We start from the raw sequence: 60,948 nt of genomic DNA, 5'->3' as shown, positions 1-60,948 counted from the left end.
GCCCCCACGGTCTCACGCGTTGCCCCCCCACTCACCCGGTACTCACAATGCTGCCTCTTCTCCAGATGGCCGAGTCTGCCATTGCACAGGTGCAGGTGGAGCAGTCATTGGCGGGGCCTTCATGGGCTCCAAAACAGAGAGGTCATAGGCTGAAAACATCTAAGCAGTCAGGGCATGAATCTGAGCAACCTGTCACTACCTGGGCTGCAGCCACAGGGAATCCACCACGTAGAAGCAGTAGGAGGGGGAAGTCAAAGGTTTTGTAATCACCAAGGGTATGCACAATGGTGTCTGACAGAATGTCATGTTTTTCATTTATATTTAGTTTTTTTAAATGCACATAAAGCCTAGAGGAGTATAAAAAGTGCAGGGGTGAAATTAAAAAGGAAATTAGGAAAGCAAAGAGAGTGCATGAAAAAATATATATATTTTTTTAGTCGTTCATGGGATGTGGGCGTCGCTGGCGAGGCCGGCATTTATTGCCCATCCCTAATTGCCCTTGAGAAGGTGGTGGTGAGCCGCCTTCTTGAACCGCTGCAGTCCGTGTGGTGAAGGTTCTCCCACAGTGCTGTTAGGAAGGGAGTTCCAGGATTTTGACCCAGCGACGATGAAGGAACGGCGATATATTTCCAAGTCGGGATGGTGTGTGACTCGGAGGGGATCGTGCAGGTGGTGTTGTTCCCATGTGCCTGCTGCTCTTGTCCTTCTAGGTGGGAGAGGTATTGGCAACTAAAATCAAGGAAAACCCAAAGATGTTTTGTAAATACATAAAGAGCAAGAGGATAACTAAGGAAAGAGTCGGGCCTATTAGAGACCAAAAAGGTAACCTATGTGTGGAGGCGGAAGATGTGGGGATGGTTCTTAATGAATACTTTGCGTCTGTCTTCACAAAAGAGAGGGACGATGCAGAGATTGTAGTTAAGGAGTAGTGTGAAATATTGGATGGAATAAACTTAGTGAGAGAGGAAGTATTAAGGGGATTAGCATCTTTGAAAGTAGATAAATCACCAGGGCCGGATGAAATGTATCTCAAGCTATTAAAAGAAGCAAGGGAGGAAATAGTGGAGGCTCTGACCATCATTTTCCAATCCTCGCTGGCTACAGGCTTGGTGCCGGGGGATTGGAGGACTGCTAACGTTGTACCATTGTTCAAAAAGGGAGCAAGGCATAGACTGAGTAATTACAGGGCAGTCAGTCTAACCTCGGTGGTGGGCAAATTATTGGAATCAATATGAGGGACAGGATAAATCGTCATTTAGAAAGGCACGGACTAATCAAGGCCAATCAGCATGGATTTGCTAAGGGGAGGTCGTGTCTGACTAACTTGATTGAATTTTTTGAGGAGGTAACAAGGGGGATCGATGAAGATAGTGCATTTGATGTAGTCTACATGGATTTTAGCAAGACTTTCAGATCTTAAGAGATAGGAGCAGGAGTAGGCCATTCAGCCCCTCGAGCCTGCTCCACCATTTAATGAGATCATGGCTGATCTGATTTTCACCTTTGATCTCAGCAGCCCAGAGCGGCTGGACGCAGCTTTCTCCAGCATTTTTGAAGGCCCCACCCAGCCAGGAGGTTTGGGGGGGGTGGAGATTGAGGGATGACCACCCTGCCACTGAACTCAGCAACTGTAACTCAAGGTCTCCTGCAGCCTTCACATCATCGCAGGTCTTGTCTCTGAGCATCGTTTCCTTGAACAAGTCTATAAGCGAAAGACTCTGCAGCTAGAATGCTCAGTCCTGGCACAGAGGCACCAGCTCCAAGCTTGTCTCTCAAGCACAACCCAACAAGTGGATGCTTGAGTGGTGAACACTGATTCACCGAATTCCTTCAAGTGAGAGCTGGACTGGATTCTGGCTGGGGCGGAGATCACCTGGTACAAGAGGTGGGTATCCTGCGATATAAATCAGGGCCAATGTGATCGCCTGGACTAGTCTCGATCGCCTAAAAAAAGGGGCCGCAGAGGAATTTTCCAGATTTTTCCCCCTAATTGGCCTGGATTTATCTCTGTCTTTTTGCCTCTCCGAGGAGATTCCATGGCTCTGGGTGGGTGGGGAGTGTTTGTATTGTGGTGCACAAGGCATCACAGATCTGTGGGAGTCAAAGGATATGGGGAAAAGGCGGGAAAGTGGAGTTGAGGTAAAAATCATGATCTCATTAAATGGCAGAGCAGGCTCGAGGGGCCGAATGGCCTACTCCTGCTCCTATCTCTTATGGTCTTATGGTCTAACTGTTAATTAAAGAGGAACTAGTGAAATCTGGAAGATTACAACCAATGCATCCACTATCTCTGTAACCACTTCCTTTAAGACCCTCAGATGCAAGCCGTCAGGTCCATGGGGCCTTGTCAGCCTTTTGACCCATTAGTTTATCTAGTACTTTTTCTCTAGTCATAGTGAATGTTTTTAGTTCCTCCCTCCCTTTTGCCCCTTGATTTTCTACTATTATTGGTATATTATTAGTGTCTTCTACTGTGAAGACAGGTACAAAATATCTGTTCAATTCCTCTGCCATTTCCTTGTTTTCCATTATGATTTCCCCAGTCTCATCCTCTAAGGGACCAATGTTTACTTTAGCTACTCTCTTCCTTTTTATATACTTGTAGAAGCTTTTACTGTCAGTTTTTATATTTCTTGCTAGTTTACTCTCATAATTTATTTTCTCCCTCTTTATTATTCTTTTAGTCATCCTTTGCTGGTTTTTAAAGTTTTCCCAATCTTCGGGCTTACCAGTAATCTTTGCCATGTTGTATGCTTTTTCTTTTAACCTGATACCATCCTTGACTTCCTTAGTTAGCCATGATCGGTTCACCCTTTTTGTGGAGTCTTTCCTCCTCACAGGGATATATTTTTGTTGTGAGTCATAAAATATCTTTTTAAATGTTTGCCACTGCTTATCCACCATCATCCCATCTAATCTGTTTACCCAGTCCACTTTAGCAAATTCCACCCTCATTCCTTTATAATTGCCCTTATTTAAGTTTAATACAGTCATTTCAGACCCAAGATCCTCGCTTTCAAACTGGATGTGAAATTCTATCATGTTATGATCACTGCTTCCCAAGGCGTCCTTTACTTTGAGATCATTAATTAATCCTGTTTCGTTACCCATTACCAGATCCAAAATGGCCTGTTCCCTGGTTGGTTCCCTGACGTATTGGTCTAAGAAACAGTCCCTAATACACTCTATGAACTCCTCCTCAGGGCTATTTTTGCCAATTTGATTTGTCCAATCTATGTGAAAGTTAAAATCGCCCATGATTATTGCATTACCTTTTTTACAAGCCCCCCTTATTTCCTGATATATATTTTGCCCAACAGTGTAGCTACTGTTAGGGGGCCTCTATACTACTCCCACCAGTGATTTCTTTCCCTTGCTATTTCTTACCTCCACCCAAATTGATTCGACACCTTGATCTTCTGAGCCAAGATCATTTCTCACTATTATACCAATTTCATCCTTTATTAACAGAGCTACCCCACCACCTTTACCTTTTTTCCTATCCTTCCGAAATGTTAAATAACCCTGAATATTTAGCTCCCGAGCTTGGTCACCTCGTCTCTGTAATGGCCACGAGATCAAACCCATTTGTTTCCATTTGTGCCGTTAATTCATCTATCTTATTACGAATGCTGCGAGCATTCAGATAAAGAACCTTTAATTTTGTCTTTTTACCATTCTTTCCTACCCCGGCCCCAGTTGCTAGTGCACTCTTACGTTTGTACGCTCTGTCCCTTCCTGACACACTCTGTTTATCATTACCCCCATCACTTTCCTGTATTACTTCCTTGTCTTTTCTCTTTATCAATCGAAACTTCGCCCCACCTGAGCCCTCCCCCACCTCTATTTAAATTAAAGCCTTCTCTACCGCCCTAGTTATTCGGTTTGCCAGAACACTGGTCCCAGCATGGTTCAGGTGAAGCCCGTCCCAACGGAACAGCTCCCTCTTTCCCCGGTACTGGTGCCAGTGCCCCATGAATCAAAACCCACTTCTCCCACACCAATCTTTGAGCCACGCATTCATCTCTCTGATCTGATTTACCCTGTGCCAATTTGCTCGTGGCTCAGGTAATAATCTGGAAATTATTACTTTTGTGGTTCTGCTTTTTAATTTAGTCCCTAGCTGCTCAAACTCCCTCAGCAGAACCTCTTCCTCAGTCCTGCCTATGTTGTTGGTACCTACGTGGACCACGACAACTGGATCCTCACACTCCCACTCCAAGTTTCTCTCCAGCCCTGAGGAGATGTCCTTAACCCTGACACCGGGTAGGCAACACAGCCTTTGGGACTCTCGCTCTTGGCTGCAGAGAACAGTGTCTATCCCTCTAACTATACTGTCGCCTACTACAACCACATTCCTTTTTACTCCCCCCACTTGAATGGCCCCCTGAACCACGGTGCTGTGGCCAGTTTGCTCATCCTCCCTGCAGTCCCTGCACTCGTCCACAAGGGCTGCAAGAACCTCGTATCTATTGGACAAGTGCAGAGGCTGAGGCTCCTGCAGTGCTCCCTCCTGGATCCCCGTACCTGCCTCAGTTGAAGGAAAGGTCCCATAAACCTACAATGCACTCTGTCATGAGGGTGCTGGACACTGACACTGCAATGGGAAAGTGTCCCATTCATCGTTGGTGGGCTCAAAAATTCCCTTCAAATACCCGGGGCTAAAAGGGTTAAATTATTAGGACAGGTTGCATTGACAAGGCTCGTGCTCCCTCGAGTTTAGAGCATTGAGGGGCGATCTAATTGAGGTGTTTAAGATGATTAAAGGAGTTGATAGTTTCAGGTGCGATAGAGAGAAACTATTTCCTCTGGTGGGGGGAGTCCGGAACAAGGGGGCATAACCTTAAAATTAGAGCCAGGCCGTTCAGGGGTGATGTCAGGAAGCACTTCTTCACACAAAGGGGAGTGGGAATCTGGAATTCTCTCCCTCAAAAAAGCTTTTGAGGCTGGGGGTCAATTGAAAATTTCAATACTGAGATTGATAGATTTTTGATAGGCGAGGGCATTAATGGTTACGGAACTGAGGCGGGTAGATGGAGTTAAGATACAGATCAGCCATGATCTAATTGAATGACGAAACAGGCTCGAGGGGCTGAATGGCCTCCTCCTGTTCCTAGATTGCTACTCCCTTGACAATACACTGGGGGTAATTTTAACTTCGGTTGATGGTGTAAATCGGGCGATGTTGAATTTGCCACCCAGTAAACACCACCCCGATTTTCCTTTGCGTTGAAGTCAATGGGCGGCCAATTCGATGTCGCCCGTTTTTGCATCATTGCCCACGGTATGCGGGGGGGCGGCAGCTTCCGACTGAAACACTTACCCGATGATAGTTTATCGACGTCAACATAGAAGCGGAGAACAGCGGACCCCAACATGAAACCAAACCCTGGGCCGAGAACGCTAACCGCAAACAAAATCCCTACAGAAGAAAAACACAACAGTCAGGGGGTGAAACCGGCCGTCTTTCACCAAAAGAGACAAACAGATGAGTTTTGTTTCTTTAAATATTGATAAATCATGGTGAAGGGCTAGGGTCTAGACAGCACACAACCCCCAAAGGCTGAAAAGAGTAAGAGAGAAAGCGAGATAAGTCAGGAAGTGACGACTGGCTGGTGTTAAGCTTGGATTCTAAAGACTGTAGAAGAGAGATTTTAAAACCCTAAACTTGGTTGTTAATTTTATCCATGTGATTTATATCAATTCGTGTTAATTGTATTCAATGGTGGGTATCAATTGGGAACTCTCTTGTATCCATGTACAAGAGAGCTGATCTGGGGTGTGGTTGTGGGTAATGTGGATCTCTGTGAATAAAGGCTTGGAAGCAACTGAAGACCAGGCTCGAGGGTTCTATCCTTCACCACCGGGCTATCCAGCTTATAACATTGGCGTCTGCTTCTTTGCTGCCTTGATTTATCCCAATGTCTCTCAAACTCTTTCAGCCTTAGATCGAGGCTCAGTGTCAGCCGTGGCTCAGTGGGCAACACCCCCGCCTCTGAGTCAGAAGGTCGTGGGTTCTAGCCCCACTCCAGAGACTGGAGTCCATAATCCAGGCTGACACTCCTAGTGCAGTACTGAGGGAGTGCTGCACTGTCGGAGGTACCATCTTTCGGATGAGACGTTAAACTGAGGCTCCGTCTGCCCTCTCAGGTGGATGTAAAAGATCCCGTGGCATTATCTTGAAGAAGAGCAGGGGAGTTCTCCCCGGTGTCCTGGCCAATATTTATCCCTCAACCTGCATCAAAAGCAGATGATCTGATTATTACCTCATTGCTGTTTGTGGGATCTTGCTGTGCATAAATTGGCCGCCGCGTTTCCTACATTACAACAGTGACTACACTTCAAAAGTACTTAATTGGCTGTAAAGCGCTTTGGGACGTCCTGAGGTGGTGAAAGACTTTCTATAAACACAAATCTTCCTTTCTTCACAGAATGGAGAACTCTGGGCCCAAATATCTTCATCCTCAACCCAATGAGAACATGGGAGGAATGATTGCTTTCTTTACGTACCAAGATACAAGGGCGAGTTCCTGTCACTGGCAAAATCATCAACATAGGAGATCCCGAAAGGCTGAATGGGGACACCGCCAATTCCCAGCAGGAGCTGTCCAACTACCAGCAAGGAAAGCATTTTGTGATCGCTGTTGGTGTTGTCCGCGCTGCAGCTCTCACTGTTTAGATCCTGTGCTGAACTTGTCATTTGGCAGATGTCCGAGGTATTGTCAACATTCATGTTGTTATCTGCAAGAAAATAATCCAGCTTTATTGAACTAAAATATGTAATGGTAAAATTTTGAGTTTGTGCTGCTGGCGAACACTTAGACTCACAGCACGAGAGAGGCCATTCGGCCCATCGTGCCTATGCCGGCTCTTTAAAGAGCTGTCCAATTAGTCCCACTCCCCCTGCTCTTTCCCTGTAGCCCTGCAAATCTTTCCTGTTCAAGTTTATATCCAATTGACTTTTGAAAGTTACTATTGAATCTGCTTCCATCGCCCTTTCAGCCAGTGCATTCCAGATCATAACAACTCGCTGCGTAAAAAAACTTCTCCTCATCTCCCCTCTGGTTCTTTTGCCAATTATCTTAAATCTGTGTCCTTGGTTACCGACCCTCCTGCCTTTGGAAACATTCAAAACCCTTTATAATTTTGAACACCTCGATTAAATCTCCCTTAACCGTCTCTGCTCCAACCCCAGCTTCTCCAGTCTCTCCATGTAACCGAAGTCTCTCATCTCTGGTACCATTCTGATAAATCTCCACTGCCTCTGCAAGGCCTTGACATCCTTCCTAAAGTGCGGTTCCCAGAATTGGACACAATCCTCCAACCGAGGCCTAAGCAGTGTTTTATAAAAGTTTCACAATGACGTCCTTGCTTTGTCCACTGAACACACCCACTGGCAAATCGCAGGTGCGTTGCCCACAATTTTTCACCCACAACGAGGGTAAAATTCAAGGGTGGCCAGCTAACCCGAACTCAAATACCCTACCCTTAAAACTCGCATCTGATGGTCTACTTCAATCTATTTCTGTTCGTGTTATAGAAACAATATAGAGGCACTGGAGAGGGTGCAAAATAGATTCACAAGGATGATACCAGAACTGATTGGATCTACTTAAAGATTATGAAAGGGTTTGATAGAGTAGGTGTTGAGATGTTTCCACTTGTGGGGGAGTCCAAAACTCGAGGTCATAAGTATAAAATAGTCGCTAATAAATCCAATAGGGAATTCAGGAGAAACTTCTTTACCCAGAGAGTGGTGAGAATGTGGAACTCGCTCCCACAAGGAGTAGTTGAGGTGAATAGTATAGATACATTTAAGGAGAAGCTAGATAAGCACATGAGGGAGAAAGGAATAGAAGGATATGCTGATTGGGTGAGATGAAGTAGGAAGGAAGGAGGCTCGTGTGGAGCATAAACACCAGCATGGACCAGTTGGGCCGAATGGCCTGTTTCTGTGCTGTCCTTTCGTTGTCACTCGATGTCCAGTGAGTCCTTTGTTTTATTTTTGCAGGAAAAAGTGCCCAGCGACCATCTCCCACTGGCTCCTCCCTAATAAAGGTTTCAAGGGAGGAAATACTCACTTGTCGTGATGTGATCGTACTCGTAAAGCTCCATAACGAAGTGAGGAATTGCCATCAAGAACGCAGCAACACTCACCACGATACCTCCACATCCAATTAAACGAGGTCGATGAACTCGACTGCCAAAGTAACTGACAAACACTATAAACACGGTGCTCCCAATCTGAAATGACAGCATTAGCAGAAGCATCTCTATAGGGCATCTGTGTGAAGCATGAGTATCATACGAGCCAACCAAAAACAACGGGCGGGAAAAGACCAACTGGTCCATCGACTTATGATGATCTGGAATGCGCTGCCTGAAAGGGCGGTGGAAGCAGATTCAATAATAGCTTTCAAAAGGGAATTGGATAAATACTTAGAAGGGGAGAGAGTTTGCAGGGCTATTGGACGAGCGAGATTGCTCGTGAAGAGCTGGCACGGACTCGATGGGCGGAATGGCCTCCTTCCATGCTGTAACCATTCTATGATTCTATAAAGGGCAGGGGGAGTGGGACTAATTGGAAGAGCCGGCACAGGCACGATGGGCCGAATGGCTTCTCCCTGTGCTGTAAGATTCTCTGATTCCGTGGTCAAGCCTGTCCCACACTCATGGTGCCTGAAATACCCTGACTGGACACTCCCAAAGTCTCCCAGCAGCCATGTAATCTCCTGGGAGAGGCAACAAACCAGAAGACAGACCCAGGGCCAATAAGGGGGGAAAAAAATGTGGAAAATTTCTCTCCGACCCCCTCAGGTAACTGGAACCAGTCCAGGAGATCACACTGACTATGTGTATGGTTAATCCACTTAACTTTTATCATCTGTTTACAGTGTTAGCAGTGTTAAGCAACTGGTACTCAGCTCCACTGACGACCTGGTATGCCAAGGCAGGTCCCAGTGTAGCACTGGACAATACAGGCCAAAAGGTTCCAGGTTTCATTCCTGGCCTGTTCTGAGTTAGCTGACCATACCTGGCAGGGTGGTTTAGCGTCAGCCATAGGAACAGAAATAGGCCATTCAGCCCCTCGAGCCCATCCAGCTATTCAATTAGATCTTGGTCTGATCAGTATCTTAACCCTTTTTACCCGCCTTGGTTCGGTAACCCTTAATCCCCTTACCCAACAAAAATCTCCGTTTTGAAATTTTCAATTGACCCCCAGCCTCAACAGCTTTTTGGGAGAGAGAATTCCAGATTCCCACTCCCCTTTGTGTGAAGAAGTGCTTCCTGACATCACCCCTGAACAGCCTGGCTCTAATTTTAAGGTTCTGCCCCCTTGTTCTGGACTCCCCCCACCAGAGGAAATAGTTTCTCTCTATCGACCCTATCAAATCCTTTAATCATCTTAAACACCTCGATTAGATCACCCCTTAATCTTCTACATTCAAGGGAATACAAGCCTAGTCTATGCAACCTGTCCTCGTAATTTAACCCTTTTAGCCCCGGTATCATTCTGGTAAATCTGCAGCACCCCCTCCAAGGTCAATATATCCTTCCTGAGTTGCGGGGCCCAGAACTGAACACAGTCTCCAGATGCGAACTAACCAGAGCTTTATACACCTGTCTTGGGAGGGGGAACGAGTGAATCAATTGGCCAATTCAGCTGTTTAACATTTTAGGCATCTCGATCAGATCACCCTCAACCTTCCACACTCAAGGGAATATAAGGCAAGTTTATGCAACCTGCCCCCTTAAATTAACCCTCTAAGCCCCAGTATCATTCAACAGCAGCAACAACAACCTGCATTTATATAGCGCCTTTAACGTAATAAAATAGCCCAAAGGGTCTTCACAGGAGTGATTATCAAACAAAATTTGACACTGAGCCAAAGGTGAAGTACTTTTTTGAAGTGTAGTCACTGTTGTAATGTAGGAAATGCAGCAGCCAATTTGCGCACAGCAAGATCCCACAAACAACAATCAGATAATGACCAGATAATCTGTTTTTTTTAGTGATGTTGGTTGAAGGATAAATATTGGCCCCAGGACACCGGGGGAGAACCCCCCCGCTCTTCTTCAAAATGGTGCCATGGGATCTTTTTACAGCCACCTGAGAGGGCAGGTTAACATCTCATCCAAAGATGGCACCTCCCGACAGTGCAGCACTCCCTCAGAACTGCACCGAAGTGCCAGCCTAGATTTTTGTGCTCAAGTCTCACGGAGGGGGACCATGAACCCACAATCTTCTGACTCAGAGGCGAGAGTGCTACCATTGAGCCCATGACTGACACAGTACAAATCTCTACCTTCTCGAGGAGAAAGAGAGTGAGATACTGCCTGCCGCACCTTGTTTCAATGCTGACCTACTTAGTTTGGCAGCTCTTGCCAGTACACAGAATGCCACCCTGATCTAAATGTGTGATAATTAAGGTTGTTTGGCTGTGAATTGATGGACTCTATTAATCTTTGCTCAGAGTGGGGATTTTCTATTGGTTTTGTTTTAACCCTTTCTCGGAGTTGGGATTTCCTGTTCATTTACTTTTAATTGGACCTGCTGTACTCGTGGACTCTGAAGTCACTGGTGCTGGAACCTTAAATAATCAAGGGTTTTTGAAGGCGTATTTACGTTATGGTTTATTGTTTAGTTCCTATCTCAGGACTTCGATCACCACCCTCTGCCTTTAACGCTTGGGCCCCAATTTTAACTCCCCCCCCGCCTGGCAGAAACCGTGAGGATGGGCCAAGCCTCCGTGTCCCCGGTCTCCCAGGGTTTCACCGCCTGCTTCGTGGGATGGGGGGATGGGGTGTCTCTCGCCCACCATACCCTCCCCTCCCTCACTCCCTCCTCTTTAAAATCTGGGCCTTGGTGTTGTGCCTTCAATTCTGGCCTCTTGCGCATCCCCAATTTTCATCGCTCCACCATTGGCGGCCGTGCCTTCAGCTGCCTAGGCCCTAAGCTCTGGAATTCCCTCCCTAAACCTCTCCGCCTCTCTCTCCTCCTTTAAGACTCTCCTTCAAACCTACCTCTTTGACCAAGCTTTTGATCACCTGTCCTAATATCTCCTTATGCGGCTCGGTCTCAAATTTTGTTTGATTTACTCTCCTGTGAAGCACCTTGAGGCTAAGGAGGTGGGAGGGAAGACCTGCATCTGCTGAACTCCTCCTGTGTAAAAGCACCTCAAGCGCGTGCTTCGGACAATTGTTTAACTTTAAACGTCTTCTGAAAACCATTAAAGATTTTGCGTCAAAAGAAAGGAAGAACTTGCATTTATATAGCACCTTTCTCGACCTCAGGACGTCCCAAAGTGCTTTACACTCAATGAACTACTTTTTATCTTGAAGTATGATCACTGTTGTAATGCAGGAAACGCGGCAGACAATTTGCGCACTGGGCTATTGTCCTTTGTCACCCGCGAGCGAGGCAGATTACAGATGTGACTTAATTCGTATTCCAGCGGTTTCATAACGTGTCCTCTGTAACCTACCTCATTTAGAGAGGACAGCATCCCCGAAGTCTGGCTGGAGAGTCCAAATCGTTTCTCGATGGTCGAAATGATGCTCTTCATGTACCCAGAGACCAAGAGCTGGGAGAGCTGTAAGAGCCCGTGGCATAGTACAAAAAACTGGGGGAGACAGGAACATAAAGATCCAAGGGTGAGTTGAAACCAGTTGCCAAAGTTGTTCTCTTCTCCCAAACCACCCCCCACCGGCCCCAATTTTCGCCCCTCCTCCCCCTGGAGGCCCTTCTTGAGTAATGTTCCATTCTCCAGTACCTCGACCCAAAAGACCATTCTTCAGCCTAGGGTCACCAACCCTCCAGGATTGCCCTGGAGTCTCCAGGAATTAAAGATTAAACTCCAGGACACTGCTGCGAGCAAAACACCCGGGGAATGAAGAGTCAGCTTGCTTTCCGATTGGCCGTGGGAAGGCGGGGCACCGTGAGGATGGACGTGTCGGGTGACCAATGGCGGGGGCGTGTGTTGGGGGAGGGGGTTGGTTGGAGGTGAGAGGTCATGGGATGAAACTTCCAGGAATACGTCCAACTGGAGTTGGCAACACTACCGACCCACCCACCCACTCCCCACCCCACCCCACCCCACAGTGAGGCCACTGCACTCATTCTGGCCTTTACCAAAAATCCAAACAGGCCACATTGATACAAGCCGTGACATTCCTGCATAGTTTCCCGGGCAGCAGAATTCTCCGAGCAACAGCGACAGCGGCTAAGAAGCAGCCGTGTGCGCCATTTTGCCGCGGTTTCCACCGATCTCCCGCTGGGGCAATGGCAGGACATTGGGCGAATCCCCATGGAAATTCAGGACCTAGAAATCCACCTTCCCATCAATCTGCGGGTATCTCAAGTTCCTGACACTAACAGACTCGGTGTTCTGATTTAAGATTTATCCACCAAATTGAGGCAACAGTGCTAATTGCTCGCCTAACTCCATAACACTTGAACAGGACAAACCATTAAAAAAAATAAGAAATACGAGCAAAAGCACAACTGAGTTGCCCAGACTTCATGGGCCAGAGTAACAGGGCTGACAGGTCAGATGTGACTTATCACAACAACTTGCGTTAAATTAGCATCTTTAACGTCGTAAAGCGTCCCAAGGCGCTTTACAGGAGCGTAATTAGACAAAATTTGACACTAAGCCACATAAGGAGATATTGGCACAGGTGACCAAAAGCTTGGTCAAAGAGGTAGGTTTTAAGGAGCATCTTAAAGGAGGAGAGAGAGGCTGAGAGTTTCAGGGAGGGAATTCCAGAGCTTAGGGCCGAGGCAGCTGAAGGTTCGGCCGTCAATTGTGGGGCGAAGGAGATCGTGGATGCGCAAGAGGCCAGAATTGGAGGAGTGCAGAGATCTTGGGGGGGCTGAAGGAGGTTACAGAGATAGGGAGGGGCGAGGCCATGGAGGAGTTTGAACACTAGGATGGAAATGTTAAAATCGAGGCGTTGCCGGGAAGGGAGCCAATGTAGGTCAGGGAGCACAGGGGTGATGGGTGAACGGGACTTGGTGCGAGTTAGGATACGGGGCAGCAGAGTTTTGGATGAGCTCAAGTTGACGGAAGGCGGAAGGTGTAGTAAGGAAGGAAAAGCAACAATCTCCTTTGACTCCTCCACCCACCTTTACACTGTGAAACAGGTTGGTGGTGCACTTTCTGGGACGTTCTTCGCTTCGGTTGGACTTTGAGGTACGAGTTGGAGGCGCGGTCATCCCCATCTTCACCGTTGGGTCACTCTATTCCAAGAGAGAGGGAGAGAGAGAGAGGGAGAGAGAAAGTAAACAAGTTATTGAGGCTGCACCATGACCACATTTGCTCTTAAGCACTTTGAGGCTTTGCCAATGTTAAAAAGCTCCATATAAACTCAACTTGTTGCAATGTCTTTTCATTTGCACCTGACACCATGGCATGTACACAACTCATTTCAAATCCAGTCCCAACATAGTAACTTGTGATAGCTTGGGAACAGGAGGAGGCCGTTCAGCCCCTCGAGCCTGTTCCGCCATTCAATTAGATCATGGCTGATCTGTATCTCAACTCCATTTTCTTGCCTTGGTTTTGTAACCCTTAATATCATTGTGTAACAAAAACCCATCAATCTCAGTTTTGAATTTTTCAATTGACCCCCCCAGCCTTTTTGGGGGGAGAGGGTTCCTGATTTCCACTCCCCTTTGTGTGAAGAAGTGCTTCCTGACATCACCCCTGAACAGCCTGGCTCTAATTTTAAGGTTATGCCCCCTTGTTCTGGACTCCCCCCACCAGAGGAAATAGTTTCTCCCTGTCTAATCCTTTAATCATCTTAAACACCTCAATTAGATCACCCCTTAATCTTCTATATTCAATGAAATACAAGCCGAGTTATATTGTACTTTTTGTACAAGCGTTGAACCTTATCAACGCACCTCCTACCAAGCCACGGTGACATTTTAAAAATTTGTTCATGGATGTGGGCGTCGCTGGCAAGGCCAGCATTTATTGTCCATCCCTATTTAGATATCCCACACTGGCCAATTTCGGTTTTCCCTTCCAATCCTGACTTATGCTTTGGTATTGCTCCGCACAGGCACCAGCTAGCCTGCACAGTCTACCCGAGTGACCAGCCTTTCATGTGTGAATCCAGACAGTGGAGTGTCAGTAGGCTGTTCAACCGTGTAGGTCATCACAACTGACCCCTCCAGTCCCCTTCCTCAACATCTACACTCTCACACCTCCCCGGTCACTGTTAATGGAAAGAGAAGAAAGAACCTGCATTTATATAGCGCCTTTCACGGCCTCAGGTTGTTACAAAGCGCTGTACAGCCAATGAAATACTTTTTGAAGGGCTGTCACTGTTGTAATGTACGAAATGCGGCAGCCAATTTAGGCACAGCAAGATCCCACAAACAGCAACGTGATAAATGACCAGATAATCTGTTTTTTTTAGTGATGTTGGTTGAGGGATAAATATTGGCCCCAGGACACCGGAGAGAACTCTCCTGCTCTTCTTTGAAATAGTGGTCGTGGGATCTTTTGCGTCCACCCGAGAGGGCAGACGGGGCCTTGGGTTTAACATCTCATCCGAAACACTCCCTCGGTACTGAACTGGGAGTATCAGCATGGATAATGTGCTCAAATTCCTGGAGTGAGACTTGAATGCACAGCCTTCTAACTCAGAAGGCAAGTGCGCTACCCATCAGCCGTGGCTGACCCGTAGAACTGAGCGTCTGCCTCCCTCGTGAATGATTCCAGAGTTTCAAGATCGTCACCACCCTACCCAACGTCAACTCCAAGTATCAATCACTCCATTTGTGAAGGAGCTTCCTTTAAGTCGGTTTATTTTAAATGCATTAACGCTTTTGTTAAAATAGCACCCAGAGGAACGTCACATGATTCCATGTAAACGGTAATTTGTAGCCTCTTCTCTTCACAGCCTTAGTGCTGCCCAGGACTTGGACTTTCACCTTTGTTTATCAACAAAATAAAAGTGGTCCCTGCACACGTCAAAAGTCTTTAGTTAATCTGTTATCACTTTAAAAAAAAAATCCCTTAAAAACATTCACTTGAATCCCCCATGCCATTGGAAGCTGATGCAGCTCATTTTCACCATTTATATTTTTAAAAAATATCCTTTCTGTTGTTTGTACTGTGAACAGAAAAATGATCCCTTTGTACGACTGAATGAATTAGGTCCTCATTCACTCGTGTCAGATTTCTGCCTCACCAGTCACACGGAACTGTGTACAGCACTGCGTTCAGTTCTGGGCACCGCAGCCGATATTTTGGCCTTGGAGTGGGTGCAGCGCAGGTTGACCAGGATGATACCGGGGCTAAAAAGGTTAAATTATGAGGACAGGTTGCATCGACTAGAATCATATAGAATCATAGAAAGTTACGGCACAGATTCGGCCCATCGTGTCCGTGCCGGCCGAAAAAGAGCTATCCAGATTAATCCCACTGTCCAGCACTTGGTCCGTAGCCCTGTGGGTTATGACACTTCAAGTGCACATCCAAGTACTTTTTAAATGAGTTGAGGGTTTCTGCCTCTACCACCCTTTCAGGCAGTGAGTTCCAGACTCCCACCACCCTCTGGGTGAAAAAATTTCTCCTCAGCTCCCCTCTAATCCTTCGATCAATCACTTTAAATCTATGCCCCCTGGTCACTGACCCCTCTGCTAAGGGAAGCAGGTCCTTCCTATCCACTCTATCTACGCCCCTCATAATTTTATACACCTCAGCCTCCTCTGTTCCAATGAGAACAACCCCAGCCTATCCAATCTTTCCTCATGGCTAAAATTCTCCAGTCCTGGCAACATCCTCGTAAATCTCCTCTGTACTCTCTCTAGTACAATCACATCTTTCCTGTAATGTGGTGACCAGAACTGTGCGCAGTACTCAAGTTGTGACCTAACTAGTGTTTTATACAGTTCCAGCATAACCTCCCTGCTCTTATATTCTATGCCTCGGCTAATAACGAAAAATATCCCATATGCGTTTTTAACCACCTTATCTACCTGTCCTACTACCTTCAGGGATCTGTGGACATGCACTCCAAGGTCCCTCTCTTCCTCTACACCTCTCAGTATCCTCCCATTTATTGTGTATTCCCTTGCCTTGTTTGCCCTCCCCAATTGCACTACCTCACACTTCTCCAGATTGAACTCCATTTGCCACTTTTCTGCCCACCTGACCAGTCCATTGATATCTTCCTGCAGTCTACAGCTTTCCACCTCACTATCAACCACACGGACAATTTTTGTATCATCTGCAAACTTCTTGATCATGCCCCCTACATTTAGGTCTAAATCATTTATATATGCCACAAAAAGCAAGGGACCTAGTACTGAACCCTGTGGAATCCCACTGGAAACAGCCTTCCAGTCACAAAAACACCTGTCGACCATTACCCTTTGCTTCCTGCCACTGAGCCAATTTTGGATCCAATTTGCCACTTTCCCTTGGATCCCATGGGCTTTTACTTTTCTGACCAGTCCACCATGTAGACTACATCAAACGCGCTACCCTCATCGAGCCTCCTTGTTACCGCCTTAAAAAAAACTAGGCTTGTATTCCCTCGAGTGTAGAAGATTAAGGGGTGATCTAACTGAGGCTGCGTATAGAGACCCCACTATTCCCGGCCAGACTGGAGATGATTGGGTAATTCCCCCGTCAATCACGCCTGGAGTCCGCAAAGCTGTAAGTGACTGGGATTGATTTCACGCACATAATTTGTATTATGTAACTATCCTCCACTCACTCCATTTTGCTGGAGAAATAATCTTGCTTTTATCGGGAGAAGTTGCTGCAATTTCGGTCATGAGTTCTGTTTGCTGTAGTTCGGAGAGACTCTTTTTGAATAGACTCTGTAGACTGTTTGCTGTAGTGCGCTGTTTAAATAGACTCTGTCTGCCATAAAATAGACTGTTTGCTGTGAGTCCTGCCATAAGTCCCGCCCCCACCTCCAACTCATTGGCTGACACAGAGAAAAAAATGTCAGCCGTGGTTCCTGTTCCAGATCGCCATCTAGTTGTGCATGATGGACATTGCATGGCGTGTTTCAGAGGCCACGGGAGACACATTCAGGTGGAGTAAAAATTGTTTGCCTGCCTTAATCCACAAAAATTTAATTCAGTTAACTACTTCAATTATCTTAATTGCCCCTTTAAATGTCATCCCACCGGCTTTAATTGCCGACAGGACTTGTGGGATTCTGAAGTGCGCTCGTCCGGAGAAAATTAACACGCAGGTACAGCAAGCAATTAGGAAAGCAAATGGTATGTTGGCCTTTCCTGCAAGGGGGGTTGGAGTACAAGAGTAAGGAAGTCTTACTGCAATTGTACAGGACTTTGGTGAGACCTCACCTGGAGTACTGCGTACAGTTTTGGTCTCCTTACCTATGGAAGGATATACTTGCCTTAGAGGCGGTGCAACAAAGGTTCATAAGATTAATTCCTGGGATGAGAGGGTTGTCCTATGAGGAGAGATTGAGTAGAATGGGCCAATATTCTCTGGATTTTAGAAGAATGAGAGGTGGATGTTTGGACTCTGGGGGAATCAGGCAGGAAAGTGGAGTTGAGGTCGAAGATCAGCCATGGTCTGATTGAATGGCGGAGCAGGCTCGAGGGGCCGTATGGCCTACTCCTGCTCCTATTTCTTATGTTCTTATCACTTCAAAAATACTTCATCAGCTGTAAACTGCTTTGTGACGTCCTAATTTTGTAAAAGATGCTATAGAAATCTCTGTTAGGTATTGGCTAAATAGTACCGTGGGATTTTTTGCATCCACCTGGGAGGGCAGACGTGGCCTCAGTTTAATGTCTCATCCGAAAGACAGCGACAGCGCAGCGCTCCCTCAGTACTGGCACTGGGAGCGTCGGCCTGGGTTGTGTGCTCAAGACTCAGGAGTGGGACTTGAATCCTCGAGCTTCTGACTCAGAAGTGAGTGCGCTCCCCACTGAGACATGGCTGACGCCTTTATTATATTTTAATAGAATGTTTTATCAGGGGTTTGGACTCCATATTGATTAGGCAAAACAGAGCAGCTGCTGTGACTTTAATTTTCAGCTTTGCCTAGGGCCAATATTTCATTAATGTCTTTGGTTAAACTATGTGGCAGTGCTGGGTTTTTTGGTCCCCACCCTATGGAGCCACCTGACTGTTTACGTAGGAATTCATTCATCAAGTGTTTCCAGCCTCCTTGCCTCACTCGTGAACTCCATCGACTCGAGACGGACCTCTGGAAAATCCAACACGGGCAGTCCTCAGCGTGTGAGTGTGAGCTTTGCTAATGAGAAAAAAGTTATTGTTTAAACTTGTAAAGGAGAATTTCTAGAATGTCACTTCCTTCTCTTGCTCCCTATTTCCATTTCTCTCTTTCTCTCTGTCTATCTTTCTCTCCATCTCTCTCCCTATCCCTTTCTCTTTCCCTCTCTCTCTCCCTCTCTCTCCCCTTCTCTCTATAGCTCTCTTTCTTTCCCTCCCTATCTCCCTCTCTCTCCCTCTCTTTCCCTCTCTCTCCGACTCTCTCTCTCCCTCTCTCTTTCTCCCCTTCTCTCTATATCTCTTTCTTTCCCTCCCTTTCTCTCTCTCTCTCCCCCTCTTTCCCTCTCTCTCCCACTCTCTCTCTCCCTCTCTCTCTCTATATCTCTCTTTCTTTCCCTCCCTATCTCCCTAACTCTCCCCCTCTTTCCCTCTCTCTCACACTTTCTCTCTCCCTCTCTCTCCCCCTCTTTCCCTCTCTCTCCCACTTTCTTTCCCTCTCTCTCCCCCTCTCCCTCTCTCTCCCCCTTTCTCTGTATCTCTCTCTCTCCCTCTCTCTTTCTCCCCCTTTTGCTGTCTCTCTCTTTCCCTCTCTCTCTCTTTCCCTCTCTCTCCCCCTTTCTCTGTCACTCTCTCTCTCTCTCCCTCTCTCTTTCTCCCCCTTTTGCTGTCTCTCTCTTTCCCTCTCCCTCTCTTTCCCTCTCTCTCCCACCCCCCCTTTCTCTGTCACTCTCTCTCTCTCCCTCCATCAGATCTTTAAGGATTTTCAGGCACTTTATCTAGAAATTGCTGCATTTGTGCCATAAATACGAATTAAACCCGCTGCAGAAAGTTAGGGCTAGTACTTAATAGCGCAAGTACCTATTTAATGAGATGTATGTTCCTGGAAAGATCATCAATCTCTCCAGCCCAGAATGGGAACAATTTAAACTGTCGAAACTCATTGCTGCAGGTGGTAAATTGCTGTTAGAAATTTTTAATGAATTACATTTTTATGGCATTTTTAATGCACCAGATCATCCCAAAATGTTTTACAGTTTGGGGTCAGATCAGTGCAGGAATAGATGGCCAATTAGGGGAAGTGCACTCAAAGAAGACGGTTTTAAGGAGACTTTTGATGTTGAGGAGAGTGGTAGCAAGGTGGACGGGTTCAGAAAGGGAGTTTGTGAGTACAGAGGGTGAGATGGTTGAAGGCTATGCCATTGATGGATTAGAGCAGAGAAGGTTAAGGGGAGATTTGATAGAGGTGCTCGAAATCATGAGGGGTTTCGATAGAGTGAATAAGGAGAAACTGTTTCCACTGGCAGGAGGGTCGGTAACCAGAGGACACAGATTTAAGGTAATTGGCAAAAGAACCAGAGAGGGGCGAGATGAGGAGAATCTCTTTTACGCAGCGAGTTGTTCTGATCTGGAATGCGCTGCCTGAAAGGGCGGTGGAAGCAGATTCAATAATAACTTTCAAACAGGAATTGGATAAAAACTAGAAAAAGAAAAATTTGCTGAGCTATGGGGAAAGGGCAGGGGAGTGGGACTAATTGGATAGCTCTTTCAAAGAGACGGCACAGATACAATGGGATTCAAAAATGTATTTCATAGGTTGTAAAGCGCTTTGGGACGTCCTGAGGGCATGAAAGGCACTATAAAAATACAAGTTTTTTCTTTCTTTCTAACTTGCTTGAGTGACACCTTAGGAAGGGCTGAACATCATGAAAATCACATTAGGTTGATTAAATCTCCTAAAGTCGAATTCCTTAATGTAAAGCTCAAGGCATGAAGAAAAAGATTCTGCTTCGGAATCGGACTTGCTATGAAGACTAAATTCACATACCTGGGGGGATCAATCCCCTCAGGGGTTCTCCCGATCAAACTCCGTAATGTTGGTAGAAACTCGGCAGAGACCCCGTTCACGTAATGTCGAGGGGATTTCCGTCAATCTCCCGCCGAGTTACAGCGGCCGATTGAGACATCCCCTGAGGAAATTGCCCAACTCAAGACAGAATCGTTCTCAGATTGACTCGGACACCAGTCTCACGCAGACTTGCTAACAATAGCAACAACTTGCATTTATATAGCACCTTCAATGGAGCTTCACAGGAGCGATTATCAGACAAAATTTAACACCAACACTCATAAGGAGATGTTAGGACAGGTGACCAAAAGCTTGTTCAAAGAGGTCGGTTTTAAGGAGTGTCTTAAAGGAGGAGAGAGAGGTGGCGAGGTTTAGGGAGGGGATTCCAGAGCTTGGGGTCTACGCAGCTGAAGGCACGGCCGCCAATGGTGGAGCGATGGAAATCGGGGATGCGCAAGAGGCCAGAATTGGAGGAGCGCAGAGACCTCGGAGGGTTGTAGGGGCTGGAGGAGGTTACAGAGATCGGGAGGGGGGGCGAGGGCCATGGAGGGATTTGAAAACGAGGATGAGAATTTTAAAATCGAGGCATTGCCGGACCGGGAGCCGATGTAGGTCAGCGAGCACAGGGGTGATGGGTGAACGGGACTTGGTGCGAGTTAGGATATGGTTAGGAGTGAGTCAGGAGTAAGGATTCACGAACACTTGTTCGGAAGCACACAGCGATTCAATTCAGCATCGTTTTGTCACATCCTGTCCTTCTGTATTGCCGGCCTGTATACTAAGATAGCTCAGAATGTAATGTGATAATCGCGTAATTCTAATGTCCGATGGGGGGCTTCATTTGACCCATTCAGAGAGACCCTACAATCACCCTTCCACCCATTTCAACATCGAGTTGTTTGTGAAATGATTCCAACGTTTTCACCACCTCTGCTGCATCAGGAAGCATATTGCAAGTGTTGGTAACAGTTTATTTGAAGGAATACTTCCTGACTGCAGTCTTAAATTTAACCTTTTACTGCCCGTGTCCACTTGTCCACAGTTTAATTAATGGGACAAGTTCTATTGTATCTAAAATTGTACCTAAATAGCTCAATGGACATCGGTGGTTTGATGTGGTTTGAGATAATGAGTGACCGGTGTCACCTATGGCATTGGAAATGGCGGAGGCTCTGACCGTCATTTTCCAATCCTCCCTGGCTACAGGCGTGGTGCCGAAGGATTGGAGGACTGCTAATTTTGTACCGTTGTTTAAAAAGGGAGAAAGGGATAGGCCGAGTAATTACAGGCCAGTCAGTCTAACCTTGCTGGTGGGCGAATTATTGGAAACAATTCTGAGGGACGGTATTAATCGTCATTTCGAAAGGCACGGATTAATCAAGGACAGTCAACATGGATTTGTTAAGGGAAGGTCGTGTCTCACTAACTTGATTGAATTTTTTTGAGGAGGTAACAAGGAGGGTCGATGAGGGTAGTGCATTTGATGTAGTCTACATGGTTTTTAGCAAGGCTTTTAACAAGGTCCCACATGGCAGACTGGTCAAAAAAGTAAAAGCCCATGAGATCCAAGGGAAAGTGGCAAATTGGATCCAAAATTGGCTCAGTGGCAGGAAGCAAAGGGTAATGGTCAACGAGTGTTTTTGTGATGAAGGCTGTTTCCAGTGGGGTTCCACACGGCTCAGTACTCGGTCTCTTGCTTTTTGTGGTATACATAAATGGATTGGTCAGATGGGCAGAAAAGTGGCAAATGGAATTCAATCTGGAGAAGTGTGAGGTAATGCATTTGGGGAGGGCAAACAAGGCAAGGGAATACACAATAAATGAGAGAATACTGAGAGGTGTAGAGGAAGAGAGGGACCTTGGAGTGCATGTCCACAGATCCCTGAAGGTAGCAGGTAAGGTGGTTAAGAAGGCGTACGGGATACTGTCCTTTATCAGCCGAGGCATAGAATTTAAGAGCAGGGAGGTTATGCTAGAACTGTATAAAACACTAGTTAGGCCATAGCTTGAATACTGTGTACAGTTCTGGTTACCTCATTACAGGAAAGATGTGATTGCACCACAAAGGGTACAGAGCAGATTTTTTTTTATTCGTTCATGGGATGTGGGCGTTGCTGGCGAGGCCGGCATTTATTGCCCATCCCTAATTGCCCTTGAGAAGGTGGTGGTGAGCCACCTTCTTGAACCGCTGCAGTCCGTGTGGTGAAGGTTCTCCCATTTACGAGGATGTTGCCAGGACTGGAGAATTTTAGCTATGAGGAAAGGTTGAATAGGCTGGGGTTGTTTTCTTTAAAATGGAGGAGGCTGAGGGGAGATTTAATTGAGGTGTATAAAACTACGAGGGGTCTCGATAGAGTGGATAGGGAGGACCTATTTCCCTTAGCAGAGGGGTCAGTGACCAGGAGGCACAGATTTAAAGTAATTGGTAGAAGGATTAGAGGGGATCTGAGGAGACATGTTTTCACCCAGAGGGTGGTGGGGGTCTGGAACTCACTGCCTGAAAGGGTGGTAGAGGCAGAAACCCTCAACTGACTTAAAAAGTACCTGGATGTGCACTTGAAGTGCCGTAACCCACAGGGCTACGGACCAAGAGCTGGAAAGTGGGATTAAGCTGGATAGCACTTTTTCAGCCAGCACAGACATGATGGGCCGAATGACCTCCTTCTGTGCCATAAATTTTTAAGTTTCTATGATTCTATTGCCAAATATGTATATGGCTGTCTCACACATTGAGCTGTGCAGTAGCCGGTGGACCTGAGGCAGGGTTGCCATTAGGACTTCAGTAAAACTGATCATGGGCATAGGGAACTCTCTGAGTGTGGATTTTTACTGATGTTCAACTGGACAGTGAAAAGCATCCAACTGTGCACAGTCCTGGTCTCCATATTATAAAAAAAGATATAGAGGCACTGGAGAAGGTGCAAAAAAAGATTCACAAAGATGATACCAAAACTGGGAGGATATCCTTCTCAGGAAAGACTGAACAGGCTGGGGCTCTTTCCTCTAGAAAAGAGAAGACTGATGGAGGTCTTTAAAATTATGAAAGGGTTTGATAGGGTAGACGTAGAGAAGGTATTTCCACTTGTGGGGAGACCAGAACTAGGGGCCATAAATATAAGATAGTCACTAATAAATCCAATCGGGAATTCAGGAGAGATTTCTTTATCCAGAGAGTGGTGAGAATGTGGAACTCGCTCCCACAAGGAATAGTTGACGTGAATAGTGTAGATACATTTAGGGGAACGCTAGATAAACACATGAGGGAGAAAGGAATAGAAGGATATGCTGATAGGGTGAGATGAAGAGGGGAGGGAGGAGGCTCGAGTGGAGCATAAACACAGGCATAGATCAGTTGGGATGAATGGCCTGTTCCTGTGCTGTACATTCTATGTAATTCTAAGTAGTTCTATGTAAAGCACTAAGAGAAGTTTTGAATAACGGTCAGTAGAAAAGTTACAGCATGTGTCCGCTTAGTTAAACTAAGATGGAACATAGGAACAGGAGGAGGCTACTCAGCCCCTCAAGCCTGTTCTGCCATTCAGTTAGATCATGGCTGATCTGTATCTTAACTCCATTTACCCGCCTTGGTTCCGTAACCATTAATACCCTTACCCCACAAAAATCTATCAATCTCAGTTTTGAAATTTTCAATTGACCCCCAGTCTTAACAGTTTTTTGGGGGAGAGAGTTCCAGATTTCCACTCCCCTTTGTGTGAAGAAATGCTTCCTGACATCACCCCTGAATGGCCTAGCTCTAATTTTAAGGTTGTTCTGGACACTCTCCACCAGAGGAAATGGTTTCTTTCTATCGACTTAAACACCTCGATTATATCACTGCTTAAGAAAGAAGTAAGAAATAGATAAGCATTGTCACAGAGCTGCCCTGTCTCCAACGCATCACATTGAAGTTAATGGGACTGAGTACCGGGCGGAGCCTACAATGGGTGGTCAATGCCATTCAAAACAAGTCAAAAAGAGCTCTGATGATGATGCTCCACCAGTGGTATTCTGGATAGAGAATTGGACCTAATGGCCCCTGCACGCAACGGGCTCTGTACAAGGCCCACCCAATACTCGGCCTCGTCCCTGGTTAACATCAGACCAGCGAGTTGCCGACACCCATTGGGTATCCCCAGGCCACTCGCCAGTCAAGACCTCTGGAATTTCGGATCACTAGGTATGTCTTAAATGGAGGGGGGGGGGGAATCGATTGGGAGAGAGGCGGGCCACGGCAAATGGTGTTGTGAACTGGGAGAGGGTCGATCAGGTGACCTGGAAGGGGCGGGGGAGGGGAGGGGTTGATCGGGACAGGAGTCGCCTGCCCATTACGGAAATCGGCTGATTTTCCTCTCCGTTGAAATCAATCGGTGTCGATAACGGGCGACTGATCCACAATGGCTTGGGGAATATGTTTCAGACTCTACCCTGTGATATCATCCCCTCACTTGCAGGGCTGTCCGTCCATTGGGTGTACAAAGGGGGCCCGATTTCCACCCCTCACCTGCCCCAATTATAACCTTTTTACACTGATGGAGGGGAGGAAAGTCAGGCATGTTGGCTAATTGGGCGAGAGAGAGAGAGAGAGAGAGTGGAAGTTAGAGAAGGAGATGTGCCTCTTTAACTAAAAAAGCAAGAAAAGTCATAAAACTACCACAGAAACACAGTGAGGAATATCCATCGGAAATGGCCAAGTTTCTAGTGGAAAAATAAAATTGACAACGGCACTTTCAGGGGAGGAGAAAAGAAAACTGGAGGGAATGGGACCTGCAAACATTAGGTTCATGGGAAGTGCGAGTAAGAAGGCAAGAGATAAAAAGAAAGAAAGACTTGCATTTATATAGCGCCTTTCACGACCTCAGGATGTCCCAAAGATCTTAACAGCCAATGAAGTACTTTTTTGAAGTGCAGTCTTTTTTTTAATTCATTTATGGGATGTGGGCGTCGCTGGCGAGGCCGGCATTTATTGCCCATCCCTAATTGCCCTTGAGAAGGTGGTGGTGAGCCGCCATCTTGAACCGCTGCTGTAACGACAGCCAATCTGCGCACAGCAAGGTTCCACAAACAGCAATGAGATACTTGGCCTGATAATTTGTTTTTAGGTGTTGGTTGATGAATAAATAATGGCATGGACACTGGGGAGAACTGACACCATAGTCTGTCTAACAGACAGATATCTGATGCCCTTGCGGACCGCGTAGTACCTGGGACCCCAGTTTGGAAACTCCAGGTGAGGAATTGCCATGGGATCTTCATAAAGTTGGTGGAAAATGACATTGGAATAACCAAATTCTTTTCTTCCAGTTCTGAAGTGGCCATAAAAGGCGGCGTGGACATCTCCGGGATTCTGCAGAATTACGTAGCCTTCATATTGTGCGAGACCTCCCAACATGACACTCTGTGCCTCAGTTCTCCTTGCACTGGCTGTGCTGCAAATAGCAGTGGGTGAGTACGATATAATTGTTGCCACTGTAGTACTACTGATGACTAAATCTCCGTCCGTCAGCTCAGCAGCGAAGATGGGACCAAGTGAATTCACTTCATTGCTGTCGGTTCTGAACTAGCCTGGCCGCTTCGGTCATCTGTATCCCTTTCTGTGATGAGTCACTCTTGGACATTGTCTATCCAGCACCTCCTTGGTCTTCCTCAGCTGCTTGTATCAGCTATCAGCCGTGGTTCAGTGGTAGTACTCTGAGTCAGTAGGTCAGTGGCTTCAAGTCCCACTCCAGATACATGAGAATGAAATCAAGGCAGATACTCCCAGTGTAGTACTGAGTTAATCAGACATCAAACCAAGATCTGCCCTCTCAAGTGTAAGTAATAGATCCCATGGCACCATTTTGAAGAAGAGCAGGGGTGTTCTCCCTGGTGTCCTGGCCCATATTTATCACTAAAACAGATTATCTGGTCATCATCACATTGCTGTTTGTGGGACCTTGCAGTGTGCAATTTGCCTGCTGCGTTTCCTACATTACGACAGTGACTACACTTCAAGAGTACTTAATTGGCTGTAAAGAGCTTTGGGATGTCCTGAGGTTAGTGAAAGGCTCTATATAAATACAAGTTATTGTACTCTTTTCATGTACCTCTGTCTGCAGGGCCATGAAAGGTATACTAGCTGTTTCCATTCTTGAAATGCGCCCAAACCATCGCAGTCGTCTTCTGTGGATCTTCTGTATCAGCGTCGCCTCTTTTCCAAGACATGTCCTTATTATATTATTCTTGATTCTTTGTATCCTGCACACTCGCAGTATTCCTCTCAAACACTCACCTCTGCTGTTGGTATTTTTTTTTGCTCATCAACTTTTCTCATGTTCCAATTCCATTATTGTGGGTCGAATTAATTGAATGAAGTGAAATCCTCCCTCGGAGGGGAGGGGAGTTGGTGGGTCAAAGGCAGCGCCCTTTCTGGAGCTAAGCCACACTAACTAGAAGGTCCTGAGCTCGATCCCCACTCTGTGCTGGGTCAGCTCATCAACTGGGGCAGCAATAAGGAACTTCGATTGGCCTCAATGCATGTTGCTTAGAGTGACGGATATCTCCTGTGTCCCACTTCTCACTGCGCTCCAGTAGCCCCTGCTGGAAAGAATGCAATGGTCTACATAGAATCATGTAGAATCGACAGGACAGAAAGAAGCCATTCGGCCTATGGTTTATGCTCTACACGAGCCTCCGCCCACTCTATTTACTTCATCTCACCCTATCAGCACACCCTTCCATTCCTTTCCCCCTCGTTTGTTTATCCAGATTCCCCTTAAATGTATCCATGTTATTCGCCTCAGCCACTCCCTGTGGTAGCGAGTTCCACATTCCCACCACTCTCTGGTGTTGACGTTAGGTGAGAAGGCTTCGATGGTGGAATAACTTGCAAACATTCACACTTACAAACAAAGAATGGCCTCCTGAGTGAGGTTCTGCAGGATATCTGTGCAGGAGTACAGGTTCATAGCTCCTTGAAAGTGGAGTCACAGGTGGATAGGGTGGTGAAGAAGGCATTCGGCATGCTTGGTTTCATTGGTCAGAACATTGAATGCAGGAGTTGGGATGTCTTGTTGAAGTTGTACAGGGCGTTAGTAAGGCCACACTTGGAGTACTGTGTACAGTTCTGGTCACCCTATTATAGAAAGGATATTATTAAACTAGAAAGAGTGCAGAAAAGATTTACTAGGATGCTACCGGGACTTGATGGTTTGACTTATAGGGAGAGGTTGGATAGACTGAGACTTTTTTCCCTGGAGAGTAGGAGGTTTAGGGGTGATCTTATAGAAGTCTATAAAATAATGAGGGGCATAGATAAGGTAGATAGTCAAAATCTTTTCCCAAAGGTAGGGGAGTCTATAACGAGGGGGCATAGATTTAAGGTGAGAGGGGAGAGATACAAAAGGGTCCAGAGGGGCAATTTTTTCACTCAAAGGGTGGTGAGTGTCTGGAACGAGCTGCCAGAGGCAGTAGTAGAGGCGGGTACAATCTTTTAAAAAGCATTTGGACAGTTACATGGGTAAGATGGGTATAGAGGGATATGGGCCAAGTGCAGGCAATTGGGACTAGCTTAGTGGTATAAACTGGGCGACATGGACATGTTGGGCCGAAGGGCCTGTTTCCATGTTGTAAACTTCTATGATTCTATGATTCTAAGTGCACCTCAGCAAGAGTCACGAAAGGAGGAGAGAAAAAGCAAGAGTAAGTAAGAAAGAAAGATCACAAGGTGAGGTCTGATGAAGAAGACTCTTCAACTCACTTAATCTCATCCCTCCAGAATAGTGAATCCACCACCTTCCCATTACAGCATCTGGCTGGATCTTGAATGAGTCTGTCTCATGACCTCAATCACCTTTCCTGGCAAGACACACCCTGGATTTATATAGTACCTAATCACATAGCTGGAACGACTGAAAGCAGAGTGTAGGGACTGTTGTTATGTAGGTAAATGTAGGCAGGAAACTCAACGACCAATTATTCCCCTCAATTTGAGCATCATTGTTGTTTTGTTTCTTTGGTTTAGCTGATCGCTTTGAAGGAAAGGACGTTTGCAGGGAGAATGCTTTAAACTGTGCTGATGGAGATGAGAGGTAAATAACAGCGGAAATGTGAAATTCTAACCAAAGATAACGAGAGATAAGCCTCTCCTTTCTTCAGCTAGTCTTCAAAACCAGAAGTTCCTGTGAGATTAGCAGAGCCTTCCTTCAAATGGTAACGGTCAATATGCTGTGAATGTAAAATGGAACTCTGTTAGCTACATTTTGAAAAGAATTGTTTTGCCTGACTTAGATGGTTAAATTATGAGGACAGTTTGCATAAACTTGGCTTGCATTCCCTTGAGTATAGAAGATTGAGGGGTGATCTAGGAACATAGGAACAGGATTAGGCCATTCAGCCCCTCGTGCCTGCTCCGCCATTTAATAAGATCATGGCTGATCTGTGATCTAACTCCATATACCTGCCTTTGGCCCATATCCCTTAATACCTTTGGTTGCCAAAAAGCTATCTATCTCTCATTTAAATTTAGCAATTGAGCTAGTATCAATTGCCGTTTGCGGAAGAGAGTTCCAAACTTCAACCACCCTTTGTGTGTAGAAATGTTTTCTAATCTCACTCCTGATTAGGCTCTAATTTTTAGACTGTGCCCCCTACTCCTAGAATCCCCAACCAGCGGAAATAGTTTCTCTCTATCCACCCTATCTGTTCCCCTTAATATCTTATAAACTTCGATCAGATCACCCCTTAACCTTCGACACTCTAGAGAACACAACCTCAATTTGTGTAATCTCTCCTCGTAACTTAACCCTTGAAGTCGAGGTGTTTAAAATGGTAAAAGGATTCGATTGGGTAGATACAGGGGAACTATTTCCTCTGGTGGGGGAAATCAAGAACGAGAGGACATAATCTTAAAATTAGAGCCAGGCCATTCAGGGGTGAAATCAGGAAGCATTTCTTCACACAAAGGGGAGTAAAAATCTGGAACTCTCTCCCCCAAAAAGGCTGTGGACCCTGGGGGTCAATTGGAGCTTTCAAGACTGAGATCGATCGATTTTTGTTGGATATCAAGGGATAGGGAGCAAAGGCGGGTAAATGGAGTTGAGGTACAGATCAGCCAGGGTTGAATTGAACGGCGGAGCAGGCTCGAGGGGCTGAATGGCCTGCTCCTCTTCCCATGTTCCTATGTCTTTGTACGGAGGGGTTGATTGAGCCAATACACAAATCCATCTGGAGATAGTTATTGGTTCTGGAGGGGGGGAAGCAGCTCGCCCATTTCTACCCCTGCCCCCCATCCCTCAATGTTTCCAGTACTTGTGGATTAATTGCACCAGCAATTCTGTCATCTCTTGGGGACGTTAGAGGCGATTTTAACGCTCTGCGCCCGGCAGGAACGGACGGGCGGGCAGTTAAAATCGGCCGTGTGACCTATCCTCCGATGCGCTCCCGTGGTTCCCACCATCTGTTGCAACCGGCTCGATAAGGACACCCGGGGTTCTTCTTTAAATATGGAAGAGTGAGACTAGACTGGATGTTGGGCAGTCCTTCTTTTCCCAGCGAGTAGTGAGACTCTGAAATACATGGCCCAACAGTCCCCAGCTTGACAGCCTCGCACTGAGACAAAACTGCGGATCTGCCTGCGTTACCAGCTCCGACTGTAACCGTGAGTGCGAGTCGGACGGGGTGTGGGGGAGGTGCAAGGTGATCACCGATCCCCCCCCCCCGCCGCGCCCTGCTCCCCCTCCGTTTGAGGGGGTGGGTGGCATTTAGGGAACTTCCTGGCTATCTGTCCCGTGGGGGGGGGGCGGGGTAATTAGTGGGTTAGAAATATTGAACTTGCACCTTGCCATCCCGTCCGGGGTGGGGGAGGGGGAGGGCGTCAGGGCGGAAGAACGATGAAAAATTGATCCTGGTAATATCAGCAGGCAGCTGCAAGATGGAGTTTGTAAGCAGAGTTGTAAAGTTATTTTAAACTTTAAAGTAAATTAGTTATTTTTCATTCAATCATGATTTACTTGCAACAAGCGGTAAAATTCTTCATATTTTTGTGTTTGTTTGTTTTAAACAGTCTGCCAGCCTCACATGACACGGACAAGTTTAACGAGCAGTCAAATTTTCTGTTTCAATCTTCAGTGAATGGTCATGCAGGTCAGACGAAACAAAATGATCCTTTCTTTATTACTGTACATTTTTCAAATGTCCGCTGCCTTGAGTTGGATAATGGTGTGTGAATGTTTAATGTGTTTATCTAAAGTTCCTCTCTCCTGTTTAATTTAACTTGATTAAGGGCTCCACTAAAATAGCGGAGTGTCTATTGACACCACTGTGTCAGCCAATGAGTTGTAGGTGGGGCGTGACTTAGCGCAGGACTCACAGCCAACAGTCTATTTTGCAGCAAACAAAGTCTATTGACTCAGCAAAAAGAGCCCATTTAAAAACAACCTGCAGCAAACAGTCTACAGAGTCTATTTAAGCAGCGCCTCTACGAACAGCAGCAAAAAGAACTCATGACCGAAACTGCAGCAACTTCTCCTGATAAAAGCAGGATTATTTCTCCAACAAAATGGGAGCGAGTGGAGGGTAGTTCCATAATACGAATTATGTGCGTAAAATCAATCCCGGTCACTTTCAGCAGTGCGGTCTCCAGGCGTGATTGACGGGGGGGGATTTACCCAATCATCTCTAGTCTGTCTGGGAATAGTGGTGTCACTATATGCAGCCCTAAAATAATGGAGAGAGGAACTCCAAGAGTAAATTATGGCCTAGCAATTGGTCCGGGCAGTACCTGTAACTCGTAGGGTTGCCAACTCTGGTTGGATGTATTCCTGGAGGTTTCATCACATGACATTGCAGCTCCCACTGCCACGCCCCCACGCTCCCGCCACTGGTCTACCCAACACGTCCATCCTCATGGCACACCGCCTTCCCACGGCCAATTGCAAAGCGAACAGACTCTTCATGACTCAACTGGGTGATTCTTGACTGTCAGTCAAATAGCCTTTTTTTCCCCAGACTCCTGTATTTTTATAACTAACAAACAAAAGTGCTCAAAGAAAATGAAAAAAAAACACCATTTTTTTAATGCCCCGATGATTTTTCTCCCAGCAGTGTCCTGGAGATTAATTTTCGATTCCTGGAGACTCCAGGGCAATCATGGAGGGTTAACAGTTCCTAGCTCCTCGGACTACTCAGGCCCCAATATGGCAGGCAGGAAGCATACGCTCATTTCTGGCCGGAAGTGCTCTGCCCGCCATGTTGGGTAAGGGCAAACAAGAGGCCTCCTTTACCCAGGCTCTTTTGCATATGCGAATAAGGAGCCTAATGCCTGTTGGAGGCCTCCTTCTTTAAGATGGGATTTGCCCTGAGGCAACCAGCATCTATAGAGTCCCACCCGAGCGGTCATTCTTCATGCATGAGCCTGGATAGTGAGTGCCGGTGGGCTATTTGACTGTGGAGGGCATCAGATACGAGCCCGAGTTCTGACCTTTCATCAGCATTGCTGCAAGAGATCAACTCGTAACTTCATGGGTGCAGGGTCGATATCCTGGAACTCCCTTCCTAACAGCACTGTGGGAGAACCTTCACCACACGGACTGCAGCGGTTCAAGAAGGCGGCTCACCACCACCTTCTCAAGGGGCAATTAGGGACGGGCAATAAATGCCTTGCCAATGAAGTCCACATCCCGAGAATGAATATATTAAAAATATTATTAAAATATTCATTGACATCAATGTGAACGTGTTTATACTTAGGTCTTTTTTTTCAATAAACAAAGAAAGAAGGAGTAGCCTGAACATAAAGTGCTGCCCCCTCCACTTTCCTTCTCCCTTGAACACCTTCATTAGATAAATACAGATGAGATAGGCCCTTCAGCCCAATTTCATCTCATCCTTCCAGATTGCCAGCTTTTTCCACCTGCCAGTAGAGCTTGAATGGTCAAACAGGGCCTTGGTTTCACAAGGATGGCACACTGGGCACTGCAGCACTCCCTCAGTGCCGCACAGGAGTATCTGCGTGGATCTCGGGGCCCCAAGTCCAGTCGCGAGGCTCCACAGCCTACAATCTTCAAGATCCAGAAGCAACAGTACTTACCGACTGAGCCAAACTTAAAACACGCTTGTGATGTCTTCCTCGCAGGCATAAAACAGAGTTTATACAACAAGTTATGGAACAGTAATCTCGACATCGCGAAGGAAACGCTCAAAACCGACTTCCTAAAACGCATGGACGGTAACACACTAGAAGCAGAACGCTACGTGATTTTCATGATCCAGGATCTTTACTATCTGGTGAAGGTTACACATTATATTAATATGATAGCCATGGAGCTTTCTGGCAGCTCCGAGAAGGAGTTACAAACTTTCTTTGAGAGAAGGAGTAACAGCTACCGGAAATACACAAAATATATATTGGACTTTTATCACATTACAGTAGGTATTCGTTTATTAATGCTACTACAGCCATTGCTCCACTGAACCTCCCTCTCTCCTTTCTCCTCTGCTGTGCATGATCTCCCACTTCCCTACTCCTCAAGACTCACTGCAGCGTGTTCCGACTCTACCTCATTCTACGCCAGAATCGCAATACCCGCCCGTCTGTCAGATGAGATGTTAAACCGAGGTCCCCGTCTGCCCTCTCAGGTGGGCGTAAAAGATCCCACTGCCACTATTCGATGACGAGCAGGGGGAGTTCTCTCCGGTGTCCTGGGGCCAATATTTATCCCTCGACCGACATCACTAGTAAAAACAGATGATCCGGTCATTATCACGACGCTGTTTGTGGGATCTTGCTGTGCGCAAATTGGCTGCCGTGTTTCCTACATTACAACAGTGACGACACTTTAAAAGTATTTCATTGGCTGTAAAACGCTTTGGGACGTCCTGAGGTTGTGAAAGGCGCTACATAAATACAAGTTCTTTCTTTACTCACCTCAGCCTCTCTTTCCTCCTACAATCTCTTAAACCCTGAGCTTGGCAGGAATCGTGCTTCTCAATTTAAATAACAACTTGCATTTATACAGCGTCATTAACATAGGGAAACATCCCAAGGAGCTTCACAGGACCATAATCAGACAAAAATTGACACCAAGCCAAAGAAGGAGACAGGTGACCAAATGCTTGATCAAAGGTTTTAAGGAGCGTCTTAAAGGGGGAGAGAGAGGCGGAGAGGTTTAGGGAGGGAATTCCAGAGCTTAGGGCCGAGGCAGCTGAAGGCACGGCCGCCAATGGTGGAGCGATGGAAATCGGGGATGCGCAAAAGGCCAGAATTGGAGGAGCGCAGAGAATCTCGGAGGGTTGTAGGGCTGGGGGGAGGTTATAGAGATAGGGAGGGAGGCGAGGCCAGGGAAAGATTTGAACACGAGGATGAGAATTTTTAAATCAAGGCATTGACGGACCGGGAGCCAATGTAGGTCAGCGAGCTCAGGGGGTGATGGGTGAACGGGACTTGGTGCGAGTTAGGATACGGGCAGCAGAGTTTTTTGAATGAGCTCAAGTTTATGGAGGATGGAAGATGGGAGGCCGGACAGGAGAACATTGGAATAGTCGAGTCTGGAGATAACAAAGGCAGTCAAAAGGGCAACTTGGGGTAAAACAGATGCGTAAGAATGTAAAGAGATGTATTAGAGATAATCCGAAAACTTACAGATAGGCAGGATGATTAGGTAATATGTGATTTCTTTAAATGGGTGTGATCTGAATTCTCTGTTAGTTGTTTATTTCTATGATTACAGGATATCAGCTCGATCGAACCACAAACTGCCATCAAGGATTATGTTGAGAGTTTCTCGGAGCTGCTAACAGAACATCCAATTTATTTTGCAATCGCAATGCTCCCTTGTGCAAAGTTGTGGCCCTTCGTTGCCGAGAATTTGAATATCAAGGAGGGGAATCCATACTATCCCTTCAAGAGAGACAACGGTGATGACAATTCGAGAAAACATTATGAGCCATTGTTGAAACTATACCAAGATAGGCTCAATCAAACAAAGGCCTTTGAAATATTCAGGAACCAAATGAAACATGAGAAATCATTCTTTTCCAGTAGCTAAATGACCTTTAACTGGCAGTATTAGTGATCTAATCATTAATACTGTGACTACAGCTACCCCGATGGTCCAGAGTATCTCCCCCTAATGATCCAGTGTATCTCCCCCTGATGACCAGTGTATCTCCCCCTGATGATCCAGTGTATCTCCCCCTGATGATCCAGTGCATCTCCCCTGATGGTCCAGTGTATCTCCCCCTGATGATCCAGTGTATCTCCCCCTGATGATCCAGTGTATCTCCCCTAATGGTCCAGTGTATCTATCCTGATGATCCAGTGTATCTCCCCTTGATGATCCAGTGCATCTCCCCCTGATGATCCAGTGCATCTCCCCTGATGATCCAGTGTATCTCCCCCTGATGTTCCAGTGTATCTCCCCTGATGACCCAGTGTATCTCCCCCTGATGATCCAGTGTATCTCCCCCTGATGGTCCAGTGTATCTCTCCTGATGATCCAGTGTATCTCTCCCTGATGGTCCAGTGTATCTCCCCTGATGGTCCAGTGTATCTCCCCCTGATGATCCAGAGTATCTCCCCCTGATGATCCAGAGTATCTCCCCTGATGGTCCAGTGCATCTCCCCCTGATGGTCCAGAGTATCTCCCCCTGATGATCCAGTGTATCTCCCCTGATGGTCCAGTGTATCTCCCCCTGATGATCCAGAGTATCTCTCCCTGATGGTCCAGTGTATCTCCCCTGATGGTCCAGTGTATCTCCCCCTGATGATCCAGAGTATCTCCCCCTGATGATCCAGAGTATCTCCCCCTGATGATCCAGTGTATCTCCCCTGATGGTCCAGTGTATCTCCCCCTGATGATCCAGAGTATCTCCCCCTGATGGTTCAGTATATCGCCCCCTGATGATCCAGTGTATCGCCCCCTGATGATCCAGTGTATCTCCCCCTAATGGTCCAGTGTATCTCCCCGATGGACCAGTGCATCTCCCCCGATGGTCCAGTGTATCTTCCCTGATGGTCCAGTGTATCTATCCCTGATGATCCAGTGTATCTCCCCCTGATGATCCAGTGTATCTCCCCTGATGGTCCAGTGTATCTCCCCCTAATGGTCCAGTGTATCTCCCCGATGGACCAGTGCATCTCCCCCGATGGTCCAGTGTATCTCCCCTGATGGTCCAGTGTATCTCTCCCTGATGATCCAGTGTATCTCCCCCTGATGATCCAGTGTATCTCCCCTGATGGTCCAGTGAATTTCCCCCTGATGGTCCAGTGTATCTCCCCCGATGGTCCAGTGTATCTCCCCCGATGATCCAGTGTATCTCCCCCTGATGGTCCAGTTTATCTCCCCCTGATGGTCCAGCGTATCTCCTCCCATGGTCCAGTGTATCTCCCCCTGATGGTCCAGTGTATCTTCCCCTGATGGTCCATTGTATCTCCCCCTGATGATCCAGTGTATCTCCCCCTGATGGTCCATTGTATCTCCCCCTGATGGTCCATTGTATCTCCCCCTGATGGTCCAGTGTATCTCCCCCTGATGATCCAGTGTATCTCCCCCTGATGGTCCATTGTATCTCCCCCTGATGGTCCATTGTATCTCCCCCTGATGGTCCATTGTATCTCCCCCTGATGGCCCCGTGTGGTAAGAGTTATTGAGTTCTCCCCGGTGTCCTGGGGCCAATATTTATCCCTCAACCAACATCACTAAAAACAGATTATCTGGTCATTTATCTCACTGCTGTTTGTGGGATCTTGCTGTGCACAAATTGGCTGCCGTGTTTCCTACATTACAACAGTGACTACACTTCAAAAAGTACTTCATTGGCTGAAAAAGTACTTTAGGATATTCTGAGGTCATGAAAGGCGCTAAATAAATGCAAGTTCCTTCTTTCAATGCATTCGCCAACTCCTGGAGGAGCTAATAATCTTTTAATTAATGTAAAGTGCAGTGTTAGGAACTGTTAGCTGATGGTGCAGTGGAATCTGCACAGCAGTTTCTGCAGATTTCCAACAGCTGTACTTTTACTCTGATCTGTGCAGCTTGAAGTTTATAGACTGGGGCCGCTCCAGGGGCTCACATCTTGCATATTCTGTATTCTGCGTTTCTCCTGTATTGCGAGTGATTGGCATGTTATTTTCTGTCGCTAATAAAATAAAAATGCTTCCTGCAACGATAACACGGATAACCGAATCTGTTTCTGGGAAGTTAGGATGAGGGAGAGGGAGGAGGGTAGTGTCTCGGGATTATGTTAACATTGGGCAGGGTTCCTGGCAGTATATCAGTGCAACAGGTCATGTTAATTCATGTTAGTCTCATCACACCAGTCAGCTGTTGCTTAGTGTATAGCACACTCAGAGTATCAGAGGCTGGGTATTGTGCGGCGAGTGACTCACCTCCTGACTCCCCAAAGCCTTTCCACCATCTACAAGTCACAAGTCAGGAGTGTGATGGAATACTCTCCACTTGCCTGGATGAGTGCAGCTCCAACAACACTCAAGAAGCTCAACACCATCCAGGACAAAGCAGCCCGCTTGATTGGCACCCCATCCACCACCCTAAACATTCACTCCCTTCACCATCGGCGCACTGTGGCTGCAGTGTGTACCATCCACAGGATGCACTGCAGCAACTCGCCAAGGCTTCTTCGACAGCACCTCCCAAACCCGCGACCTCTACCACCTAGAAGGACAAGAGCAGCAGGCACATGGGAACAACACCACCTGCACGTTCCCCTCCAAGTCACACACCATCCCGACTTGGAAATATATCGCCGTTCCTTCATCGTCGCTGGGTCAAAATCCTGGAACTCCCTTCCTAACAGCACTGTGGGAGAACCTTCACCACACGGACTGCAGCGGTTCAAGAAGGCGGCTCACCACCACCTTCTCAAGGGCAATTAGGGGTGGGCAATAAATGCCGGCCTCGCCAGCGACGCCCACATCCCATGAACGAATAAAAAAAAACTCGTCTCTGAGTCAGAAGGTCGTAGGTGCAATCTAAGCACACAATCTAAGGCAGACGCTCCCAGTGCAGTACTGACGGAGTTCTGCATTGTTGGATGGTGCTGTCTTTCAAATGAGACATTAAACTGAGGCCTTGTCTGCCCTCTCAGGTGGATGTAAAAGAAACCACAGCCATTATTTTGAAAGTGCAGGTGAGCTCTCCCCGGTGTCCCGATCAATATTTATCCCTCAACCAACATCACTAAAAAAACAGATTATCCGGTCATTTATCTCATTTCTGTTTGTGGGATCTTGCTGTGCTCAAATTGGCTGCCGCGTTTCCTACATAACAGCAGTGACTGCACTTCAAAAAGTACTTAATTGCGCTGTAAATTGTTTTTGGAACGTCCTGAGGTTGTGACAAGCACGATATAAATGCAAGTTCTTTCTTTTACGGCTCACATGGGGGGTTGTTTCCTCCCTGACACAGACACTCTGCTCAGAACGGTTGGTGCACAGGGACTGCGGTGAGGATGTCGGACAGGGTCACCCAGGATGAAAGAGCTGCTGATGTTGGCAATTACACGCGACCTGCACATTTGAGTAAGGCAGCACGGGTGGGAAGGAGTAGGACTGTCACTGGAAGTGCTACCAGAGGAGATTTACCAGAATGGTACCAGGGGATGAGGGGACTTCAGTTATGAGGAGAGACTGGAGAAACTTGGGATTGTCCTCCTTAGAGGAGAGATGGTTGAGGGGCGATTTAATAGAGGTGCTCAAAATTCTGAGGGGTTTTCATCGAGTGGATGGGGAGAGACTGTTTCCAATGGCAGGAGGGTGGGTAACCAGAGGACACAGATTTAAGGTGATTGGAAAAAGAACCAGAGAGGGGAGATGAGGAGAATTTTTTTTTACGCAGCGAGTTGTTCTGATCTGGAATGCGCTGCCTGAAAGGGCGGTGGAAGCAGATTCAATAGTAACTTTCAAAAGGGATTCGGATAAATAATTGAAAAGGAAAAATGGGGAAAGAGCAGAAGAGTGGGACTAATTGGGTAGCTCTTTCAAAGAGCCGGCACGGGCACGATGGGCCGAATGGCCTCCGTCTGTGCTGTATGAAGTCAAAACCAACAAAAAGGGGGTTCTTGCATTTTATTTTTCATCTCTTTCTTCGATTTTCTCCCCTCATCTCCTATCGGCACCGATTCATTTGCTAATTGACTATCCGATTAATCCCACTCCCCCCGCTCTCTCCCCATAACCCTGCAAATTTTTCCCCTTCAAGTGAACTTGTATGACGTATTGCACCCTCACTTTGATAATAACATGTTAGAAATAAAAAAACACACACAAACAGCAGACTGTTCAAACAGAAATGTAATTGTTTAACTGGTATATAAATTTTATTAGCCCGGATTTCCCTGCGAGTGGTGAACGCCTGTTAGATTTGCACTTGGCCCATAAACTTCTCTAGTTTTGTTTCATGGCAAGTTCCTCTTGTGGGGCCCTCGATCCTGCACAGGGCATCTGGGACCTGTGTGAACGGGGCAAGCAACTGGCTATCCCCTGAACCAACCAGACGAGCAGCGAAGAGTCAGAACCAGGAAGTGTAAGTTAGAATAGTGAATTCGATGTCAGATCAGATAGAGTGAAAGTTAAATAAAGAGAGGGTAAGGAAGGTTGCATTTAGAGACAGATTAAAGAGACAGAAAGAAAAAGTAAAACATTTGCTCCAAACAAGTGCCAGGCGATGACCATCTCCAACGATGATGTGGAGATGCCGATGATGGACTGGGGTTGACAAATGTAAAGAATCTTACAACACCAGGTTATAGTCCAACAATTTTGTTGGACTATAACCTGGTGTTGTAAGATTCTTTACATCTCCAACGAGAGAGAGTCTAACCACCTCCCCTTGACATTCAACGGCATTTCCATCGCCAAAACCCCCACCATCAACATCCTGGATGTTGTCCAGGTCTTGCTGCATGTGGGCTCGGACTGCTTCATTATCTGAGGGGTTGCGAATGGAACTGAACACTGTGCAATCATCAGTGAACATCCCCATTTCTGACCTTATGATGGAGGGAAGGTCATTGATGAAGCAGCTGAAGATGGTTGGTCCAAGGACACTGTCCTGAGGAACTCCTGCAGCAATGTCCTGGGGCTGAAATGATTGGCCTCCAACAACCACTACCATCTTCCTTTGTACTAGGTATGACTTCAGCCACTGGAGAGCTTTCCCCCTGATTCCCATTGACTTCAATTCCACTGGAGCTCCTTGGTGCCACACTCAGTCAAATGCTGCCTTGATGTCAAGGGAAGTCACTCTCACCTCAACTGTTCCGTGTGGATTTTTACTGATGTTCTGTGTGGATTTTTACTGAAGTTCTGAGTGGATTTTTACTGATGTTCTGTGTGGATTTTTACTGATGTTCTGTGTGGATTTTTACTGATGTTCTGAGTGTGGATTTTTACTGATGTTCTGAGTGTGGATTTTTACTGATGTTCTGAGTGTGGATTTTTACTGATGTTCTGAGTGTGGATTTTTACTGATGTTCTGAGTGTGGATTTTTACTGATGTTCTGAGTGTGGATTTTTACTGATGTTCTGAGTGTGGATTTTTAGGAACAGAGGAACATAGGAACAGGAGTAGGCCATTCAGCCCCGCGTGCCTACTCCGCCATTAGATAAGATCATGGCTGATGTTCTGTGTGGATTTTTACTGATGTTCTGAGTGTGGATTTTTACTGATGTTCTGAGTGTGGATTTTTACTGATTTTCAATGTGGATTTTTACCGATGTTCTGACTGGTTTTTTACTGACGTTCCGACAGTGGATTATTACTGATGTTCTGGGCTCGATTTTAGGAGCGTGTTTCCGGCGGGTTCCCAGCGGGGTGGCCCCGAAAATCCCGATCTCCGGTCACGTGACCGGATCGCGACGAAATCCCGGCCACTTCCGGGTACCGCGCTGACGTGCGGGGCTGCGCGCGCAAGCCCCGCTGGTGGGAATCCCGCAGGCAATTAAAGCCAGCGGGGTTCCACTTGAGAGTACTTACCTTGCTCGTTGTGGTCAGTTAATGAGCTGAAGCAGCTGTCAAAAGAGGAAGTGTGGGATTTTAGGTTCAAGGCAGTGAGTTTCCCACACTGGGGGAAACAGTCTCCCTCCAACCAGGCGTGTTGCAGCCAGCAGCCTGTGGCAGGTGCCAAGGTGCGCTCCACGGGGGAGAGCCCTCACCCACGCAGGAGGCCACCGCGTCACATAGGGCAACCCCTGCCCTCCACCACCCCCCGCCAAGCCAGAGGACAGACCGACACGAAACCGCAGCCCCAGTCCGAGGAACCACACACCTACCCTGCACAACCCCTCAGACCAACACCTGCCAGATGGGTGGTGTGTGGAGACCCTCGGAGGACGAAGAGCATGACCAGCACCAGCAGCCTCGCAGTCCACGCCGTCCGCCGCAGAGACGTGGATCCCCCCAACACGGTGTTGTTGCACGCCCACCTGCACAGCAGAAGGGAGGGCAACCGCAGAGAGAGACGCGTCGCAGAGGGCACTACCCTCGCCACAGGGTCCACAGACCGAGGCGCAGCTCCCCGGACCTCTCCGAGCAGCAGTGCACAGGGAGGCGCAGATTCGCTCGACAATTAGTCGTGGAGATCTGCAGCCTCTTTCATGCCGAGCTGCTCCTGGCTGGCCCCAGCACCAACTGCTTACCTGTCGCTGGCAAAGTCACCACTGCCCTCCACACCTTCTCCTCCGCATCCTTCCAGGGTGCAGCCGGCTACACCGCCGATGTCTCTCAGTCGTCTGCGCGGACGAGCCCTGCAAATACACCTGCACCTACTCTGCAGTAACACGATGGGTGGCATCAGTGGTGGGTCCTCATAGTGATACCCAGGAGCGGGCATTATTGGACACAACGGACAGGATTCGCGGAGACATGGCAGTGGTGGTGTCAATATAATGTGTGCTGTTTGTTGCTCTGAAATTCAATATGGGTAACACCCATGACAAACCCTCAGACACCCTTGTGCACCCCCTTCATGCTGACGAGACGTTTGCCTTACGCTGCCTACTGCACATATGTGATGCATGCCCTGTGGCTGCAGCACAGGTGGTGGCAGGTTGAGTGAGGCTGGCCGTGAGGGAGATGCACGAGAGGGTGAGTATGGGATAGAGCCATGAGATTGTATGAGGATTGGGTTGCGTGTTAGTGGCGGGGTGAGTACTGGCGAGGTGAGTAGGTGCAGGTAAGATGAGGATGGGGTGTGAGTGGGTATGAAGGGTGATGTGACAGAATAGTGTTGGCGGTGCCGAAGGAGATGTGGGGTGGGGGCAGTGTTGTGGCAGACGGAGTGTAGGGGAAAGACTTCGTGTTCTCACTGCGGCTGACCGACTGCGGTCATTGCAGCGCCTCCTGCACTGTATGCAGGTGGGCGATATGTTGGTGGCGCAGGTGACCCCCTCTGCCACCTCGAGCCAGGCCTTCTTGGTAGCAGATGCGGGCCACCTCCTCCCGCCCGCCGGGTGGAAGATCTCTGTCCTCCCCCTCCTCCTCACCCCATCTGATGATACCTGGGGTGAGGCATCATTAAACTGGGAGCAGCCTTCCCCCTGGGCTGCTCCATGCTGTAATTTGTTCCATTGGTTGCAGCATCTGTCAGTGGAGGACTGCCCCTTTAACTAGAGAGCCTCCAGCTGACAGATCGTACTGCGCATGCGCAGCCCGACCGACGGGCAGACCAGCAGCGCGGACCCTGGAGGAGCAGGTCATTGATTCCTATTAGTGGGTTGCCTGCTACGCTCGCGCGGGCAACCCACTAATTTCACCGAGCGCGTTGACCACGCTCCCGAAACCCAACCCGCCGGAAACCCGCAGGCCTGGTAAAATCAGGCCCTCTGAGTGTGGATTTTTACTGATGTTCTGAGTGTGGATTTTTACTGATGTTCTGAGTGTGGATTTTTACTGATGTTCTGAGTGTGGATTTTAACTGATGTTCTGTGTGGATTTTTACTGATGTTCTGAGTGTGGATTTTTACTGATGTTCTGAGTGTGGATTTTAACTGATGTTCTGAGTGGATTTTTACTGATGTTCTGAGTGGATTTTTACTGATGTTCTGAGTGTGGATTTTTACTGATGTTCTGAGTGGATTTTTACTGATGTTCTGTCTGGATTATTACTGATGTTCTGAGTGGATTTTTACTGATGTTCTGAGTGGATTTTTACTGATGTTCTGTGTGGATTTTGACTGATGTTCTGAGTGGATTTTTACTGATGTTCTGAGTGTGGATTTTTACTGATGTTCTGAGTGGATTTTTACTGATGTTCTGTCTGGATTATTACTGATGTTCTGAGTGGATTTTTACTGATGTTCTGTGTGGATTTTTACTGATGTTCTGTGTGGATTTTTACTGATGTTCCGTGTGGATTTTTACTGATGTTCTGTCTGGATTATTACTGATGTTCTGTGTGGATTTTTACTGATGTTCTGTGTGGATTTTTACTGATGTTCTGTGTGGATTTTTACTGATGTTCTGTGTGGATTTTTACTGATGTTCTGAGTGTGGATTTTTACTGATGTTCTGAGTGGATTTTTACTGATGTTCTGTCTGGATTTTTACTGATGTTCTGTCTGGATTTTTACTGATGTTCTGAGTGGATTTTTACTGATGTTCTGTGTGGATTTTTACTGATGTTCTGTGTGGATTTTTACTGATGATCTGAGTGTGGATTTTTACTGATGTTCTGTGTGGATTTTTACTGATGTTCTGAGTGGATTTTTACTGATGTTCTGTCTGGATTTTTACTGATGTTCTGTCTGGATTTTTACTGATGTTCTGAGTGGATTTTTACTGATGTTCTGAGTGGATTTTTACTGATGTTCTGAGTGTGGATTTTTACTGATGTTCTGAGTGGATTTTTACTGATGTTCTGAGTGGATTTTTACTGATGTTCTGAGTGGATTTTTGCTGATGTTCTGAGTGGATTTTTACTGATGTTCTGAGTGTGGATTTTTACTGATGTTCTGAGTGTGGATTTTTACTGATGTTCTGTCTGGATTTTTACTGATGTTCTGTGTGGATTTTTACTGATGTTCTGTGTGGATTTTTACTGATGTTCTGTCTGGATTTTTACTGATGTTCTGTGTGGATTTTTACTGATGTTCTGTGTGGATTTTTACTGATGTTCTGTGTGGATTTTTACTGATGTTCCGTGTGGATTTTTACTGATGTTCTGTGTGGATTTTTACTGATGTTCTGTGTGGATTTTTACTGATGTTCTGTCTGGATTTTTACTGATGTTCTGAGTGGATTTTTACTGATGTTCTGTGTGGATTTTTACTGATGTTCTGTCTGGATTTTTACTGATGTTCTGAGTGGATTTTTACTGATGTTCTGTGTGGATTTTTACTGATGTTCTGAGTGGATTTTTACTGATGTTCTGAGTGTGGATTTTTACTGATGTTCTGTGTGGATTTTTACTGATGTTCTGTGTGGATTTTTCCTGATGTTCTGAGTGGATTTTTACTGATGTTCTGAGTGGATTTTTACTGATGTTCCGTGTGGATTTTTACTGATGTTCGGAGTGGATTTTTACTGATGTTCTGAGTGTGGATTTTTACTGATGTTCTGAGTGGATTTTTACTGATGTTCTGTGTGGATTTTTACTGATGTTCTGAGTGGATTTTTACTGATGTTCTGAGTGGATTTTTACTGATGTTCTGAGTGTGGATTTTTACTGATGTTCTGAGTGGATTTTTACTGATGTTCTGAGTGGATTTTTACTGATGTTCCGTGTGGATTTTTACTGATGTTCTGAGTGTGGATTTTTACTGATGTTCTGAGTGGATTTTTACTGATGTTCCGTGTGGATTTTTACTGATGTTCTGAGTGTGGATTTTTACTGATGTTCTGAGTGGATTTTTACTGATGTTCTGTGTGGATTTTTACTGATGTTCTGAGTGTGGATTTTTACTGATGATCCGTGTGGATTTTTACTGATGTTCTGAGTGTGGATTTTTACTGATGTTCTGAGTGGATTTTTACTGATGTTCCGTGTGGATTTTTACTGATGTTCTGAGTGTGGATTTTTACTGATGTTCTGTGTGGATTTTTACTGATGTTCTGTGTGGATTTTTACTGATGTTCTGAGTGGATTTTTACTGATGTTCTGTGTGGATTTTTACTGATGTTCTGAGTGTATTTTTACTGATGTTCTGTGTGGATTTTTACTGATGTTCTGAGTGGATTTTTACTGATGTTCTGTGTGGATTTTTACTGATGTTCTGTGTGGATTTTTACTGATGTTCTGTGTGGATTTTTACTGATGTTCTGAGTGGATTTTTACTGATGTTCCGTGTGGATTTTTACTGATGTTCCGTGTGGATTTTTACTGATGTTCTGTGTGGATTTTTACTGATGTTCTGAGTGGATTTTTACTGATGTTCTGTGTGGATTTTTACTGATGTTCTGAGTGTGGATTTTTACTGATGTTCTGTGTGGATTTTTACTGATGTTCTGAGTGGATTTTTACTGATGTTCTGTCTGGATTATTACTGATGTTCTGAGTGGATTTTTACTGATGTTCTGAGTGGATTTTTACTGATGTTCTGTGTGGATTTTGACTGATGTTCTGAGTGGATTTTTACTGATGTTCTGAGTGTGGATTTTTACTGATGTTCTGAGTGGATTTTTACTGATGTTCTGTCTGGATTATTACTGATGTTCTGAGTGGATTTTTACTGATGTTCTGTGTGGATTTTTACTGATGTTCTGTGTGGATTTTTACTGATGTTCCGTGTGGATTTTTACTGATGTTCTTTCTGGATTATTACTGATGTTCTGTGTGGATTTTTACTGATGTTCTGTGTGGATTTTTACTGATGTTCTGTGTGGATTTTTACTGATGTTCTGTGTGGATTTTTACTGATGTTCTGAGTGTGGATTTTTACTGATGTTCTGAGTGGATTTTTACTGATGTTCTGTCTGGATTTTTACTGATGTTCTGTCTGGATTTTTACTGATGTTCTGAGTGGATTTTTACTGATGTTCTGTGTGGATTTTTACTGATGTTCTGTGTGGATTTTTACTGATGATCTGAGTGTGGATTTTTACTGATGTTCTGTGTGGATTTTTACTGATGTTCTGAGTGGATTTTTACTGATGTTCTGTCTGGATTTTTACTGATGTTCTGTCTGGATTTTTACTGATGTTCTGAGTGGATTTTTACTGATGTTCTGAGTGGATTTTTACTGATGTTCTGAGTGTGGATTTTTACTGATGTTCTGAGTGGATTTTTACTGATGTTCTGAGTGGATTTTTACTGATGTTCTGAGTGGATTTTTGCTGATGTTCTGAGTGGATTTTTACTGATGTTCTGAGTGTGGATTTTTACTGATGTTCTGAGTGTGGATTTTTACTGATGTTCTGTCTGGATTTTTACTGATGTTCTGTGTGGATTTTTACTGATGTTCTGTGTGGATTTTTACTGATGTTCTGTCTGGATTTTTACTGATGTTCTGTGTGGATTTTTACTGATGTTCTGTGTGGATTTTTACTGATGTTCTGTGTGGATTTTTACTGATGTTCCGTGTGGATTTTTACTGATGTTCTGTGTGGATTTTTACTGATGTTCTGTGTGGATTTTTACTGATGTTCTGTCTGGATTTTTACTGATGTTCTGAGTGGATTTTTACTGATGTTCTGTGTGGATTTTTACTGATGTTCTGTCTGGATTTTTACTGATGTTCTGAGTGGATTTTTACTGATGTTCTGTGTGGATTTTTACTGATGTTCTGAGTGGATTTTTACTGATGTTCTGAGTGTGGATTTTTACTGATGTTCTGTGTGGATTTTTACTGATGTTCTGTGTGGATTTTTCCTGATGTTCTGAGTGGATTTTTACTGATGTTCTGAGTGGATTTTTACTGATGTTCCGTGTGGATTTTTACTGATGTTCGGAGTGGATTTTTACTGATGTTCTGAGTGTGGATTTTTACTGATGTTCTGAGTGGATTTTTACTGATGTTCTGTGTGGATTTTTACTGATGTTCTGAGTGGATTTTTACTGATGTTCTGAGTGGATTTTTACTGATGTTCTGAGTGTGGATTTTTACTGATGTTCTGAGTGGATTTTTACTGATGTTCTGAGTGGATTTTTACTGATGTTCCGTGTGGATTTTTACTGATGTTCTGAGTGTGGATTTTTACTGATGTTCTGAGTGGATTTTTACTGATGTTCCGTGTGGATTTTTACTGATGTTCTGAGTGTGGATTTTTACTGATGTTCTGAGTGGATTTTTACTGATGTTCTGTGTGGATTTTTACTGATGTTCTGAGTGTGGATTTTTACTGATGATCCGTGTGGATTTTTACTGATGTTCTGAGTGGATTTTTACTGATGTTCCGTGTGGATTTTTACTGATGTTCTGAGTGTGGATTTTTACTGATGTTCTGTGTGGATTTTTACTGATGTTCTGTGTGGATTTTTACTGATGTTCTGAGTGGATTTTTACTGATGTTCTGTGTGGATTTTTACTGATGTTCTGAGTGTATTTTTACTGATGTTCTGTGTGGATTTTTACTGATGTTCTGAGTGGATTTTTACTGATGTTCTGTGTGGATTTTTACTGATGTTCTGTGTGGATTTTTACTGATGTTCTGTGTGGATTTTTACTGATGTTCTGAGTGGATTTTTACTGATGTTCCGTGTGGATTTTTACTGATGTTCCGTGTGGATTTTTACTGATGTTCTGTGTGGATTTTTACTGATGTTCTGAGTGGATTTTTACTGATGTTCTGTGTGGATTTTTACTGATGTTCTGAGTGTGGATTTTTACTGATGTTCTGTGTGGATTTTTACTGATGTTCTGTGTGGATTTTTACTGATGTTCTGAGTGTGGATTTTTACTGATGTTCTGAGTGGAGTTTTACTGATGTTCTGTGTGGATTTTTACTGATGTTCTGTGTGGATTTTTACTGATGTTCCGTGTGGATTTTTACTGATGTTCTGTGTGGATTTTTACTGATGTTCTGTGTGGATTTTTACTGATGTTCTGTCTGGATTTTTACTGATGTTCTGAGTGGATTTTTACTGATGTTCTGTGTGGATTTTTACTGATGTTCTGTCTGGATTTTTACTGATGTTCTGAGTGGATTTTTACTGATGTTCTGTGTGGATTTTTACTGATGTTCTGAGTGGATTTTTACTGATGTTCTGAGTGTGGATTTTTACTGATGTTCTGTGTGGATTTTTACTGATGTTCTGTGTGGATTTTTCCTGATGTTCTGAGTGGATTTTTACTGATGTTCTGAGTGGATTTTTACTGATGTTCCGTGTGGATTTTTACTGATGTTCGGAGTGGATTTTTACTGATGTTCTGAGTGTGGATTTTTACTGATGTTCTGAGTGGATTTTTACTGATGTTCTGTGTGGATTTTTACTGATGTTCTGAGTGGATTTTTACTGATGTTCTGAGTGGATTTTTACTGATGTTCTGAGTGTGGATTTTTACTGATGTTCTGAGTGGATTTTTACTGATGTTCTGAGTGGATTTTTACTGATGTTCCGTGTGGATTTTTACTGATGTTCTGAGTGTGGATTTTTACTGATGTTCTGAGTGGATTTTTACTGATGTTCCGTGTGGATTTTTACTGATGTTCTGAGTGTGGATTTTTACTGATGTTCTGAGTGGATTTTTACTGATGTTCTGTGTGGATTTTTACTGATGTTCTGAGTGTGGATTTTTACTGATGATCCGTGTGGATTTTTACTGATGTTCTGAGTGTGGATTTTTACTGATGTTCTGAGTGGATTTTTACTGATGTTCCGTGTGGATTTTTACTGATGTTCTGAGTGTGGATTTTTACTGATGTTCTGTGTGGATTTTTACTGATGTTCTGTGTGGATTTTTACTGATGTTCTGAGTGGATTTTTACTGATGTTCTGTGTGGATTTTTACTGATGTTCTGAGTGTATTTTTACTGATGTTCTGTGTGGATTTTTACTGATGTTCTGAGTGGATTTTTACTGATGTTCTGTGTGGATTTTTACTGATGTTCTGTGTGGATTTTTACTGATGTTCTGTGTGGATTTTTACTGATGTTCTGAGTGGATTTTTACTGATGTTCCGTGTGGATTTTTACTGATGTTCCGTGTGGATTTTTACTGATGTTCTGTGTGGATTTTTACTGATGTTCTGAGTGGATTTTTACTGATGTTCTGTGTGGATTTTTACTGATGTTCTGAGTGTGGATTTTTACTGATGTTCTGTGTGGATTTTTACTGATGTTCTGTGTGGATTTTTACTGATGTTCTGAGTGTGGATTTTTACTGATGTTCTGAGTGGAGTTTTACTGATGTTCTGTGTGGATTTTTACTGATGTTCTGTGTGGATTTTTACTGATGTTCTGAGTGTGGATTTTTACTGATGTTCTGAGTGGATTTTTACTGATGTTCTGTGTGGATTTTTACTGATGTTCTGTCTGGATTTTTACTGATGTTCTGAGTGGATTTTTCCTGATGTTCTGAGTGGATTTTTACTGATGTTCTGTCTGGATTTTTACTGATGTTCTGAGTGGATTTTTACTGATGTTCTGTGTGGATTTTTACTGATGTTCTGAGTGGATTTTTACTGATGTTCTGTCTGGATTTTTACTGATGTTCTGTCTGGATTTTTACTGATGTTCTGAGTGGATTTTTACTGATGTTCTGAGTGTGGATTTTTACTGATGTTCTGAGTGGATTTTTACTGATGTTCTGAGTGGATTTTTACTGATGTTCTGTGTGGATTTTTACTGATGTTCTGAGTGGATTTTTACTGATGTTCTGAGTGGATTTTTACTGATGTTCTGAGTGGATTTTTGCTGATGTTCTGAGTGGATTTTTACTGATGTTCTGAGTGTGGATTTTTACTGATGTTCTGAGTGTGGATTTTTACTGATGTTCTGTCTGGATTTTTACTGATGTTCTGTGTGGATTTTTACTGATGTTCTGTGTGGATTTTTACTGATGTTCTGTGTGGATTTTTACTGATGTTCCGTGTGGATTTTTACTGATGTTCCGTGTGGATTTTTACTGATGTTCTGTGTGGATTTTTACTGATGTTCTGTGTGGATTTTTACTGATGTTCTGTCTGGATTTTTACTGATGTTCTGAGTGGATTTTTAGTGATGTTCTGTGTGGATTTTTACTGATGTTCTGTCTGGATTTTTACTGATGTTCTGAGTGGATTTTTACTGATGTTCTGTGTGGATTTTTACTGAAGTTCTGAGTGGATTTTTACTGATGTTCTGAGTGTGGATTTTTACTGATGTTCTGTGTGGATTTTTACTGATGTTCTGTGTGGATTTTTCCTGATGTTCTGAGTGGATTTTTACTGATGTTCTGAGTGGATTTTTACTGATGTTCTGAGTGTGGATTTTTACTGATGTTCCGTGTGGATTTTTACTGATGTTCTGAGTGGATTTTTACTGATGTTCTGAGTGTGGATTTTTACTGATGTTCTGAGTGGATTTTTACTGATGTTCTGTGTGGATTTTTACTGATGTTCTGAGTGGATTTTTACTGATGTTGTGAGTGGATTTTTACTGATGTTCTGAGTGTGGATTTTTACTGATGTTCTGAGTGGATTTTTACTGATGTTCTGAGTGGATTTTTACTGATGTTCCGTGTGGATTTTTACTGATGTTCTGAGTGTGGATTTTTACTGATGTTCTGAGGGGATTTTTACTGATGTTCTGTGTGGATTTTTACTGATGTTCTGAGTGTGGATTTTTACTGATGATCCGTGTGGATTTTTACTGATGTTCTGAGTGTGGATTTTTACTGATGTTCTGAGTGGATTTTTACTGATGTTCCGTGTGGATTTTTACTGATGTTCTGAGTGTGGATTTTTACTGATGTTCTGTGTGGATTTTTACTGATGTTCTGTGTGGATTTTTACTGATGTTCTGTGTGGATTTTTACTGATGTTCTGAGTGTATTTTTACTGATGTTCTGTGTGGATTTTTACTGATGTTCTGAGTGGATTTTTACTGATGTTCTGTGTGGATTTTTACTGATGTTCTGTGTGGATTTTTACTGATGTTCTGAGTGGATTTTTACTGATGTTCCGTGTGGATTTTTACTGATGTTCCGTGTGGATTTTTACTGATGTTCTGTGTGGATTTTTACTGATGTTCTGAGTGGATTTTTACTGATGTTCTGTGTGGATTTTTACTGATGTTCTGTGTGGATTTTTACTGATGTTCTGTGTGGATTTTTACTGATGTTCTGAGTGTGGATTTTTACTGATGTTCTGAGTGGAGTTTAACTGATGTTCTGTGTGGAATTTTACTGATGTGCTGTGTGGATTTTTACTGATGTTCTGAGTGTGGATTTTTACTGATGTTCTGAGTGGATTTTTACTGATGTTCTGTGTGGATTTTTACTGATGTTCTGTCTGGATTTTTACTGATGTTCTGAGTGGATTTTTCCTGATGTTCTGAGTGGATTTTTACTGATGTTCTGTCTGGATTATTACTGATGTTCTGAGTGGATTTTTACTGATGTTCTGAGTGGATTTTTACTGATGTTCTGTGTGGATTTTTACTGATGTTCTGTCTGGATTATTACTGATGTTCTGTGTGGATTTTTACTGATGTTCTGAGTGGATTTTTACTGATGTTCTGAGTGGATTTTTACTGATGTTCTGTCTGGATTATTACTGATGTTCTGAGTGGATTTTTACTGATGTTCTGAGTGGATTTTTACTGATGTTCTGAGTGGATTTTTACTGATGTTCTGTGTCGATTTTTACTGATGTTCTGAGTGGATTTTTACTGATGTTCTCAGTGGATTTTTACTGATGTTCTGAGTGGATTTTTACTGATGTTCTGAGTCGATTTTTACTGATGTTCTGTGTGGATTTTTACTGATGTTCTGAGTGGATTTTTACTGATGTTCTGTGTGGATCTTTACTGATGTTCTGTCTGGATTTTTACTGATGTTCTGTCTGGATTTTTACTGATGTTCTGAGTGGATTTTTACTGATGTTCTGAGTGGATTTTTACTGATGTTCTGAGTGGATTTTTACTGAAGTTCTGAGTGGATTTTTACTGATGTTCTGTGTCGATTTTTACTGATGTTCTGAGTGGATTTTTACTGATGTTCTGTGTGGATCTTTACTGATGTTCTGTGTGGATTTTTACTGATGTTCTGTCTGGATTTTTACTGATGTTCTGTCTGGATTTTTACTGATGTTCTGTGTGGATTTTTTCTGATGTTCTGTGTGGATTTTTACTGATGTTCTGTGTGGATTTTTACTGATGTTCTGTGTGGATTTTTACTGATGTTCTGAGTGGATTTTTACTGATGTTCTGTGTGGATTTTTACTGAAGTTCTGTGTGGATTTTTACTGATGTTCCGTCTGGATTTTTACTGATGTTCCGTGTGGATTTTTACTGATGTTCTGTGTCGATTTTTACTGATGTTCTGAGTGGATTTTTACTGATGTTCTGTGTCGATTTTTACTGATGTTCTGAGTGGATTTTTACTGATGTTCTGTGTGGATCTTTACTGATGTTCTGTCTGGATTTTTACTGATGTTCTGAGTGGATTTTTACTGATGTTCTGTGTGGATTTTTACTGATGTTCTGAGTGGATTTTTACTGATGTTCTGTGTGGATTTTTACTGATGTTCTGTGTGGATTTTTACTGATGTTCTGTCTGGATTTTTACTGATGTTCCGTGTGGATTTTTACTGATGTTCTGAGTGGATTTTTACCGATGTTCTGTGTGGATTTTTACTGATGTTCTGAGTGTGGATTTTTACTGATGTTCTGTCTGGATTTTTACTGATGTTCTGAGTGGATTTCTGCTGATATTCTGTGTGGATCTTTACTGATGTTCTGTCTGGATTTTTACTGATGTTCTGTCTGGATTTTTACTGATGTTCTGTGTGGATTTTTACTGATGTTCTGTGTGGATTTTTACTGATGTTCTGAGTGCATTTTTACTGATGTTCTGTGTGGATTTTTACTGATGTTCTGAGTGGATTTTTACTGATGTTCTGTGTCGATTTTTACTGATGTTCTGAGTGGATTTTTACTGATGTTCTGTGTGGATCTTTACTGATGTTCTGTCTGGATTTTTACTGATGTTCTGTCTGGATTTTTACTGATGTTCTGAGTGGATTTTTACTGATGTTCTGTGTGGATTTTTACTGATGTTCTGTGTGGATTTTTACTGATGTTCTGTGTGGATTTTTACTGATGCTCTGTGTGGATTTTTACTGATGTTCTGTCTGGATTTTTACTGATGTTCTGTGTGGATTTTTACTGATGTTCTGAGTGGATTTTTACTGATGTTCTGTGTGGATTTTTACTGATGTTCTGTCTGGATTTTTACTGATGTTCTGAGTGGATTTCTGCTGATGTTCTGAGTGGATTTTTACTGATGTTCTGAGTGTGAATTTTTACTAATGTTCTGAGTGTGGATTTTTCTGATGTTCTGAGTGGATTTTTACTGATGTTCTGTGTGGATTTTTACTGATGTTCTGTCTGGATTTTTACTGATGTTCTGAGTGGATTTTTACTGATGTTCTGAGTGGATTTTTACTGATGTTCTGAGTGTGGATTTTTACTGATGTTCTGAGTGGATTTTTCTGATGTTCTGTGTGGATTTTTACTGATGTTCTGTGTGGATTTTTACTGATGTTCTGTGTGGATTTTTACTGATGTTCTGAGTGTGGATTTTTACTGATGTTCTGAGTGGATTTTTACTGATGTTCTGAGTGGATTTTTACTGATGTTCTGTCTGGATTTTTACTGATGTTCTGTGTGGATTTTTACTGATGTTCTGTGTGGATTTTTACTGATGTTCTGAGTGGATTTTTACTGATGTTCTGAGTGGATTTTTACTGATGTTCTGAGTGGATTTTTACTGATGTTCTGAGTGGATTTTTACTGATGTTCTGTGTGGATTTTTACTGATGTTCCGAGTGTGGATTTTTACTGATGTTCTGAGTGGATTTTTACTGATGTTCTGAGTCCATTTTTACTGATGTTCTGTCTGGATTTTTACTGATGTTCTGTCTGGATTTTTACTGATGTTCTGTGTGGATTTTTACTGATGTTCTGTGTGGATTTTTACTGATGTTCTGAGTGGATTTTTACTGATGTTCTGAGTGGATTTTTACTGATGTTCTGAGTGGATTTTTACTGATGTTCTGTCTGGATTTTTACTGATGTTCTGAGTGGATTTTTACTGATGTTCTGAGTGGATTTTTACTGATGTTCTGTCTGGATTTTTACTGATGTTCTGTCTGGATTTTTTACTGATGTTCTGTCTGGATTTTTACTGATGTTCTGTGTGGATTTTTACTGATGTTCCGTGTGGATTTTTACTGATGTTCTGAGTGGATTTTTACTGATGTTCTGAGTGGATTTTTACTGATGTTCCGTGTGGATTTTTACTGATGTTCCGTGTGGATTTTTACTGATGTTCTGAGTGGATTTTTACTGATGTTCTGTGTGGATTTTTACTGATGTTCTGTGTGGATTTTTACTGATGTTCTGAGTGGATTTTTACTGATGTTCTGTCTGGATTTTTACTGATGTTCTGAGTGTGGATTTTTACTGATGTTCTGAGTGTGGATTTTACTGATGTTCTGAGTGGATTTTTAATGATGTTCTGTGTGGATTTTTACTGATGTTCTGTGTGGAATTTTACTGATGTTCTGAGTGGATTTTTACTGATGTTCCGTGTGTGGATTTTTACTGATGTTCTGAGTGTGGATTTTTACTGATGTTCTGTGTGGATTTTTACTGATGATCTGAGTGGATTTTTACTGATGTTCTGAGTGGATTTTTACTGATGTTCTGTCTGGATTATTACTGATGTTCTGTGTGGATTTTTTCTGATGTTCTGAGTGGATTTTTCTGATGTTCTGACTGGATTTTTACTGATGTTCTGTGTGGATTTTTCTCATGTTCTGAGTGGATTTTTCTGATGTTCTGTGTGGATTTTTACTGATGTTCTGTGTGGATTTTTCTGATGTTCTGAGTGGATTTTTCTGATGTTCTGTGTGGATTTTTCTGATGTTCTGAGTGGATTTTTCTGATGTTCTGACTGGATTTTTACTGATGTTCTGAGTGTGGATTTTTACTGATGTTCTGAGTGTGGATTTTTACTGATGTTCTGTGTGGATTTTTACTGATGTTCTGAGTGGATTTTTACTGATGTTCTGAGTGTGGATTTTTACTGATGTTCTGAGTGGATTTTTCTGATGTTCTGTGTCGATTTTTACTGATGTTCTGTGTGGATTTTTACTGATGTTCTGTGTGGATTTTTACTGATGTTCTGTGTGGATTTTTACTGATGTTCTGAGTGTGGATTTTTACTGATGTTCTGAGTGGATTTTTACTGATGTTCTGAGTGGATTTTTCTGATGTTCTGTGTGGATTTTTACTGATGTTCTGTGTGGATTTTTCTGATGTTCAGAGTGTGGATTTTTCTGATGTTCTGAGTGGATTTTTCTGATGTTCTGTGTGGATTTTTACTGATGTTCTGAGTGGATTTTTGTGATGTTCTGACTGGATTTTTACTGATGTTCTGAGTGTGGATTTTTCTGATGTTCTGAGTGTGGATTTTTACTGATGTTCTGTGTGGATTTTTACTGATGTTCTGTGTGGATTTTTACTGATGTTCTGTCTGGATTTTTACTGATGTTCTGTGTGGATTTTTACTGATGTTCTGAGTGTGGATTTTTACTGATGTTCTGAGTGGATTTTTCTGATGTTCTGAGTGGATTTTTCTAATGTTCTGTGTGGATTTTTACTGATGTTCTGTGTGTGGATTTTTACTGATGTTCTGAGTGTGGATTTTTCTGATGTTCTGAGTGGATTTTTAATGATGTTCTGTGTGGATTTTTACTGATGTTCTGAGTGTGGATTTTACTGATGTTCTGAGTGGATTTTTAATGATGTTCTGTGTGGATTTTTACTGATGTTCTGTGTGGAATTTTACTGATGTTCTGAGTGGATTTTTACTGATGTTCCGTGTGTGGATTTTTACTGATGTTCTGAGTGTGGATTTTTACTGATGTTCTGTGTGGATTTTTACTGATGATCTGAGTGGATTTTTACTGATGTTCTGAGTGGATTTTTACTGATGTTCTGTCTGGATTATTACTGATGTTCTGTGTGGATTTTTTCTGATGTTCTGAGTGGATTTTTCTGATGTTCTGACTGGATTTTTACTGATGTTCTGTGTGGATTTTTCTCATGTTCTGAGTGGATTTTTCTGATGTTCTGTGTGGATTTTTACTGATGTTCTGTGTGGATTTTTCTGATGTTCTGAGTGGATTTTTCTGATGTTCTGTGTGGATTTTTCTGATGTTCTGAGTGGATTTTTCTGATGTTCTGACTGGATTTTTACTGATGTTCTGAGTGTGGATTTTTACTGATGTTCTGAGTGTGGATTTTTACTGATGTTCTGTGTGGATTTTTACTGATGTTCTGAGTGGATTTTTACTGATGTTCTGAGTGTGGATTTTTACTGATGTTCTGAGTGGATTTTTCTGATGTTCTGTGTCGATTTTTACTGATGTTCTGTGTGGATTTTTACTGATGTTCTGTGTGGATTTTTACTGATGTTCTGTGTGGATTTTTACTGATGTTCTGAGTGTGGATTTTTACTGATGTTCTGAGTGGATTTTTACTGATGTTCTGAGTGGATTTTTCTGATGTTCTGTGTGGATTTTTACTGATGTTCTGTGTGGATTTTTCTGATGTTCAGAGTGTGGATTTTTCTGATGTTCTGAGTGGATTTTTCTGATGTTCTGTGTGGATTTTTACTGATGTTCTGAGTGGATTTTTGTGATGTTCTGACTGGATTTTTACTGATGTTCTGAGTGTGGATTTTTCTGATGTTCTGAGTGTGGATTTTTACTGATGTTCTGTGTGGATTTTTACTGATGTTCTGTGTGGATTTTTACTGATGTTCTGTCTGGATTTTTACTGATGTTCTGTGTGGATTTTTACTGATGTTCTGAGTGTGGATTTTTACTGATGTTCTGAGTGGATTTTTCTGATGTTCTGAGTGGATTTTTCTAATGTTCTGTGTGGATTTTTACTGATGTTCTGTGTGTGGATTTTTACTGATGTTCTGAGTGTGGATTTTTCTGATGTTCTGAGTGGATTTTTAATGATGTTCTGTGTGGATTTTTACTGATGTTCTGAGTGGATTTTTCTGATGTTCTGTGTGGATTTTTACTGATGTTCTGTGTGGATTTTTACTGATATTCTGTGTGGATTTTTACTGATGTTCTGTGTGGATTTTTACTGATGTTCTGAGTGGATTTTTACTGATGTTCTGTGTGGATTTTTACTGATGTTCTGTCTGGATTTTTACTGATGTTCTGAGTGGATTTCTGCTGATGTTCTGAGTGGATTTTTACTGATGTTCTGAGTGTGAATTTTTACTGATGTTCTGAGTGTGGATTTTTCTGATGTTCTGAGTGGATTTTTACTGATGTTCTGTGTGGATTTTTACTGATGTTCTGTCTGGATTTTTACTGATGTTCTGAGTGGATTTTTACTGATGTTCTGAGTGTGGATTTTTACTGATGTTCTGAGTGGATTTTTCTGATGTTCTGTGTGGATTTTTACTGATGTTCTGTGTGGATTTTTACTGATGTTCCGTGTGGATTTTTACTGATGTTCTGAGTGGATTTTTACTGATGTTCTGAGTGGATTTTTACTGATGTTCTGTCTGGATTTTTACTGATGTTCTGTGTGGATTTTTACTGATGTTCTGTGTGGATTTTTACTGATGTTCTGAGTGGATTTTTACTGATGTTCTGAGTGGATTTTTACTGATGTTCTGAGTGGATTTTTACTGATGTTCTGTGTGGATTTTTACTGATGTTCTGTGTGGATTTTTACTGATGTTCTGAGTGTGGATTTTTACTGATGTTCCGTGTGGATTTTTACTGATGTTCTGTGTGGATTTTTACTGATGTTCTGAGTGGATTTTTACTGATGTTCTGAGTGCATTTTTACTGATGTTCTGTCTGGATTTTTACTGATGTTCTGTCTGGATTTTTACTGATGTTCTGTGTGGATTTTTACTGATGTTCTGTGTGGATTTTTACTGATGTTCTGTGTGGATTTTTACTGATGTTCTGAGTGGATTTTTACTGATGTTCTGAGTGGATTTTTACTGATGTTCTGTCTGGATTTTTACTGATGTTCTGAGTGGATTTTTACTGATGTTCTGTCTGGATTTTTACTGATGTTCTGTCTGGATTTTTTACTGATGTTCTGTCTGGATTTTTACTGATGTTCCGTGTGGATTTTTACTGATGTTCCGTGTGGATTTTTACTGATGTTCTGAGTGGATTTTTACTGATGTTCCGTGTGGATTTTTACTGATGTTCCGTGTGGATTTTTACTGATGTTCTGAGTGGATTTTTACTGATGTTCTGAGTGGATTTTTACTGATGTTCTGAGTGGATTTTTACTGATGTTCCGTGTGGATTTTTACTGATGTTCTGAGTGGATTTTTACTGATGTTCTGAGTGGATTTTTACTGATGTTCTGTGTGGATTTTTACTGATGTTCTGTGTGGATTTTTACTGATGTTCTGAGTGGATTTTTACTGATGTTCTGTCTGGATTTTTACTGATGTTCTGAGTGTGGATTTTTACTGATGTTCTGAGTGTGGATTTTACTGATGTTCTGAGTGGATTTTTAATGATGTTCTGTGTGGATTTTTACTGATGTTCTGTGTGGATTTTTACTGATGTTCTGAGTGGATTTTTACTGATGTTCCGTGTGTGGATTTTTACTGATGTTCTGAGTGTGGATTTTTACTGATGTTCTGAGTGGATTTTTACTGATGTTCTGTCTGGATTTTTACTGATGTTCTGAGTGTGGATTTTTACTGATGTTCTGAGTGTGGATTTTACTGATGTTCTGAGTGGATTTTTAATGATGTTCTGTGTGGATTTTTACTGATGTTCTGTGTGGATTTTTACTGATGTTCTGAGTGGATTTTTACTGATGTTCCGTGTGTGGATTTTTACTGATGTTCTGAGTGTGGATTTTTACTGATGTTCTGTGTGGATTTTTACTGATGATCTGAGTGGATTTTTACTGATGTTCTGAGTGGATTTTTACTGATGTTCTGTCTGGATTATTACTGATGTTCTGTGTGGATTTTTACTGATGTTCTGTGTGGATTTTTACTGATGTTCCGTGTGGATTTTTACTGATGTTCTGTCTGGATTATTACTGATGTTCTGTGTGGATTTTTACTGATGTTCTGTGTGGATTTTTACTGATGTTCCGTGTGGATTTTTACTGATGTTCTGAGTGGATTTTTACTGATGTTCCGTGTGGATTTTTACTGATGTTCTGTCTGGATTTTTTGCTGATGTTCTGAGTGGATTTTTACTGATGTTCTGTCTGGATTTTTTGCTGATGTTCTGAGTGGATTTTTACTGATGTTCTGTCTGGATTTTTACTGCTGTTCTGAGTGGATTTTTACTGATGTTCTGAGTGTGGATTTTTACTGATGTTCTGTCTGGATTTTTACTGATGTTCTGAGTAGATTTTTACTGATGTTCTGTCTGGATTTTTACTGATGTTCTGAGTGGATTTTTACTGCTGTTCTGTCTGGATTTTTTGCTGATGTTCTGAGTGGATTTTTACTGATGTTCTGTCTGGATTTTTACTGATGTTCTGAGTGGATTTTTACTGATGTTCTGAGTGTGGATTTTTACTGATGTTCTGAGTGGATTTTTTACTGATGTTCTGAGTGGATTTTTACTGATGTTCTGTCTGGATTTTTACTGATGTTCTGAGTGTGGATTTTTACTGATGTTCTGAGTGTGGATTTTTACTGATGTTCTGAGTGTGGATTTTACTGATGTTCTGAGTGTGGATTTTTACTGATGTTCTGAGTGTGGATTTTTACTGATGTTCTGTGTGGATTTTTACTGATGTTCTGTCTGGATTTTTACTGATGTTCTGTGTGGATTTTTACTGATGTTCTGAGTGGATTTTTACTGATGTTCTGTGTGGATTTTTACTGATGTTCTGAGTGGATTTTTACTGATGTTCTGTCTGGATTTTTACTGATGTTCTGAGTGGATTTCTGCTGATGTTCTGAGTGGATTTTTACTGATGTTCTGAGTGGATTTTTCTGATGTTCTGAGTGTGAATTTTTACTGATGTTCTGTGTGTGGATTTTTACTGATTTTCTGAGTGTGGATTTTTCTGATGTTCTGAGTGGATTTTTACTGATGTTCTGTGTGGATTTTTACTGATGTTCCGTGTGGATTTTTACTGATGTTCTGTCTGGATTTTTACTGATGTTCTGAGTGGATTTTTACTGATGTTCTGAGTGTGGATTTTTACTAATGTTCTGAGTGGATTTTTCTGATGTTCTGTGTGGATTTTTACTGATGTTCTGTGTGGATTTTTACTGATGTTCTGAGTGTGGATTTTTACTGATGTTCTGAGTGGATTTTTACTGATGTTCTGAGTGGATTTTTACTGATGTTCTGAGTGGATTTTTACTGATGTTCTGTGTGGATTTTTACTGATGTTCTGTGTGGATTTTTACTGATGTTCTGTGTGGATTTTTACTGATGTTCTGTGTGGATTTTTACTGATGTTCTGTGTGGATTTTTACTGATGTTCTGAGTGGATTTTTACTGATGTTCTGAGTGTGGATTTTACTGATGTTCTGTGTGGATTTTTACTGATGTTCTGAGTGGATTTTTACTGATGTTCTGAGTGGATTTTTCTGATGTTCTGTGTGGATTTTTACTGATGTTCTGTGTGGATTTTTAATGATGTTCTGAGTGTGGATTTTTACTGATGTTCTGAGTGTGGATTTTTACTGATGTTCCGTGTGGATTTTTACTGATGTTCTGTGTGGATTTTTACTGATGTTCTGAGTGGATTTTTACTGATGTTCTGTCTGGATTATTACTGATGTTCTGTGTGGATTTTTACTGATGTTCTGAGTGGATTTTTACTGATGTTCTGTCTGGATTATTACTGATGTTCTGTGTGGATTTTTTCTGATGTTCTGAGTGGATTTTTCTGATGTTCTGAGTGAATTTTTCTGATGTTCTGACTGGATTTTTACTGATGTTCTGTGTGGATTTTTCTGATGTTCTGAGTGGATTTTTCTGATGTTCTGTGTGGATTTTTACTGATGTTCTGTGTGGATTTTTACTGATGTTCTGTGTGGATTTTTCTGATGTTCTGAGTGTGGATTTTTCTGATTTTCTGAGTGGATTTTTCTGATGTTCTGACTGGATTTTTACTGATGTTCTGTGTGGATTTTTACTGATGTTCTGAGTGGATTTTTACTGATGTTCTGAGTGGATTTTTCTGATGTTCTGACTGGATTTTTACTGATGTTCTGAGTGTGGATTTTTACTGATGTTCTGAGTGTGGATTTTTACTGATGTTCTGTGTGGATTTTTCTGATGTTCTGAGTGGATTTTTCTGATGTTCTGACTGGATTTTTACTGATGTTCTGAGTGGATTTTTACTGATGTTCCGTGTGTGGATTTTTACTGATGTTCTGAGTGTGGATTTTTACTGATGTTCTGTGTGGATTTTTACTGATGATCTGAGTGGATTTTTACTGATGTTCTGAGTGGATTTTTACTGATGTTCTGTCTGGATTATTACTGATGTTCTGTGTGGATTTTTACTGATGTTCTGTGTGGATTTTTACTGATGTTCCGTGTGGATTTTTACTGATGTTCTGTCTGGATTATTACTGATGTTCTGTGTGGATTTTTACTGATGTTCTGTGTGGATTTTTACTGATGTTCCGTGTGGATTTTTACTGATGTTCTGAGTGGATTTTTACTGATGTTCCGTGTGGATTTTTACTGATGTTCTGTCTGGATTTTTTGCTGATGTTCTG

The 60,948-nt window shown here is 43.6% G+C and overlaps 2 protein-coding genes across 3 annotated transcripts; one reads left to right on the top strand and one right to left on the bottom strand.

The window, feature by feature from the left end:
* Window positions 1-372: 372 nt before the first annotated feature.
* LOC137322433 (solute carrier organic anion transporter family member 2B1-like) lies at window positions 373-13,342 on the bottom strand. Its single transcript, XM_067985355.1, has 6 exons — window positions 13,130-13,342; window positions 11,487-11,624; window positions 8,082-8,244; window positions 6,511-6,741; window positions 5,324-5,422; window positions 373-729 (listed from the first exon to the last, which is right to left on the bottom strand). The coding sequence occupies exons 1-6, from the start codon at window positions 13,223-13,225 to the stop codon at window positions 707-709; spliced, it is 750 nt and encodes a 249-aa protein (XP_067841456.1). The 5' UTR covers window positions 13,226-13,342; the 3' UTR covers window positions 373-706.
* A 4,801-nt stretch (window positions 13,343-18,143) lies between these two features.
* LOC137322683 (uncharacterized) lies at window positions 18,144-36,237 on the top strand. Of its 2 annotated transcripts, none has more exons than XM_067985618.1 (6): window positions 18,144-18,251; window positions 25,393-25,533; window positions 28,091-28,157; window positions 30,131-30,210; window positions 32,201-32,493; window positions 33,795-36,237. In XM_067985618.1, exons 2-6 carry the CDS (start codon window positions 25,479-25,481, stop codon window positions 34,110-34,112), a joined length of 813 nt encoding a protein of 270 aa, XP_067841719.1. In that variant the 5' UTR covers window positions 18,144-18,251; window positions 25,393-25,478; the 3' UTR covers window positions 34,113-36,237. The 2 variants fall into 2 exon arrangements, with proteins under 2 accessions (XP_067841719.1, XP_067841720.1); XM_067985619.1 differs by lacking the exon at window positions 18,144-18,251 and adding an exon at window positions 25,300-25,318.
* The last annotated feature ends 24,711 nt before the right edge of the window (window positions 36,238-60,948 follow it).

This window comes from Heptranchias perlo, chromosome 6, assembly GCF_035084215.1.
Source record: "Heptranchias perlo isolate sHepPer1 chromosome 6, sHepPer1.hap1, whole genome shotgun sequence".
Classification (NCBI taxonomy): Eukaryota; Metazoa; Chordata; class Chondrichthyes; order Hexanchiformes; family Hexanchidae; genus Heptranchias; species Heptranchias perlo.
Note: the sequence above shows the minus strand (reverse complement) of the source record. Positions and strands in the feature narration are given on the sequence as shown.

Coding starts and splice junctions, on each gene's coding strand:
- LOC137322433 (XM_067985355.1), bottom strand. CDS start 13,225: ATGGGGATGACCGCGCCTCCAACTCGTACCTCAAAGTCCAACCGAAGC. Junction 11,625..13,129: donor ACCTGTTTCACAGTGTAAAG/GTGGGTGGAGGA, acceptor TGTCTCCCCCAG/TTTTTTGTACTATGCCACGG. Junction 5,423..6,510: donor GAACTCGCCCTTGTATCTTG/GTACGTAAAGAA, acceptor TTTCTTCTGTAG/GGATTTTGTTTGCGGTTAGC.
- LOC137322683 (XM_067985618.1), top strand. CDS start 25,479: ATGACACTCTGTGCCTCAGTTCTCCTTGCACTGGCTGTGCTGCAAATA. Junction 28,158..30,130: donor TGTGCTGATGGAGATGAGAG/GTAAATAACAGC, acceptor TGTTTTAAACAG/TCTGCCAGCCTCACATGACA. Junction 30,211..32,200: donor TTCAGTGAATGGTCATGCAG/GTCAGACGAAAC, acceptor TCTTCCTCGCAG/GCATAAAACAGAGTTTATAC.